At 39.2% G+C, this 72,089-nt stretch overlaps 1 protein-coding gene and 1 long non-coding RNA gene across 3 annotated transcripts; one reads left to right on the forward strand and one right to left on the reverse strand.

The window, feature by feature from the left end:
• The first annotated feature begins 13,915 nt into the window (after positions 1-13,915).
• Wdr75 (WD repeat domain 75) lies at positions 13,916-42,401 on the forward strand. 2 transcript variants are annotated; one of them, NM_028599.3, is made up of 21 exons: positions 13,929-14,367; positions 17,779-17,908; positions 19,924-19,989; positions 20,802-20,892; positions 22,640-22,764; positions 24,140-24,210; positions 25,436-25,555; positions 26,434-26,522; positions 30,804-30,962; positions 31,808-31,867; positions 31,953-32,068; positions 33,304-33,479; positions 35,240-35,397; positions 36,026-36,206; positions 36,933-37,027; positions 37,585-37,680; positions 38,252-38,421; positions 38,894-38,953; positions 41,211-41,357; positions 41,646-41,737; positions 42,071-42,401. In NM_028599.3, exons 1-21 carry the CDS (start codon positions 14,285-14,287, stop codon positions 42,276-42,278), a joined length of 2,493 nt encoding a protein of 830 aa, NP_082875.1. In that variant the 5' UTR covers positions 13,929-14,284; the 3' UTR covers positions 42,279-42,401. The 2 variants fall into 2 exon arrangements, with proteins under 2 accessions (XP_006496370.1, NP_082875.1); XM_006496307.3 differs by lacking the exons at positions 37,585-37,680; positions 38,252-38,421; positions 38,894-38,953; ... (1 more) ...; positions 41,646-41,737; positions 42,071-42,401 and adding an exon at positions 37,447-37,577 and having other exon boundaries at positions 13,916-14,367.
• Positions 42,402-44,913: 2,512 nt separating this feature from the next.
• Positions 44,914-48,660, reverse strand: Gm30900. The gene is made up of 2 exons (XR_373390.3): positions 48,291-48,660; positions 44,914-45,210 (listed from the first exon to the last, which is right to left on the reverse strand). It is a non-coding gene; the product is annotated as a predicted gene, 30900 (long non-coding RNA).
• Positions 48,661-72,089: the final 23,429 nt, after the last annotated feature.

Raw genomic sequence — 72,089 nt, forward strand, 5'->3', positions numbered from 1 at the left:
GCTGAAACCTTTTTTTAATGAAAATAGTTTTCTAATAGAATAATTCTAATTACTGTTTCCTCTCTCCAACTCTTCTCAGATATGCCCCACCTCCTCCCCCACCCAAATCCATACACTTTCTTTCTCTCTCATTAGAAAATAAACAGACATCTAAAAATAAAAATAAATTAAGTTAAAAAACAAACAAGAATAAGACAAAAAATGGAAAAAAGCACAACACACAAAGAAGAATAAACACACAAACACACACACCACAATCACACATGCAGAAATCTCATAAATACATAAAATCAGAAACCATAATATACATAAGAAAAATGTTTATAAAGTGAAAAAATGTCAGACAAAGCATAAGAACAAAAAATACCTTTGAGTTTTTGTGTTGATCATCTGTTTCTTGGCATGGGACCTGCCTTTAAGTATGGTTTCTATACCCAGTTAGACACAACTGGGAAAAATATTTTTTCCTTTGCAAACTGTTATCAATTGGAGATAGCTTGTGGTCAAGTAAGGAGTCTTATGTCCATTTCCCCTCTTAGTGCTGGGACATCATCTGGCTTAGGCCCTGTGCATATTGCCACAGTCTCTGTATCAGTCTTGCTGTGTCTATGTCTTGCTTCCTTGATGTCTTCAATCCCCACTGGCTCTTACAATCTTTCTGCCCACTCTTCTACAGACTTCCCTGAGCTCTGGAGGGAAGGATTTTATGGAGACATCCCATTTAGGACTGAGTGTTCCAAACTGTGTGATCCCATCCACTGAAGGAGGAAGCTTCTCTGATGATGGCTGAACATGGCACTGATCTATGAGTACAGCAGAATGTCATTAGGAGTCATTTTATTACTGTATTCCCTTAGCACAGTGGTTCTCACTCTGTGGTTGCAACTCCTTTGGGGGTGGGGGGTGGGGCAAGAGGGGAAATAACCCTTTCACAGGAGTCACAAATCAGATATTACATTAATTATTAATACCACCAAACTTACAGATAAAAGGTAACAGCAAAAAAAAAAAATTTTATGGATGAGGGTCACCACAACATGAAGGACTGTATTAAAGGGTTAAAGCATTAGAAAGATTGAAAACTACTACTTTAGCAGAATGGTAGTATTTTCTTCTATGTGCATGGCCTATGTAGTCTCATGTTCTTTGCTCTTAAGGAGTAACAAGTATGGGTTCCATCTCACGGAGTAGAACATAAATCCAATCAGATAGTGGTTTGAGAAGCCCGTGCTTCCTTATACTCATGTAATATTTATTTTGTTCTCAGATTTCTGACAGGGTGGAAGACTAATTATAGTTCCATAAGGAAACTTAAGTTGTTTAACATTAAAGACATGATATAGAGTAGAAAGCATGGTTTTCAGATGGTGTTACAGGCTAAAATCTAAACATAATTCAGGGATAGAATTGTAACTCTTTAAGTTAGGGATGATGGTAGAGTACTTTATCCAACTGACAAATACGATGGACTATATTTTAATTGTATATCATACTTTGAGATAGGGGGGTTTTCTTGTTGTTGTTTTGTTCTGTTTTAAAATTGGACAGATAAGATGAGATGTAGATGGTGGTTCTGATGCTTTGTTCGGGAATATGTGAAGGTCCAAGCCCTCAATGTTTTTTGATCTATCAATAAAGTAGCCAATACCCAATGACTGAGCATGGGGCCAGACACTGAGAGTTCAGCGGGTAGGATGCAGAGAGTGAATGGGGAGGACTGGGGAGAAAAGAAGGAAATACGGCAGTAACAGGAAAAAGTCCAACCAGCCATATAAGTTTTGGGGGAAGTGCCCACCAGACTGAGCCTGGGGTAGCAGGGGAAACATTAGAAGTGCCCAGACATTGAGTTAGCCAAGGCATTTTAAGAATAACTGGTGTGAGTGTGTGTGTTTTCTATTCAGGGGTCCAAGATAGCCCTTGGGCCAGTGCATGAGTTCAACCAGCCAGGAATACAAAGCCATGTAGCCAGGAACTCCCACAACTTTTGTGCCACTATTGCATCATATATCTGCAGGCAGGTCACCATTGTAGTTTGAAGGTATATAGCTTGGTTAGTTCTCCTTTGATAGCTTCTAGTAACATGAACACTAATCAGGAGGTGTGAAGGCTCTAGGTAGGAACCAGTTTCACTTTTCCATATTCTATTTGTTATATAGGTGTTGTCTTCAGCAACAGGGCCTTACCATCAGTCTGTGGACTGGTGATGATGTGTTTACTGTTTAGCCCAATCTAATTTGCCACATATACAGTCTGCCTTCTTGGCCTTCCTCTTTTCACTTCTCTATGACTAAAGTAAGCCTGAAAGCAACACAGTTTTTCTAAGTGTATTTCTATCTGTTTTCAATTGAGCTTTTAATTTGTTTTGAATTCATCTTTTTCTTATGGGATCTTGCAGATGGCTATAAAATCTAGGCAATATTCTTCTACCTATTAAGTTAATACTATCATATATAGTTACACATACACATGATAAGTATATGTCTGATACTCAAACAATCAGCATTTAACCAATTTTTAAAAATTCTCTTAAGTATTGTATTCTACTATGTAATAGCTATTGATCACATTGGCACTGAACTCATGGAAAGCTTATCTCCTAAGTGAACCCTAATTCTACCATATTGCCCTTTGTTGATTCATAATCTTTTTAAAGTTGTTTACATCAGGAAAAACTTAGGGCCAGCTATTATAAATAGATAATATGCCTTCTAATTCTTTTAAAATAGACTTATGATTTCTCTTTCCTTTTTAAACTTTCTTGAAATTTATTTGTTAAAGAAATCAAGTTTATCTCATATGGACTGGTACTCTGTCTGATTTTGTTACCCACCTTCTTATAATGTTATTATACTTCCCTATTTTTTTGTATTTTAGAAAATTGGTAAGTGGTATATAAACTTCTTCACTTTCTGGATTTTTAGATTTATTTTACAAAATTAATTTGCAGTTTTTGTAATATCTACATGTACCCTATGATGTTAGCACCCATGACCAGGCATTAATTCTTTAGAGATAGCAGAATAGTGATGTTATAATCTCTCAGCTTATTATCTATACTTATTATCTGTAGGACTTATGTGAACATAATTTTGCTTCACTATTTATTCAGAGAAAACTTGTATGGAAAAGGCAGAATAAATCCTTGATTCTGATTTATTTTTAGGTTAAGTTCTGGAAACAATTCCTTCTGTTTTGGAACCCTCCAAAGATAATCAATGACCTTGCTTTGTTTATCTTATTAGGAACTGATGGATGTGAGCTAATCTCTGTGTTTTGATCCATTTCAATTACTCTTCATTGGAATTCCCATGAGCCACAACAAAGACCAGGACAGCAAAATATCCCTAAAAGTGCAATAGTGGCACTAATATCATATTGGTAACTTAGACTTGAACTTTCCAGAATCATGAGCCAAATAACTTCTCTTTCCTTCCTACATACCATGTGTTGGGTAGTTTGTTCTAGTGATACTAAGAGTTAATAATAACGAGGCTCTAAACACTTAATTTCCCAATTAAGCCTTTGTAATCTGACATGTTATTTCATAACAAGTCATAGCAGTTGTAGTATAGTCCATAGACAAAAGCTACTCTATTTTTGTAGAATTTCAAAGTAAAAAGATTCACCTTGTTAAAGGATTGCAAGGTTCAAAAAATAGCATGTAAGAAAGGCTACATGTGACCCACAAAAGCTGACAATATTGCCTACCATTGCCTTGTTACTTAAGTTATTAGTGTCTAAATATCCAATTTCCAGATAGCTTCATTTTACATGGGTGATACCAATTGTTCACATTGGTTTTGGTTTTATTGTTGTTTGTTTGTTTTATTAACAACAATTGGATGGAAATGAGCTCATGACCACTCTTAGATATAGTTGAGAAAGATTTTAATGTATATATGAGGGAAAGTAAAACCAGGAGCATCTGGAAAGATCCAGACTGAACAGGGACATAGGGAATGGATGGAGAAAGGAAAAGAAGAGATAGAAAACAAGAGAGGGCAAGAGAGTGAACCAGGAGACAAGTGCAGAGGACCAAAGGAAGAGCCAAATAGGCTAAGAGAGTGCATGGCCAAAATGGCTATCTTACATAGGAATCAGAAACTAGGAAAGGGAAGCCCAACCGCTGGGCTGGATGAGAAGTGCAGGGAGGAGCCATAGGTACTCAGTGACACTTGTCATGGGTTTCTTTAAGGCCTGACAATTATAATGCAGTCTTTATAATAATAGAGCCTGTCTAGTTTTTGAAATCTACCACATCTGGAACAGTATAAGGAATTCAAAAATATATAGTTCTAATTTTTATCATATTTTTGTGACCTAACACAAAATTCTTATTATGAAATTTTGTTATTTCTTGGGAACTTATGTAATTTTCTATGGGATTTAGGACTTTGCCCTCCAAGTTTTATCTCTGTGAGTTATTACATGACACACAAGAAAAGGAAGGTAACATGATATTCACTAAGTCCTCATAAATAACATGTTCTGCAAATTAGTAGATAATATTATTGAACAGAAATAGCCATTATATGTGACACATATATCAGGGATCTATTAACATATTCACTGAAACTGTAATGCATAACACTCAGTCTCAGCATGGTACAGAAAGCATAAGAGAGTATGTGATGAGTGCTACCTTCAGAAAGCCAGGTTGGTTTCTTTTCCCCTAAGTCAGTTATAAGGCTTTAGTTCAAAGCCCTATAATGACTCGAGCACCAGGGTACCTTGCCAGCAGAGTCACCTGACACCCAAAAGGGCCCACACAGGATTCCTCACGGGATCCTAAGACCTCTGGTGAGTGGAACACAGCGTCTGCCTCAATACAATCGCACGGAACCTGAGACTGCATTAACTAGGGAAGCAGACGATCCAGGCCTGACCTGGGGCACACAAGTCCGTTCCGCTCCACTCGAGCACCAGGATGCCTCGCCAGCGGAGTCTCCCGACACCCGCAAGGGCCCACACAGGATCCCCGACGGGATCCTAAGACCTCTGGTGAGTGGAACACAACTTCTGCCAGGAGGCAGGTTCGAACACCAGATATCTGGGTACCTTCCCTGCAAGAAGAGAGCTTGCCTGCAGAGAATACTCTGCCCACTGAAACTAAGGAGAGAGCTAGCCTCCCAGGTCTGCTTATAGAGGCTAACAGAGTCACCTGAGGAACAAGCTCTAACCAGAGACAACTATAACAGCTAGCTTCAGAGATTACCAGATGGCGAAAGGCAAATGTAAGAATCCTACTAACAGAAATCAAGACCACTCACCATCATCAGAATGCAGCACTCCCACCCCACCTAGTCCTGGGCACCCCAACACAACCGAAAATCTAGACCCAGATTTAAAAACATTTCTCATGATGATGGTAGAGGACATCAAGAAGGACTTTCATAACTCACTTAAAGAAATACAGGAGAGCACTGCCAAAGAGTTACAGGCCCTTAAAGAAAAGCAGGAAAACACAAACAAACAGGTAGAAGTCCTTAAAGAAAAACAGGAAAACACATCCAAACAGGTGATGGAAATGAACAAAAACATACTAGAACTAAAAAGGGAAGTAGACACAATAAAGAAAACCCAAAGCGAGGCAAGGCTGGAGATAGAAACCCTAGGAAAGAGATCTGGAACCATAGATGCGAGCATCAGCAACAGAATACAAGAAATGGAAGAGAGAATCTCAGGTGCAGAAGATTCCATAGAGAACATCGGCACAACAATCAAAGAAAATACAAAATGCAAAAGGATCCTAACTCAAAACATCCAGGAAATCCAGGACACAATGAGAAGACCAAACCTACGGATAATAGGAGTTGATGAGAATGAAGATTTTCAACTTAAAGGGCCAGCAAACATCTTCAACAAAATAATAGAAGAAAACTTCCCAAACATAAAGAAAGAGATGCCCATGATCATACAAGAAGCCTACAGAACTCCGAATAGACTGGACCAGAAAAGAAATTCCTCCCGACACATAATAATCAGAACAACAAATGCACTAAGTAAAGAGAGAATATTAAAAGCAGTAAGGGAGAAAGGTCAAGTAACATATAAAGGCAGGCCTATCAGAATTACACCAGACTTTTCACCAGAGACAATGAAAGCCAGAAGAGCCTGGCCAGATGTTATACAGACACTAAGAGAACACAAATGGCAGCCCAGGCTACTATACCCTGCCAAACTCTCAATTACCATAGATGGAGAAACCAAAGTATTCCACGACGAAACCAAATTCACACATTATCTTTCCACGAATCCAGCCCTTCAAAGGATAATAACAGAAAAGAAGCAATACAAGGACGGAAATCACGCCCTAGAACAAGCAAGAAAGTAATTACTCAACAAACCAAAAAGAAGACAGCCACAAGAACAGAATGCCAACTCTAACAACAAAAATAAAAGGAAGCAACAATTTCTTTTCCGTAATATCTCTTAATATCAATGGACTCAATTCCCCAATAAAAAGACATAGACTAACAGACTGGCTACACAAACAGGACCCAACATTCTGCTGCTTACAGGAAACCCATCTCAGGGAAAAAGACAGACACTACCTCAGAGTGAAAGGCTGGAAAACAATTTTCCAAGCAAATGGTCTGAAGAAACAAGCTGGAGTAGCCATTCTAATATCGGATAAAATCGACTTCCAACCCAAAGTTATCAAAAAAGACAAGGAGGGACACTTCATACTCATCAAAGGTAAAATCCTCCAAGAGGAACTCTCAATTCTGAATATCTACGCTCCAAATGCAAGGGCAGCCACATTCATTAAAGACACTTTAGTAAAGCTCAAAGCACACATTGCACCTCACACAATAATAGTGGGAGACTTCAACACACCACTTTCATCAATGGACAGATCGTGGAAACAGAAACTAAACATGGACACAGTGAAACTAACAGAAGTTATGAAACAAATGGACCTGATAGATATCTACAGAACATTTTATCCTAAAACAAAAGGATATACCTTCTTCTCAGCACCTCACGGGACCTTCTCCAAAATTGACCATATAATTGGTCACAAAACAGGCCTCAACAGATACAAAAATATTGAAATTGTCCCATGTATCCTATCAGACCACCATGGCCTAAGGCTGATCTTCAATAACAACATAAATAATGGAAAGCCAACATTCACGTGGAAACTGAACAACACTCTTCTCAATGATACCTTGGTCAATGAAGGAATAAAGAAAGAAATTAAAGACTTTTTAGAGTTTAATGAAAATGAAGCCACAACATACCCAAACCTATGGGACACGATGAAAGCATTTCTAAGAGGGAAACTCATAGCTCTGAGTGCCTCCAAGAAGAAACGGGAGAGAGCACATACTAGCAGCTTGACAACACATCTAAAAGCTCTGGAAAAAAAGGAAGCAAATTCACCCAAGAGGAGTAGACGGCAGGAAATAATCAAACTCAGGGGTGAAATCAACCAAGTGGAAACAAGAAGAACTATTCAAAGAATTAACCAAACGGGAAACAAGAAGAACTCTTCAAAGAATTAACCAAACGGGAAACAAGAAGAACTATTCAAAGAATTAACCAAACGAGGAGTTGGTTCTTTGAGAAAATCAACAAGATAGATAAACCCTTAGCTAGACTCACTAGAGGGCACAGGGACAAAATCCTAATTAACAAAATCAGAAATGAAAAGGGAGACATAACAACAGATCCTGAAGAAATCCAAAATACCATCAGATCCTTCTACAAAAGGCTATACTTAACAAAAGTGGAAAACCTGGACGAAATGGACAAATTTCTGGACAGATACCAGGTACCAAAGTTGAATCAGGATCAAGTTGACCATCTAAACAGTCCCATGTCCCCTAAAGAAATAGAAGCAGTTATTAATAGTCTCCCAGCCAAAAAAAGCCCAGGACCAGACGGGTTTAGTGCAGAGTTCTATCAGACCTTCAGAGAAGATTTAATTCCAGTTCTGCACAAACTATTTCACAAAATAGAAGTAGAAGGTACTCTACCCAACTCATTTTATGAAGCCACATTTACTCTGATACCTAAACCACAGAAAGATCCAACAAAGATAGAGAACTTCAGACCAATTTCTCTTATGAATATCGATGCAAAAATCCTCAATAAAATTCTCGCTAACCGAATCCAAGAACACATTAAAGCAATCATCCTTCCTGACCAAGTAGGCTTTATTCCAGAGATGCAGGGATGGTTTAATATACCAAAATCCATCAATGTAATCCATTATATAAACCAACTCAAAGACAAAAACCACATGATCATCTCGTTAGATGCAGAAAAAGCATTTGACAAGATCCAACACCCATTCATGATAAAAGTCTTGGAAAGATCAGAAATTCAAGGCCCATACCTAAACATGATAAAAGCAATCTACAGCAAACCAGTAGCCAACATCTAGTAAATGGAGAGAAGCTAGAAGCAATCCCACTAAAATCAGGGACTAGACAAGGCTGCCCACTTTCTCCCTACCTTTTCAACATAGTACTTGAAGTCCTAGCCAGAGCAATTCGAAAACAAAAGGAGATCAAGGGGATACAAATTGGAAAAGAGGAAGTCAAAATATCACTTTTTGCAGATGATATGATAGTATATATAAGTGACCCTAAAAATTCCACCAGAGAACTCCTAAGCCTGATAAACAGCTTCGGTGAAGTAGCTGGATATAAAATTAACTCAAACAAGTCAATGGCCTTTCTCTACACAAAGAATAAACAGGCTGAGAAAGAAATTAGGGAAACAACACCTTTCTCAATAGTCACAAATAATATAAAATATCTTGGTGTGACTCTAACTAAGGAAGTGAAAGATCTGTATGAGAAAAAATTCAAGTCCCTGAAGAAAGAAATTAAAGAAGATCTCAGAAGATGGAAAGATCTCCCATGCTCATGGATTGGCAGGATCAACATTGTAAAAATGGCTATCTTGCCAAAAGCAATCTACAGATTCAATGCAATCCCCATCAAAATTCCAACTCAATTCTTCAACGAATTAGAAGGAGCAATTTGCAAATTCATCTGGAATAACAAAAAACCTAAGATAGCAAAAACTCTTCTCAAGGATAAAAGAACCTCTGGTGGAATCACCATGCCTGACCTAAAGATTTACTACATAGCAATTGTGATAAAAACTGCATGGTACTGGTATACTGACAGACAAGTAGACCAATGGAATAGAATTGAAGACCCAGAAATGAACCCACACACCTATGGTCACTTGATCTTCGACAAGGGAGCTAAAACCATCCAGTGGAAGAAAGACAGCATTTTCAACAATTGGTGCTGGCACAACTGGTTGTTATCATGCGAATCGATCCATACTTATCTCCTTGTACTAAGGTCAAATCTAAGTGGATCAAGGAACTTCACATAAAACCAGAGACACTGAAACTTATAGAGGAGAAAGTGGGGAAAAGCCTTGAAGATATGGGCACAGGGGAAAAATTCCTGAATAGAACAGCAATGGCTTGTGCTGTAAGATCGAGAATTGACAAATGGGACCTCATGAAACTCCAAAGCTTCTGCAAGACAAAAGACACCGTCAATAAGACAAAAAGACCACCAACAGATTGGGAAAGGGTCTTTACCTATCCTAAATCAGATAGGGGACTAATATCCAACATATATAAAGAACTCAAGAAGGTGGACTTCAGAAAATCAAATAACCCCATTAAAAAATGGGGCTCAGAACTGAACAAAGAATTCTCACCTGAGGAATACCGAATGGCAGAGAAGCACCTGAAAAAATGTTCAACATCCTTAATCATCAGGGAAATGCAAATCAAAACAACCCTGAGATTCCACCTCACACCAGTCAGAATGGCTAAGATCAAAAATTCAGGTGACAGCAGATGCTGGCGTGGATGTGGAGAAAGAGGAACACTCCTCCATTGTTGGTGGGATTGCAAGCTTGTACAACCACTCTGGAAATCAGTCTGGCGGTTCCTCAGAAAATTGGACATAGTACTACCGGAAGATCCAGCAATACCTCTCCTGGGCATATATCCAGAAGATGCCCCAACTGGTAAGAAGGACACATGCTCCACTATGTTCATAGCAGCCTTATTTATAACAGCCAGAAGCTGGAAAGAACCCAGATGCCCCTCAACAGAGGAATGGATACAGAAAATGTGGTACATCTACACAATGGAGTACTACTCAGCTATTAAAAAGAATGAATTTATGAAATTCCTAGGCAAATGGATGGACCTGGAGGGCATCATCCTGAGTGAGGTAACACAATCACAAAGGAACTCACACAATATGTACTCACTGATAAGTGGATATTAGCCCAAAACCTAGGATACCCAAGATATAAGATACAATTTGCTAAACACATGAAACTCAAGAAGAATGAAGACTGAAGTGTGGACACTATGCCCTTCCTTAGAATTGGGAACAAAACACCCATGGAAGGAGTTACAGAGACAAAGTTTGGAGCTGAGATGAAAGGATGGATCATGTAGAGACTGCCATATCCAGGGAATCACCCCATAATCAGCTTCCAAACGCTGACACCATTGCATACACTAGCAAGATTTTATCGAAAGGACCCAGATGTAGCTGTCTCTTGTGAGACTATGCTGGGGCCTAGCAAACACAGAAGTTGATTCTCACAGTCAGCTAATGGATGGATCACAGGGCTCCCAATGGAGGAGCTAGAGAAAGTACCCAAGGAGCTAAAGGGATCTGCAACCCTATAGGTGGATCAACATTATGAACTAACCAGTACCCCGGAGCTCTTGACTCTAGCTGCATATGTATCAAAAGATGGCCTAGCCGGCCATCACTGGAAAGAGAGGCCTATTGGACTCGCAAACTGTATATGCCCAGTACAGGGGAACGCCAGGGCCAAAAACAAAAAAAAAAAAAAAAAAAAAAATGGGAATGAGTGGGTAGGGAAGTGGGGGGGGGGGTATTGGGGACTTTTGGGATAGCATTGGAAATGTAATTGAAGAAAATATGTAATAAAAATAAATAAATAAATAAAAGCCCTATAACATTTAACTATTGTAATATGAATGTTATGAGTTAGATGCTCTCTTATAAAATATTTATTTTGTTATAATTTATACATTTTATTCATCACTGTGAAAGCTGATTTGTTTTCGTTTGTTTGTTTGTTTTTTGAGACAGGATTTCTCTGTAGCCCTGGCTGTCCTGGAACTCACTTTGTAGACCAGGCTGGCCTCGAACTCAGAAATCTGCCTGCCTCTGCCTCCCAAGTGCTGGGATTAAAGGCGTGAGCCACCATGCCCAGTTAACACAGAGAATAAACTAAATAAAAGAAGATGAAAACTGGGGGATTCTCTTCTGTCACCTAAAACAAAACTGACAAGTAATTATAAAAACACATGGCCATAAGGTCTAGAATTGAAAATACATACTTGCGACTGCTACTATACTACACAGATGATACTTAAACATGTTGTAATAATGACAGTTAGAATTATCCTCATATTAGCTTTTCTGAAAATATATCTTACAGAGAAGAAGGGCGGGTCTCTTAATCTGTGACTGGTACTATGAAGCACCCCAGTTCCTTGAAGATTCTGTAGGTTGGCCTCTTTGGGTTGATTTTCTTTTGAAGTAACTGCTCCCATTATTAAGTCTGAAATAGCATCATTCATAATAGAGTGTACCCAACACACTACTCACACCTTTATATTTTGTATCAACTTCCCAACCGTGCTATGCTAGGTGTCTTCTAGAAAGACAGACATTTATTGAAATGTTTCCCCACTTGTATCTAGCACTAGCATATACATCACAGAGTTACTTTAATATGTTCGTCTTTAGTTAAAGGCTATTCCTGGCTGTCAACTTGACTATATCTGGAATGAACTACAAACCAGAATTGGAAGGCTCATCTGTGATCCTGATCTTGAGGCTGGGAGATACAAGTTTCTGACGTGGATCTTGGCATGGAAAATCTTAAGGCATAGTGGCTGTGGAAAAACTTTGCCCCAGGCAAGGTAGTACAGGCCTTTAATCCCAGGAGACTGAGGCAAGGAAATCTGTGAGTTCAAGGTCAGCATGCGACAAAGCAAGTTGCAGATCCAGGTGTGGTGGTACACACCTTTAATCTGGGTCACACCTTCTGCTGGAGACCTACATAAGGACATTGGAAGAAGGAAAATTCTCTCTTCTTCCCCTGTGTGCCTTGTGGAACTGAGCAACTGATAGATTCTTGGACTTTCATTCACTGCTGCTGCTGACCATTGTTGGGGAGTTGGACTACAGACTATAAGTCATCAACAAATTCCCTTACTATATAGAGACTACCCATAAGTTCTGTGACTCTAGAGAACCCTGACTAATACAATGACAAAACAGAAAAATCAAAGTATAAGAAGACATTACTCAACCAGTGCACTAGCACCAACAGTGTTCCTGTTCTATGCAAAGGAGGATGAAGAGAAGGATGAAGAGGAAGAGGAAGAGGAGGAGGAGGAGGAGGAAATGATAAATATTAAGCTGTCAAGAGAAAATTTGGTTCCTAAATGTTCATGCAAAAAGAAATAAAAACACAAATTATAATTTTATTGGAAATGTTAGTAGATTAAATTTTTGCATGGAAAGAATCCTTTCACGAGTTTAGTAGTCCAACTAGCCTTTGTCCAATCAGAAAGCCTCATTCTTTCTTAATTTAAACGAAGTTCACCAAACAGTAAAACAACTGAAGTAAAAACTAGTTTGATCATTTATTTTCTTCATTGTCTCAGAATATAATAAGCATATATCCGATCTCAAAGTTTCCAAGTTTAAAGGATGTATTACTTAGACATCAAGAGTCTAGGGTGGGATGGGGGGTTAAGCTCACTATGTTCTTCCACTATGAAAAAGCATACCATAATTATGAAAAAGAAACTCTTTAAATTTGAGATAAAAACAGAATCAGTATCTTCCTGTCTAGCTCTGTCTCCCCAAACTATGAACCCAACAAAAACTAATCGTCTCTCTCTCTCTCTCTCTCTCTCTCTCTCTCTCTCTCTCTCTCTCTCTCTCTCTCCTGCCTAAAGATCTATAGATGTTTTGACCCTTAGGATTATATTTTTCCTGCTATGAATCAGCATAAAGTTATGGTGAATTTCAAATGTATCAAGAATCTGCTCCTGTTAGGGTTAAGATATCAGATGCCCTTCCTTAGGGGTCGTTAAGAGCCAGCACAATGGAAAATATTGACAAACGAACGGTTCAACACAGATATGCAGCAACCTCGAATACAAAACACAAAGTGTTAAGAATCAACATCCTCAGAAGTGGATGCTCACAGTCAGCTACTGGATGGATCACAGGGCCCCCAATGGAGGAGCTAGAGAAAGTAACCAAGGAGCTAAAGGGATCTGCAACCCTATAGGTGGAACAACAATATGAACTAACCAGTACCTCCCGGAGCTCTAGCTGCATATGTATCAGAAGATGGCCTAGTCGGCCATCAGTGGAAAGAGAGGCCCATTGGACACGCAAACTTTATCTGCCTCAGTACAGGGGAACGGCAGGGCCAAGAAGTGGGAGTGGGAGGGTGGGGGAGTGGGTGGGGGAGCGTGTGGGGGACTTTTGGGATAGCATTGGAAATGTAACTGAAATAAATACCTAAAAAAAAAAAAAAAAAAGAATCAACATCCTCAGAAGTCAGGGCTTCTGAACAACAGGAACTGAACAACTGGAGCAAACCGGACATCACTGCAGGAGCCCTGACACCAAGGTGTACTTTTATTCTGGAGTCGAAACTGCATTGGCAAGTGTGGCGTAGATGCTACAGGAACTTAGCGATGCTCATAGAACCGCCATAAAGAGCTAAAGCGCCCCACTTCAGTTACCATTGCAAGAAGACGCTCTTTGAACCCCGCCCCCTCCCAAAAAAAGGCAACGGAGGGGGGTGGGATAGGAGTAGGGTGACTGCGTCATCTTGCTGTCGCTCAATCACAGTGACAGAAAAGGCAACGGCTTCAGTAGGAGAAAGGATGTTCACTTCCGCTTCTGGCGGAACCTTTAGAGTCCGGTAAAAGAGGCCGAAGAGAAAACTCTCTTCTGTATCGAATAGCTGTAGCGGCATCTGGTATGATTTAACTTTGTGCGTGGCTGTTGGGCTTTACTCCTTCTACAAGGGTTTTAATTTGACCCTGCCCAAACTAAAGATGGCGGCGTAGGCGTGGAGCCGACCATAGAGTCTCCAGGCTAGAGAGGCCCAGGCGGGCCGCGGGCGGAAGAGTAGGGCCAGGCCAGTCGGCCTATGAAGGAAGTTCGTAATCCGGCCGGTGCTCGGTGCTTCCTGCGCCTGCGTGAAGATGGTAGAAGAGGGAGTCCGCGTGGTTCGCTGCGGCGGCAGCCGGCTGAACTTCAGGAGGGCCGTGTTCTCCGTGGATTCCAAGTATGCAGTAGGCTGCGGGTCAACAGGGCTCCGGGCACCGCGGGCCGGGGAGGGGAGTGCCCGGCGCGGCGCGGCCCACGGTCGGACTGCGAGGCTGGAGTCCGCGGCGCCGCGCAGCGCATGGACCGACCCGGAGCTCCCCGGAGCCGCCCGGCTTTGCTGCTGTGTCTGTGTGCCTTGCACCCAGGACTCCACCTGCGGGAAGGTTGGCGGTTACAGGGGCAGGTCAGGTGTCTACAAGGGACTAGGAGCCGCTCGGTTGGAAAATGGTCACTCTCTCCGTATGTGCACCGGTCTGACCATGCAGACTAATGTTCACGTGTGGAACGTTTTGGACTTCAAAATCATTAATGATTCAGCCTTTTTCCCGCAGAAAAACATCATAATTACCAGGCTCCTTTTTTCCTTTTTTTTTTTTTTGAGTTTTACATAAAAACAGATGTTAGATCTGTAGGAGAAAGTGTCTATATGCACACAACTTTTACAATAGTGGCTTTCAGTTCGCTGCTTGTCAGCTGGCATTGTTGCTGCCACGTTGTATCATCTAGAAGAGGTGTGTAGTAGGGCTAGTTTTTCAGAGCACTCTGAATGTAGAGATACTTAGGCTCAGTTGTTTGAATGCTTGATCCCCAAGAGGAGCAATTATTCCTGAAGGATTAGGAAGCAGACCCTCCTTGGAGGAGGTGTGCCAATGGGGCAGGCTTGAAAGGTTCAAAAGCCTAATCCATTATCAGCTCTCTGCACAGGGATGTCTCCTGTACTGCTCCAGCTCTCTCTCTCTTTCTCTCTCTCTCTCTCTCTCTCTCCCTCTCTCTCTCTCTCTCTCTCTCTCTCTCTCTCTCACACACACACACACACACACACACACACACCCATCATGGGCTCCACTGTGATGGTCATGGATTCTACCCTCTGCAACTGTGAACTGCAAATAGTAAATACCCCTATTTTAGAAAGGTATTTATAGTATTTGTGGAAGGTGTACTCTCCCGCAATACCCTGCCAGTATACTTACCAGTATACGGGGTTTTGTTGACATTGTTTTATGAATTAAAGGGATAAAATGGACATAGCGGAGTTGTCACAGTTCTGCCCCTTCAAATTCATCCTTATACTCATTTTTACCCTGCATTGAACATTGCCTCACCTTGTCTGTTAAATGAGGTGTTTGGTCCATATCATTTTCCAAGTCTGATAGGATTTTTTTTTAAAGCTTTGGTCAATGGTTTGATCTTTAACTAGCTGAGCTGACAAAATCAAAACAAGAAATTTGACTGTGTAGTGAGGAATAGAGAAGTCAGTGTAGATGTTTGAAAGCCTAGGTGCTTTTAAGACTTTGTTACGTCATAGTGAGAAAGATGAAAATTGCAGAGGGCTACTATCTGTTGTTATATGCTTTTCTATTGCCATTAGAAAATACTGGGACCAAAGGAACTTATAAAACAAAATGTTTAATTTGAGGTTCACAATTGCAGAGGTTAGAATCCATGATCATCGCAGTGGAGAGCATGATTGGGGCCTGGGGGGGGTGGGGTGGGGGGAGGTGTGGCAGGCATGATGCTGGAGCAGTACAGGAGACATCCCTGTGTAGACAGCTGAAAATGGATTAGGCTTTTGAAGCCTTCAGGCCTGCCCCCAGTGGCACAACTCTTCCAACGAGGGTCTGCCTCTAATCCTTCAGGAATGATTGCTCCACTTGGGGCCAAAACCTTCAGACTTCTGAGCCTGTGGGGACCATTCCATTTTCCTTTAAACACCCACATTAGGCTAAGCCGAGAAGGTTGTCTATTGGTTGTTCTATGAATGGCCTCCCTTATAGGTACACAGTAGTATCCAAAAGGGTAGGTTGACTTGCTTTGTTTTTGTTTTCACTTAATGTTGTGACGATTGGACCTTGCACATACCAGACAAGCACTCTACCACTGAGACCTGCTTCCCAGCACCTGTTCCACCCTTTGTGGGCACCCACTCTTTTGTTTATTTTCATTGGGGAGGGGTCTCACTGAGTTGCTCAGGTTGGTTTTAAACTTGCTATGTAGTCCAGAAAGCCTGTGATCTCCTGCCTCAGCAGTTCATAAGAAGGTTAAGTTACCGGCCTGTGTCATCAGGCCCAACTTAGAGAAATGTGTTTTACTGTTTAGTCAAAAATAATAATAAAATAAACCTCTGTTTTGTTTGTTTGTTGTTTATTTTTTTGTTTTTTAATCTTATTTGAGGTGAGTTAAAGTCAAGTTTTGCAAAGTTAACATAGTATGAATATGAAACCCAACTGTGTTAACCACTCATGGAAGCTAAGAACTCCTTAGGAATGGTCCAGGCTACAGATTTTTAGCCTCTTAACTAAAGTACTCAGGATCCTGGGTCTAGTCATGAAGACTACCAAACACTGCAGGTGCTTTGCAGTGATTGCTTTCTTGAGCTTATTACACATAGAGCCAATGTATCTTAGGCATACCGTCAGTTGTGAACCACATTCTGGCTTCAAAGGTGTGCACAGATAAGCAACCCAGTATCATTGATTTAATAAGACAGGCTGTAGCAACCCTGGTCGGCATTGTATTTCTTAGGATTAAGTCATGTGCAGGGTGCTTTGGCAGCACAGAGAATAGTCTGACTGGGTTCTCAGTGACCTGAACCTTCCACGGTGAGAAAAGTGAAATATGGTTGACACAGAGCAAAATTCTTTTCTGAGCTTTTCTTAGGTAAGTTCTGTTATGAATGTAACCACTTTGATAATGAAGGAGCATCAGGTTTGTGGGGAAAAGCCACAACCGTAAGATGATATAGGCAAAATTAGTACTTCATCAATTAGAAGATGGATATGTATACAGGAGTGACCTGGACCTCACCATTGAGAGCACAACCTTTTATTCGGCATTTGTGAGCTGATGTCTCCAGTTAGCGAGGGAGAATTGGGTTGTTTGAAGAATAATGCTGTGTCATCTCATAGTCTTTTCTGCATTAGTAGAACATCTCATATCCTCGTCTCATATCCTCATATGGTTGACAACACACACAGACACACACACACACACACACACACACACACACACACATATATATATATATACTTGAATATACAATTCTTTTTTTTTTCTTTAAAGTTTTAAGATTTATTTATTTCATGTATGTGAGTATACTGTAGCTGTCTTCAGACACACCAGAAGAGGGCATCAGATCCCATTACAGATGGTTGTGAGCCACCATGTGGTTGCTGGGAATTGAACTCAGGACCTCTGGAAGAGCAGTCAGTGCTCTTAACCACTGGGCCATCTCTCCAGCCTGAATATACAATTCTTAAGCTATTTTGAAGTGTATCTGCATGTTATTATCTTAATAACAGGCCATAAAACAATTATACTATCTGTATAGTGTGTGAGACTTAGCGCGCTCTCTCTCTCTCTTTTCCAGGTATATCTTCTGTGTCTCGGGAGACTTTGTCAAGGTCTATAGCACGACCACAGAAGAGTGTGTGCACATTCTGCATGGGCACACAGATCTGGTGTCTGGAATCCTCGTCAACCCCAGCAACCATCTGCAGGTGCCAGCTTGTAATTGTACATGTGTCCATTTTTACTGTTAGCAGAAACAATTGGGTTAAATTTGGAGTGGGTCCATCTGTAGGTTCTCCTATTCGGGGTATTTTTTTTCAGTTTTCTGAGAGTGGAAAGAGGTCCATAGCCTAGAACTACACTGCCCATGGGATATTCTGTGAACCATTTCAACTGCATGATGCTAATAGTTGTTACTTGATAAGGCAAGGCTGTTTTTATCTATATGAGGTTCTGAAATATAGGTGATGTTAAGTGGATTCTTGATTATTGGTCCCCATACAGCAGTGGCATTGTGACTATCCAAACATGTGCCCTTACTTTCCAATTTTTAAAAAATTCAATGTATTTCAATATTTTGCTCTTGTTATAAGTTTTAACGAGTTGCTATTTCCTGTGTTAGTCATAGCAACATGGAGGCTATTGCTTGGTTTTGGAAAGATTGACATTGCCACCATAACTGTGCCATAAAAGACATAGGGCATAAAATAACACTCCTGTTTTATCTCCTAAGTTCTCCAAGATCTGCTCTTAAAAATCAGAGTCAAATAACTCTTCTGTATGATCCAGTTATATTTTTTATTCCTGTATTACATATTTATCCTTTGCGGGCTTTTAATGAAAAAAGTGTTCTTAAGTTAAAATCATATTTATTAAGTATGTGTTATAACCTTTGTTGGTAGACAAAAAAAACATATATACAGATTGTATAAGTTTTCTCTTAAAGTCAGAAGTAGTTTTAAAATATTTGATTAATTTTTTTGAGAATTTCATACATTGTATTTGATCATATGCATCCCTTTCCCCCAGATCCACCCTCCTTTCCAGAGACACCAACTCTATTCTCTTCCCCCCACCTTCTCTCTTAAGAGAAAATCCAATTAGTGCTGTCTATAAGGCCACATACAGATGAGCAGTCTTATCAGCAGGTTGGGGTGAGGTTGCAGGATAACAATTGTGTGAACCTGAGAGGTCTCCATTTTGATGATACTTATATTTTTAACTGTTTTGTTAATCCTTATGTATGTGTCTTGGATACAATATCTGGCTTTATTTTCTACTTAAGATAATTATTTTGCTTGAGAAGATAATGTTTTACTCAAATTCTTTTTATTTTTAATCCATGAATTCATGACTCGGTTCACAAAAAATGTCAAAGTGGCCCTTTTTTTCAAATTCAAATTATTTATAAACCTTATAAACAAGTTATTTTCTCAACAAATCTGTGAAACCGAAGTAAAGCTAAGTATTTTTAACAGACATAATCCTATGTGTTACTAAGGTCTGTGCTCACCAAGAATGGTCCACAGACTAGTGTTCTAACACTGTCAAGCCTTACTGTAGTGATGTACAGCAAAGACTGAGAGTCCTGGAACTCAGCACCATGGAGTTGCCATAGAGTCTCAGTGTGCAAGAATTCCTTCTGTGTTTGTTTAAAGTATTGGTCCTTAATGGATTGAGTTTAAACAGAGGAGTGTTCTCGTCATTTCAGGAATTTTTTTTAATGCTTAGGTAAGATGAGTGCAGTGACACCAGTGAAAAGGCATTTTGGCTTTGGATAAACGAGAGCGAGTTCTTAAGTGCTCTTCACTCAGCTCCCTACCTTATCCCGCTGTGGAGTAGAGTGTCGATTCCCACCTCCTTCCTTTCTGTTTAAAAGCTGAAACTGTTAGATCGTTTTAATTAGATGAGTTTGCAGAAACCACTGGTTGGTTTCCTTTATTTCAAATACTTTGGGCAGAAGCTGTTTCATGTTTGGGGGAATATTTATTTGTTTTACTGTGCAATCTAAATCTGATACTTTTTGAGTACCATTTTGGGGCTCATAAAGCTTTGCATTTAAATCTTAAATAGAGATATTCAACTTTTATAAATTTGACTACCTCTTCAATGCCAACCATGAGATAATGCACAGCAACCAGGACACAGTCCTTTCTGCCTTTCACTGTCACTGGGTCTCGTTGGGATGGTGTTTAATCTGTCTTGTACGGTTTTTACCCTGCAGCTCTACTCTTGTTCCTTTGATGGCACAATTAAGCTGTGGGACTATGTTGATGGCATTCTGATAAAGGTATGTGTATTGCTCTTTAGTTCTCTTCTGTAAAGCCTAATCGTTAAGGGACTTACTGAACAATTTGAACTATATAAAAATTTCAAGATCCTACCGTAAAAAGAAGACTGATAAGCACTGAGAGAAGGTATTTTACTCACCAATAAGAAACAACTAGTTAGGCTAACAGGACAGGAGATAAGTAAGCATGGGCACTGTAGGGGTTGCTCCGTGCTGGAGTGTCTGTGTGCGGCCCTGGCTGCTGTCCCAGCATTTTCAGGGAGAACTGGTGGAGTCAAAAGTAAGCTAGGAATTGACATGACAGAAAAAGAAATACCAATTACCATGAGGAGGTGATTCATCCTATTAATTTTAGCAGTGTAAATTTAAACAAGTAGAGTGATTTATTTTTTTCCCCTTGCTAAAATTCACATTGAGTGGAGTAATGAGTACAATTTAGACAGATTTTTATATGTGCAGTCGATGAGAGGAAAACAAAAATTACAGTACTTTTTTTCTATAAGAATTTACATCTTTGAAATATCTTGTTATATTTAAATTATATCATTGAACGATCTTGTTATGTAGTCCTTAAATTACAGTGGGAAAAAAATCTATATAACCTGATATTAGATAAAATTATTATAGGTTGCAATCATTGAAAAGCCAGGAAAGTATATCAAAAGATAAATCATCAAATAGTGTACATGGCCTCTATAGACAGGTACTCTCTTGAGGTACGAAACATCAGTAAGAAGTCCTTAAATTGCACCATGAGTTCTGTGTTCTGGAGGAGCTAGATACTGCATGGAGTGACTCATTATCTCTTTCAGACTTTCACTATTGGACCTAAACTCCACGCCTTCTTTATTCCTCTCCACGCGGAAGATTCCGTCTTCCTTACAATAAGTAAAGAAGAGCCAGGTACAGCATAATGCGCTTAATTTGTTTTTTGTGGGACATCAAATGGATCTTTACACTTTCTCAAAATTACAAGGGTCTCGACACTAGTTTCAATATCAAGCTGGCAGTTTTTGAATTGGCATGTAAATTGCTGTCGTTCGTTATGCCTTCGTGAGGCTTTTTAGTTCTGAGGTCTTCAGTGTTTAATTGAAAGGGGGGGGGGCATAGTGGGCTCAGATTTTCTGTGTTAAATCCAGGCAAGGATTTGTCTTTCTGCTGAATTTTAATATGTTAGTCTTTTATTTTTTTTTTTTCATTGGGAGCCTAACTTTTAATGGCTGAGCCACCTCTCCAGCCCTTAATAATAAGCATCACAGTCCCTTTATTTGTTGATCTTGACTCATATCAAATAATATAGATAAAAGGATAAAAGCTGATATAAAGAACCAGTAGTGTAGCTGAATTGTTACTCTGTTTACTAGCATCGAAACTATCACATATCAGGATTACAGGAATGTTTACAACATTGTCAGCAATTACAGATAGTTTTTCTCCATCATAGAATTTGGTATAACAGAATACCAACATGAAGTTACCCAAAGTAAGTTTTTAATGCTGGGATTCAAGAGGACTACTCCTTGTAAGATACAGTTATATTAGAATAAAGAGTTCAAAGAACCTTTAATATAGTGACTATAGACAGCTGAACTGCCCAAAATTTAATCCTTTATGTACAAATATATACAAGCACATGCAAATCTTTAGTATTAAAATTGCTTTCATTTTTTTACTCAATGGTATAACTGTATGTACACCAAAGAATTGCTTTAGAATCACATATGGTTGAATATTAGTAACATTTGACTTATGTGCCTATTTTATGGCCATCTGTCAGTGTTATATATAATAAGCCATCGCTAACTTACATACATGGATGTACATACAATTATGTATGTAGAGTCAAGAAGTCCACTCCAAATGTCTTCCTTTATCTCTCCACTTAATTTTTGAGACATATTCTTTCTCTTCGCCTGTAGTCTGGTGATTGAGCTAAACTAGCAGCCCCCAAGTCCCAGGGATCCTCCTGTCTGGACACCTGTTGTTGTGCTGGCTTTTGAAATTGCAGCAAACTCAGGTTTTCATGAGTTCATGGAAGCACTAATGAGTGATCTCCCTAGCCACACAATTTAGAAAGCTCTCATGTGGCTTCATTCCTTTGGCTGCTTAACTCACCAATACTATATTCATTTTTCAGTCCCATTTTATTTTTATTTATTGGGATTTTTTTTGAAACAGTTCTTTATAGTTTTATAATTGTCCTATCCTGGAACTCACTGTGTAGACCAGGCTGACTTCAAACTCACAGAGAATTTCCTTCCTCTGCCTCTGCTTCTCCCTTCAACCCTAACCCTGACCCTGCTGGGATTAAAGGTGTGTTCCCACATAGACCCACTTTAAACTGCAGCTGAGTACTTTGGAACATAAAACACTCCTGTGTAAGTTTTCTATTTCTACAGAGAGTCAGGAGTATCCAGCAGTTATGGATTTAGACTCCAATCAGATGAAGAGTTCAGGAACTGGAGTAATGGCTCAGCAGTTGAGAGCACTTGTTGCCCTACCAGAGGGCCTGTGCTTGGCTCCCTTCACACAGTTTGTTCAAAGTGTCCTACAGTTGCAGTCATGTCATATTGAGTGTGCATATAACTGTTTCAAATGACTAAGTGTATAAGCTTTATAGAAACTGTAAGAAATGACTTCCTCTGGCCAGATATATTTCAGCTGGTGTCAGTGAAGCTGCCCAAATCAACAAGCCAGGACGTGGAAGCTAGACAGCTCACCTTTGTTTTGGATTACATAAATAGGTCCCCCAAGTGCATTGCCTTTGGAAATGAGGTACGTTTGTTCTGTTGGTTTCTGTTTATATGTGAAATCTATCCCCTGAAAGTTTCCCCCTCAACACTGATGTCCAGTGCAGTAGTGCACTTTTGTTAGTAACTAAAACACTGTGACATTGTCTTAGCAAACTCTCCTGGATTATGGTATGCACAACCATCCTTATGTCATATATTCTGTCCTTTGCTCTTTTACAGTTTTCCCCGAAATAACAATGTCTGGTATTTGAACTTTTTTCTTTCCTTGTTTCATATAAAGCACTGGCATTGTTCCACTTTAGGCTGTGTTGTGTATCTTTAGAAAATATGGGCTATGTATCTATAGTGAGAATTTCCCATCATAGGAAATTCAGGTATCACAGAAAATATGGGTAAAGAAAATGTTGTCTCACCAATGACAATATTTAAAGGCTCTTATAGACTTTTTCTTGATCACATTGAAGACAACAGTTCCCAAAAGAAGTAGAATCAGAAATATTGTCATCTTTTTCCTCTTTTCAACTTAATATTGTAGCACATAGGAATATTAACATATTTTTGACATATACTTTGTGGCATTTGTACCATTATTTTGCTACCTGTTAATGCCTTATTAAAGTCAAATGCCACCAGGAGGCCTATTGCATAGCCTTGGGGTTTTTCCAGTCATTGTATCATTCTTTAGGACAGGGTTAGTTCCTCAAAGTAGAGAAGATGGGTGGCTTCATCACTGTCATTGTCATACTCGGTCTTACTGATTACCACAGTGGGTCAAATCATAGTTAGAATCCACCTCGCCTCCACCATAATTACTAATGGTGTCAAGATGAGGAGCAAAGTTAAATTCCCTGGGCCTGGAAAGACAGAGCATGATAGCAAATTGCTAAGTGTAGGAGTAATGATTGTTTCCCATAGCCCTGAAACAAGCTGATACCCAGTTAACCAGCCAGTCACCAGAATTGTGGAGGATTTATTCAGCTGGATGCCGCTCACCAGTGAGAAGAAAGTAACAATACACCTAATGGTGTAGGTAGATTTCAGAAGAATGTGTTGAGCTACAGTTAGAATGTACAGACTGAAATAAGCTATGATGATAAAGTGGCAGTTGCTGGTGTGACTGGGGCGTTGAGGAGTGACTAAATAGGGAGTGTGCATTCTGGGGTGAAGGAAATGTTTCTAGGTCTAGATTTTGGCAGCAGTTATATAGATACAGTCAAACATGGCATGGTATTGTGTGTATGCCTAATGGGGAAATATGTAAACCACTACACTTAAATATATAGTTGTAGAATTTAGGATTTAATTCTAAAGGTAAAATTAGCAAGTCATTTTGTAGTAATACAATCTTGAGGGGGTTTTTTGTTTTTTTTAATGTTACCTTCTGCTTAAACCACCAGGGAGAATACGTTGCTGCAGTCCGGGACTTTTACTTATCTGTTTATTTTTTCAAAAAGAAAAAAACATGCAAGTAAGAATTCCCTTTTATTGGCTTTGCTGTATTTACTGGAGAACTTGTTACAGTGTTGTCCAAACCTGGTGTCTTCTTTCAAAAAGTGGACCATCCTGTAGAAGTTCACACATTTTAATACATGAGGTAGGGCAGGGGCACCTTAACTAGAGAGTCTTCTCTATCCCCAAACCTCATACATACAATACAATCAAATGTGTGCTTGGTGTAATAAATGAATTTAGATTGAAAAAGCTTGGCCTGGTGATTCTCATTGACTATAGCAACCAATCTAGGCATTAGGATACTGGGGCTTTGTTCCAGTTTGTTTTCTATTGCAATGTTAAGATATCATGACCAAAAGCAGCTTGGGGAGAAAGGGGTTTATTTGGCTAACATCTCAATTTCATCGTCTGTCATAAAGGGAAGTTAGAGTAGGAACTCAGGGCAGGACATAAAACAGAGGCCATGAGTGTTGCTTGCTCTCTATGCCTCCTCACTCAGGTGCTTTTGTATAACTCCCAGACCCAGCTAACTGCCCAGAAATAACATCACTCTAGTGGGCTAGGCCCTTCCACGTCAATCTCAGTCAAAAAGTGCCCCACACTCTTGACAACAGGTCAGTCTGGAGCCATTGTCCCTGTAAGGTTTCTTCTTCCCAGGTGACCCTAGATTGGATGAAGTTCACAAAAATCACCAGCATGAACTTAAAAAACATTTCACCCATTTCATCCATCATTGACTTCAAAATAATAGGTTTAAATGGAGATGATATCTTACTGAGTTTTGAAGGATGAATAACATGCATATTTAGACGAGCTGAGAATTGTATAATCAATCTCTTAGACACTGTCATTTTCGCAGCTACACTTCTGAGATTAGCATTGTTTTGTTTATGATATACAAGAATCCTCACTTCTTCAGGAGTGGAATATCAACCAACCTAGACATAGCAAATGGATTTATCCTTCTGAATTTGTCCCATTAGGACACATAAAGTCAGTCGTTTCTGTTCGAATTTACTAAGCATGGCCATAAGCTTAATACTAAAATTTTGGTTCAGAGAGAAATTTTCTGTCCACCAGCCAGGAAAAGGTACTAAAAGGACTATCTTCTTTACTTAAATCAGAGTGCATTGGCAAGTTCTTGTGGTAAGACCTGGGTCACATGAAGCTTATACTGTACATTTGTAAATGTTTACCAAACAGAATAACCAAGGGAAAGTTGTTGTTTGTCTTGTTCCTAGTTTTACTTTACCATCAACAAAAAACAAGAAGAATGCAAAGAACAAGTTCACATGTGTAGCCTGCCACCCGAAGGAAGATTGCATTGCATCTGGTCACATGGACGGCAAAATCCGCCTTTGGTCAGTCAACTCCAGAAAACCTGGGATCACGTGTATATATACTGCTTCACACTCATCCTCAGGGTAGCACTATCTCTGGGCCCAAAGAAAGAGTGTGGCCCATCACTGCTCTGCTGCCACCTTCCCTTTCCTGGCATTGGGCTCCTCCATCACACTGCCATGTAGGATTGCTAACCTTAAGTTTCTGAAGAGAGAGAAGCACTCCATGTCACTGGAATCATTTTATTGAAGAGAACCTTGTTCCTTGCCTTTTAACTAAAACAGGAAACTGAGACAGTGCTGACTATCTAGTGGGTGGTACAGTGAGTGCCCTGATAACTTTACTTATAGAAGTTCATCTGGAGGGTTGGGGATTTAGCTCAGTGGTAGAGTGCTTGCCTAGCAAGCACAAGGCCCTGGGTTCGGTCCTCAGCTCTGGAAAAAAAAAAAAAAAAAAGACAAAATAACAATCAAATAAAGATTGTGCTTTTAAAAAAAAAAAAAAAGAAGTTCATCTGGTTACCAAGAACAAACTATTTTTAAATATTGATGCCAAAACACTTGGGACTGGTTTATTGCATTTAGCATGCCATTGTTTCCCATTTGGTACCTGAAGTTAAGAGTTTGTTTTCTAATCTTAAGGGGATGTCTCCATCAAATAACCTCTCAGGGGGGCTCTTTTCTGTTTGTTTGTTTGTTTGTTTTGTCCAATTCTGATGTGTTAGTTTCTATTTTATCGTACTATATTTTACTTTATTACTGTCTCAGAAGCCTGTTTTTGAATCGGACAGAAAGGGAATAGGTCGGAATGGAGCTGGGAGTGGAGGGAGAAGAAACTATCATCAGGATCTACGACATGAGGGAAAACGTCTTAAAGAGCATTGTGTTTTCTCCGACAGGAGGAACTTTCACAGTGATCAGAAGTACACATACACATGTTTGCATTGGCACCACGACATGGTTATGGATTTGGCGTTCACAGTAACAGGTGAGTGCTTCTTTTCTTTTCTTTTCTTTTCTTTTCTTTTCTTTTCTTTTTTTATATATAGAACATGATTTGAATATTTTCAGCTGTTAATAGTCAACAGACAGAATAATTATTTTTAAGATATATTTCATTGGTATGTCTCCCTTTCTATTTCTGATTTTATTAATTTGGATTCTATCGAGTGCTCTCTGGTTAGTCTGGCTAAGGGTTTTTATCTATCTTGTTAATTTTCTCAAAGAACCAGCTCCTGGTTTTGTTGGGTTTTTTGTTTGTTTGTTTGTTTGTTCATTTATATATATTGTATAGTTCTTTTTGTTTCTAATTGTTTGATTTCAGCATTGAGTTTGATTAGTTCCTGCCATCTACTCTTCTTGGGTGCATTGGTTTCTTTTTGTTCTACAGCGTTCAGGTATGCTGTCAAACTGCTAGTGTAAGCTCTCTCCAGTTTCTTTTTGGAGGCACTCACAGCTATGAGTTTTCCTCTTACCACTGCTTTCATTGTGACCCATAAGTTTTAGTATGCTATGTCTTCATTTTCATTAAATTCTAGAAAACCTTTACTAATACTTTTTTTCTTCCTTGACCAAGTTATCATTGAGTAGAGCATTGTTCAGCTTCCACATATATGTGTGTTGGTTTTGGTTTTGGTTTTTGTTGGTATTTAAGACCAGCCTTAGTCTGTGATAATCTGATAGAGTGCATGGAAATACTTCAGTCTTCTTGTATCTGTTGAGGCCTGTTTTGTGATTATATGGTCAATATTGAAGAAGGTACCATGGGGTGTTGAAAAGAAGGTATATTCTTTTGATTTAGGATGAAATGTTCTACAGATAGCTGTTAAATCCATTTGGTCCATAACTTCTGTTAGTTTCACTGTGCCTCTGCTTAGTTTCTGTTTCCATGATTTGTCCATTGCTGAGAATGGGGTGTTGGAAGTCTCCCACTATTGTGTGGGATACAATGTGTGCTTTGAGCTTTAGTAAAGTTTCTTTTATGAATGTGGATGCCCTTGCATTTGGAGCATAGATATTCAGAATTGAGAGTTCATCTTGGTGGATTTTTCCTTTGACCAGTATGAAATGTCCTTCCTTATCCTTTTTGATAACTTTTGGTTGGTTGAAAGTCGATTTTATTCGATATTAGAATGGCTACACCAGCTTGTTTCTTGGGACCATTTGCTTGGAAAATTGTTTTCCAACCTTTTACTCTGAGGTAGTGTCTATCTTTGTCACTGAGGTGCATTTCCTGTATGCAGCAAAATGCTGGGTCCTGTTTACATTTCCAGTCTATTATTCTGTGTCTTTTTATTAGGGAATTGAGTCCACTGATGTTAAGAGATATTAAGGAACAGTGATTGTTACTTCCTATTATTTTTGTTGTTAGAGGTGGAATTATCTTTGTGTAGATATATTGTTTAGGTTTGTTGAAAGATTATTCTAGGGTGTAGTTTCCCTCCTCTTATTGGCGTTCTCCATCTGTTATCCTTTGTAGGGCTAGATTTATGGAAAGATATTGTGTAAATTTGGTTTTGTCTTGGAATATCTTGTTTTCTCAGTCAATAGTAATTAAAAGTTTTGCTGGGTATAGTAGCCTGGGCTGGCATTTGTGTTTTCTTAGGGTCTGTATGGCATCTTCCCAGGATCTTCTGGCTTTCATAGGCTCTGGTGGGAAGGCTGGTGTAATTTTGATAGGTCTGCCTTTATATGTAACTTGATGTTTTTCCCTTACTGCTTTGAATATTCTTCTTTGTTTTGTCCATTTGGTGTTTTAATTATTATGTGATGGGAGGAATTTTTTTTTCTGGTCACATCTATTTGGAGTTCTGTAGGCTTTTTATATGTTCATGGGCATCTCTTTAGGTTAGGGAAGTTTTCTTCTATAATTTTGTTGAAGATATTTACTGACCCTTTAAGTTGGAAATCTTTGCTCTCTTCTATACCTATTATCCTTAGGTTTGGGCTTCTCATTGTGTCCTGGATTTCTTGGATGGTTTAGGTTAGGAGCTTTTTGCATTTTGCATTTTCTTTGAGTGTTGTGTCATTGTTTCTATGGAATCTTCTGCACCTGAGATTCTCTCTTCTATCTCTTGTATTCTGTTGGTGATGTTTGCATCTGTGACTCCTGATCCTTTTTCTGGGTTATCTAACTCCAGGGTTGTCTCCCTTTGTGATTTCTTTATTGTTTCTATTTCTATTTTTAGATATTGAATGGTACTCATTTTATTTGCCTCTTTGATTTCCTGCAATTCTTTAAGGGATTTTTGTGTTTCCTTTTTAAAGGCTTCTAGCTGTTACCTGTGTTCTCCTGTATTTCTTTAAAGGAGTTATTTATATCCTTCTTAATGTCCTCTATCACCATCATGAGAAGTGATTTTAGATCTGAATATTGCTTTTCCCATGTGGTGGTATATCCAGGAGATTTGGGATCTGATGATGCTAAGTATCTTTGGTTTCTGTTGCTTATGTTCTTTCGCTTGCCTCCCACCATCTGATTATCTACCTGCTCTCACTATATCTGACTGGAGCCTGTCCTTCCTGTGATCCTGATTGTGTTAGAACTCCTCAGAGTTCAGCTGTCTCTGTGATCCTGGGATTCTAGAATCCTGTGATCCTGAGATCCTGGGTGTGTCAGAGCTGCCTCTGGGATCCTGAGATCCTGGTATGACCAAACTCCTAGGATCCTGGGATCCTGTAATCCTGGGCATGTTAAATCGCCTGGGAGTGTTAAGGAAGATAATGCCTTCAAAGGAAGACAGGAAAGTGATTTGTCTTTCTCTCGTTCTTCCTGGACACTTAATTGGACAGATCTTCATTAGCCCTGTGTGTTCTGGATGCTTGTAGGTATACTTGGGGTTAGGTCTTAGAGCCGAGGAAGTAGAAAGTAGATTCAGCCTAATGAAGCTTTGGATTTGTGGAACAGTGCCTGGTGTCTGCAAGAGTGTGACCTAAGATTGAGACAATAGAGAAAGAAGAGGATTTGACTCTACTATGGCTATTTATTTACCTTCTTTACCCTCTCTTCTCTCACCTCCAAAAAAAATACTGTGCTTTTAGGATGCTGGTGTATGTATATTTATCTGTATGTTTCACATAGTATCTTTGTTCTCTCCTAATCTAGTCTACGCTTCCTCTTCATTCTTTTCTATACTGTGGCCTCTGCCCATCTCATGGCAAGGAATGACCATAAGCATTTAATAATATACATTACTAAATCCTATCATCTCTTCCCAGAGCTGCTGACACTGGAGTGTTGTAAATAGTCCTTTGTTATTTGGACTGATCACAGCTAGTTGATATTACTGAGCCCAAGTTTTGGTGTGTGATGGAAATAAGTTACTTTCTGCAGTATTCTAGTTTCATTTCACTTGAATGTACACCAGAGTGAGCTTGCTAAGTGCAGTGTAGACATTGTTTCTATAATGACTGTGTCTAAGAATGCCTGGTCAGAGTCTGACTGGAGTGGGGCACTGCCTCATTTTGGATGTTTATGTGGATTTCTCTAATAGTTACTAATGTGGAGAATTTTTCATACACATGTTGATTATTTTATTTTTGTTTTTCTGGGAAATGTCTATTAAGGTTGCTTTTTGTTCATTCTTTAATTGTATTATTTATTTATCTTTTATTTATTTATTTTAAAATATCATTTAATGTATATAAGTACACTGTAGCTGTCTTCAGACACACCAGAAGAGGGCATCAGATCACATTACAGATGGCTGTGAGCCACTATGTGGCTGCTGGGAATTGAACTCAGGACCTCAGGAAGAACAGTCAGTGCTTTTAACCACTGAGCCATCTCTCCAGCCCTATTTATGCTTTTGAATTAGTTGAGTTCTTTATATTTTGTAAATATTAATCCCTTATCAGATTTGTGATTAACAAATATTTTATGTATAGGTCTTCTTTGCTTGGTTTCCTCTGTTGCACAATAGGGTAGCTATAACTATTGCTATTGAAAATATAAAAGAAGATTTTCATTATTTCATCACAAGAAATAGATAAATACTTAAGGTGGTAGTTGTTCAAGTTATGATTTGAGTGTTACACTATATATGTATGTAAGCATCATATTGTACTCTATGTGTGTGCACAGCTATGTCAATTAAAAGTAAACTAAACCTTAAAGATAATAAATAAAACTAGTTAAAAATGATACGAAGACACTTTTGTAAGTTCCAGAGAAATCACTTAAGTACTAAATATATTTGTCTTTTTATATGTGTGGTTTTGTTTTGTTTTTCTTCAAACTCTGCTGTTTTTTATTTCCTTGGCTGCAAAGGCACCAGTCTGCTGAGTGGCGGGCGGGAGTGTGTGCTTGTGGAGTGGCGAGATGGATCAGAGAAGAACAAAGAGTTTCTTCCTCGATTAGGATCTTCTATTGAGCACATCTCTGTCTCACCTGCAGGAGATTTGTTCTGTACTTCTCACTCTGATAACAGTAAGTCTAAATTTCTCATTGTGAGGAGGTGTTACAGTTAGTCACCAGCTTCTGAATGGGAAATAAAGAGACCTAAAACTAGTTGAAAATAGTAGAAATTTAATGTGTAGCTTTTTCTTTACCTCAGATGCTAACAGATCTATCATTTTCAAAATTATTTTTATGAAAACAAAGCTAAATGTGTATATTTACTGCTGTGCCAGTTATATTTTTAGAGCCTTTTAAAATGGAAGGTGGGTTTTAAGTGGGCCTTCCCACTTTCATAAGTAATGACATTTTCACACAAATGCTGTGAGCTCTTTGGCTGGAAGGAATGCTGCAGCCTGTGATGAAGCCTGGGTGCTTGCTGTTCTCCCCATCCTTCTCTTCCCATTTCTCCTCGCCTAGCTTACGTGTACATTAACAATGTTCATGAGTACAGTCTATAAAGCATAGACTAGGCGGGGCTGCAGAGAGCTCAGAGATTAATAGATGTACTACTCTTGCAAAGAACCCTTCTCAGTTCCTAGCACCTACATCAGGCAGCTCACAACCACCCATAACTCCAGTTTTGGGAACCTAGCAACTACTTGCACTCTCATGCACATACATATTCATACACACAGACAGACATGAACACATAATTTGAAAGAAAATATTAGTGACTTTAACAGAAACTTACATCCCCATTTTCATTGTCCAACTAACTTGTAAACTATAGTTTTGATTTTCTAGTAACACTGATTTAGTTGAACTTACTGGATTGTATTGTGTTGTGGCACATTAAGTAACATAAAGATCTGATCCTTGCTACCTTAATATTCTGACCTATTCATGTTTAATTATTTTCCTCCCTGTTTTAACAGAGATAACAGTTATTCACCGAAATCTTGATGCATCGGCAGTAATTCAAGGCCTAGTTAAAGGTACTATAGACTCCAGTGGATAGGAGACCCTGCATCTGACTCGTGGCTGCTGCTCTTCACCCACTGTCTCTCGCTTCTTTTGCAGATAGGAGTATATCTACTGGTTTGATGGTTGACCCAAGAACCAAAGCTTTAGTTTTGAATGGAAAGCCTGGTCACCTGCAGTTTTATTCTCTCCAGGGTGATAAGCAGTTATACAATGTAAGATTTTAATCCATAAACTAAGCTTTAAAACAAGTGAAAGTTCTTTATAGTGCTACTGAGCTTGTATGGTTTCTTTGGAAGCTCCTAATACTTGAACATTTGTACTTGAACACAGCTGATAATGTCTGAGATTACTTTAATGCAGTTGATGTTAGCCACACATGTGCTCTGAGTCACAATGATAAAGGAATGAGCATGTGTGGATTGACAAGACAAATCTGGGACTGTTGTGTGATAAACTGTCTAACATGCAAACATTAAAGCTTAGTGTAGATTAAACAAGAATACTTCAGTGTTCTTGCAATAAAATGCAATCCCTTTTCTTGTGCCCTGCATTGCTCTTAACTAGTCAAACCCTCCCCATCGCCCCACCCCCACATTTACTAAAAGGGCTCTTACTACACTTAATATGGTTGGGCATCTCTAATCTCAAAATCCAATCTTTTTTATTTGTTTGGGTTTTTGGAGACAGGGTTTCTCTGTGTAGCCCTGACTGTCCTGGAACTCACTCTGTAGACCAGGCTGACCTTGAACTTGGAGATCCGCCTGCCTTTGTGCGCCTTTAATCCCAGCACTCGGGAGGCAGAGGCAGGCGGATTTCTGAGTTCGAGGCCAGCCTGGTCTACAGAGTGAGTTCCCAGGACAGCCAGGGCTATACAGAGAAACCCTGTCTCAAAAAAAAAAAAAAAAAAAGCACACCTCCACCACCTAGCCAAAATCCAAAGTCTCAAATGCTCCCAGATCTAAAAATTGTGAGCATCTCCCTGACACCACAGAAGGAAAATCCCATGTCTGACTTCATGTGAAGACATCATAGCACAGCGCTAAAACTATTAGATAAAATCACCCATGGGCTGGCTATGTGTGTGTACACTTGGATCCTAGACCCAGAATATGTCGTACATTTTTGCAAACATTGTCAATATCAAAAGAAATCTGAGACATTTTGGATCTGTAGCTTTTCATAATGAGGGCTCCTCAATCAATAGTAACCACTTTATTTTCTTACCAAACACAAGGAAACCCATTTTAAGGGATTAAGGGATCAGTCATAAATAGAAAGCTAGTTTTCTTGGACCATTGCTTATCTCTTTGTTTTTATTTTTTGCTCTTTGAAGTAATAGATGATTTAGCCCTGAGGTTTTTTTATAAAGCTTTTCTTAGAGAAAATATGACTGGAAGTAAAAGATACTTGTATTAATAACACTTTGGACCTTTTTAAACCTTGTCAGCTAGATATCATACAGCAAGAGTACATCAATGATGAGGGTCTAACCCAAACTGAACTAACAAAGGCTGCCTTTGGCTGCTCTGGGACTTGGTTGGCAACAGTTGAACAACGCCAAGAAAATGAAAATGAGCTGGAGCTGCAAATGAAACTGTGGAACTATAGCAAGAAAACCCAAGGGTAATCCTATTGTGTGGCCACCTCATTTGAGTTTCTATTTCATAGTTAAAACTATATTTCTGTTGTTGCATTTTGACAAATACAGAAATGGGGCTTGTGGTATCATTCTAATAATAAAGCTTTATTTTAGCTTTCTGTTTTGAGAAAGCATTGATGCAATGTAGGTCATGCCATGTCATCACATAAAAGATGAAACAGGAGAAAGAATTGTAACCCCACAACATAGCACATTTCAAGGCAAATCCAGAATTAGAATCCAAATGTGCCCTGGTTCTTCCACCACTGTTAGGGAGAGTATAGACATGTGTCTCGTGTTCTGGCAAATAGCCCACTGCTTTCTTAAAGAACTGTTTATCGAGTCTTTGTGCCAGGTTTTTGTTTTGTTTTGATTTTGAGGCAGGGACTCTCTGTCTAGCCCTGGCTATTCTGGAACTTGCTATCTAGATCAGGCTGGTTTAAACTCAGATTTGCCTGTCTATGCCTCCCAAATGCTGGGATTCATGGCATGCACCTGGCTTGATAAATTTCTAGAGAACATTGTAACGTAAGGTATTGCAGGATATTTGATCTCACTGTTAATCCCAAGATTGTGTTATTCACTGAAAAAAACTGTTTCTAGTTGTAGTGTGACTCAGCCTTAGCACACACCTTTAAGTCCTTCTGGCCGGAATACAAACAGGCTCTTAGTACACACTTTGAATCCCAAGCAGTGAAGGTAATGTTAGTATGTAGAAGAAAGCATCCATGTTTGCACGTGATAGGATATGCTGACCTCGAAAGAGAAGAGAGAAGGAAGGAGAGGAAAGATGTAGGAGGCAGTTTTACTGGGACAGTTGTACAGAGACAGGCTTGCAGAGAGAACAAGCTAGACACAGGTGAAGACAGACCAGCCAGAGAACGAGAAGCCAAAAGATTAGAACAGATTGCTAAAGTTAGTTTGAGGCCAAGCTGAACAAAACGTCAGAGGCCGAAAAAGAAGCCAGATTGAGTCAGTCATCTTGGAGAGGAGTTTGAACCAGAACAGCTGAGTTGAACCAGCCAGCCAGATGGAGTTCAGAAAGAACTAGGAAGGGTGAGCTTAACCTACCAGTACATGTCAGAGGCTGGTAACATTCTAGGCCTAGGAAGAGGCTAGAAGCTTCTATGACTAGGCCTAGGTTAGCAGACTAAGGCAGTACGACAATTGTATCAGGTGAACAAAACATACATTCTCACTGAGTCTTTGCCCCACAGTTTACAGATGAGAAAAGAGACCCAGAACTAAGTGATTGCTACTGGTCCTCTCTCTTATTACATGCTCTTAACATAGAAACACTGTGCTGTTCTTATACTATAAGGACATAGCAAGCATTGTTGATGAAGGGACAGTTTGAATGGATCATTTTTATTTCATGCTTTCACAATATATAGGGAGCCATTCTTACCACAGCCATTCTTTTTCGCTGTTTTTCTTTTGTCTGTTTTAGAAGAAGCCAGACCTCTAAGTTCTGTGTATTTATCCTACAGAATCTAGTACAGTAGGCCTTCAGCTATGATTTGATTTCTATTTATTTTTCCCAGTGAGCTGGCCACTATATATAATGCTCTGTGTTTGAGTCACACCGGATGATGTTAGAACTGGTCTTGAGACTGTTAGAGTATGGAAATTTGTCCTTTGGGGTAATAATCCATCAGTTGCCCATTTTGAAGATATTGCCTGATATTGCAGAGTGTTAGCATACCATAGCTTTTCTGAGAATTTGTGGTTTTCTTTCAACTAGGTTTGTTCTTAACACAAAGATCGCCATGCCACATGATGACCACATCACAGCTCTCTGTTTCAATAATGCAGAAAGCTATGAAAAACCCATCCTGGTCACAGCTAGCAGAGATGGCCACTTCAAAGTGTGGATATTAACAGATGACTCTGACATATACAGTAAGTTCACTCAGATTGTGTTGAAAAATTACAGTTTTAAGAGTGATATTGTCCGGGTGTGGTGGCGCACGCCTTTAATCCCAGCACTCGGGAGGCAGAGGCAGGCGGATTTCTGAGTTTGAGGTCAGCCTGGTCTACAAAGTGAGTTCCAGGATAGCCAGGACTATACAGAGAAAATACAAACAAACAAACAAACAAAAACAATAAAAAAGAAGTGATATATTTATATTGACATTTATGTCTTTTTTGAGAAGGTGTTTTCTGTTTTGGTTAATTCTATAAACTGTTGCTTAATTTCAGCAACTATTTTTCATGTTAAATTTTTACATATCTTTCCACCAGAATCTGTGCTTTGGGCAAGTAGATGGGCGTTTTGTGTCTGTTTCATGCAGCATAAAGGGTTCCTGCCACTAGGTGTCTCTCTCTTTCTCCTCCACTAGAGGGAGCTCAAGGTCTCCAGGAAGGGGAAAAATACCTGTCAGTAGGTTACACTGTTTACTTAGAACAGTTGTGGGGAATCTGGGATTTTGTTATGTTTTGTTTTCTTTGTTTAACCTTCTGCTTATAACCTGCCTCTTAACATTATTTCATATTTATGCCATTTTTGTTATGGTTTCTTTTTCCACAGAAAAAGCCATTGCTTGGACTTGTGACTTTGTGGGTAGTTACCACAAGTATCAAGCAACCAATTGTTGTTTCTCTGAAGATGGTTCCTTACTGGCAGTTAGTTTTGAGGAAATAGTTACAATATGGGACTCACAAACATGGGAACTAAAATGTACATTTTGCCAACGAGCTGGGAAAATAAGGTAGGTAAATTAGTTTGTATTGCTACCAATGTATGTATGTATTTTTAATTTAAAAAGCCTTTAAGCTTCAGTAATAATGTATGTTTTCCCCAAAGAGGTAATCAATAGTTTTCTGGGGAATAAGGGTAAAACGTTAATCAAAATGTTGAGAAGCTGTAACCCGTGAGTTCATGAGTAGTTTATAAGCATTTCTTACACTAGGATTCACATTGAACTTTTGTACGCAGCTTTCTTCGGGATAGTAAACACTTTCATGAGGGTATTGTGTAAAAACTAAGATATGCTAGCCATGGTTGATCCTGACCTGCCAGTCTTTATGCATTCCCTTAAAAATACAATGTAATACTCAAACTAATACGTTTGGTTCCCAGACCTGAGGACAAAATAATAGGCGACTAATTCCGTCTCATTTTAAATATATAAGGTTTTGTTAAGTGGCATGAAGTTCATAAATTCTTCTTTGTGGCATGGATTGTTACGTGATCGAGTTGGTCATAGCATCACACCTGTTTTCCTAAAGAAGTGCAAATACCTACATAACCCCTTTCTATTGGCTTAGCATCTTTTCCATTGCTGTAAGAACTAGAAACACAAAAAGAATAAAACTATGCCTGCTTATAAGTCTGTATTGAGTAGAACTAAACGCAGTGGTCTAAGCCTGCAGTTCTTTGTCGCTAAGTGTACTAGAGCTGCCTGCTGCTCATCTTTTATGTGATTTTGGCCTAGGCACCTTTGCTTTGGAAGACTGACATGCTCAAAGTATCTCCTCGGCACTACTGACAATGGCATTCTCTGCTGTTGGAATCTGCTCAGTTGTTCAAGTAAGCCCGTGCGGGTGGGATGCTGCAGCTAGACTTTGACCGTTTAGGAAACAAGGACCCTGTTTTCATATCTTTACCCGTACAATATATAATTTTTTACTTGGCCAAAAGTGAATTCAAGGAAGAGCTCTGTTGATTGTATGCAGGATCCCAGACTGTGTAATATTTGAAAATAGTCTGTCACAGTATTCCTGAAAAATGAGGCTTTGAGAGCATTTTACTCATGTGGACAGGGGGAAGGTATGATGTTATTTCCTAATGAATGTGATGGTAGTCTCTGTCACCCACGTCTAGTAAGAACAGAAAAGCATCAGCCATGAGTCTGAATGAGCCTAACTTTAATGCAGTGGGTGGAAGGAATACTGAAGTTCATTTTGCAGTTCTGCGTCCTGATGCACACTTCACTGACCCCTCCACAGGCAATGTCAGTGTGTATCTATTGTTATTGAAATCATAGACCCTTCCATACAAGCAGAGCGCTGAGCTGTCCCAGGGAAGATAAAGAACACTTGATGTAAAGACTTCCTCTTCTCAGCAGTGTGTCGCTCTTCCCACAGTACAGTGGAGTGCAAAGTTGAATGTTAGAGTTATGGAACCCGACCCTTACTCAGACCATGTTGCTGCAGTGGCTCAGTCTTCAGCGGGCTCCGATCGTAAGTACTGAACGCTCTCTGATAGCGTGCAGCTTGTTGCCTAGGTTTTCTTTTTACTCTTTTTAGTATAAGCTGAGACATAGTCGCTTTGAGTCAGGAATTCAAATGCAGCTGTTTGTCTGGGGCCTGCTCATCCTCTCTTACCCAACACCTGTAATATATACACTCACACGTATTGCTAGGACTACTCTAGTATAGCCCTGACTTTCCCACAAGCCTGTTCCCTCTCGGGCTTCAGAATCTCCCCTGCTGGTTAGCTGGACTTCCTCTGCTTCTGAGACAATGTCTGCATCTCTTTCTTGGTACTTCAGACAAAAGATTTGTATAGTATTCTGCTGTCTCTTAAACAGATACCCTGGTCCCTGGAACAGAAACTTTTCGTTTTCAGATTTTAGTCCTCGTTCCTAACCTGTTTGGTGCATACTAGGCACTCAGTGGATACCTGTCCCACAGCAGTCTACGCAGGGCCATTGACTCTGTGGGCTGGGAACCATATTAGTGTGATCTGCCAGCCTGAGGCTAGAATATTCCTCTGCAGGTAAAATGACATCTATCTGTTTTTCCCCTTTAGTGTTTGTATTTAAACCTAGCGAGCCAAGGCCATTGTATATTCAGAAGAATGTCTCCAGAGAGGAAGTCCAGTGGGGAGTGTTTGTCCCACGAGATGTCCCAGAATCATTCACGTCAGAAACGCACCAGTGGCTGAACAGATCTCAGTTTTACTTCCTAACGAAGTCACAGGTAACTGTCTCCCACCAAACGGGTGGCCTGTTTATAGAAATAGTTTTAGAACGTTTGTTTTAGGTAGAACTCTTTCGTTAGAGGTTTATTTCCCAAAAGAAATGGTCCAATAAGTGTCCGTGCATCAGTATTAAGAATGTGATTGCGGTAGCACTGTCCCCCACACCTTAAAGCTTTGTGGTCACAGAAGGGACTCTTTGTGTTGACTTTAATTCAGTTAGCATTTTCCCCTAAGTTTACCATTTGGTTTGCTGTTGAAGAAACTTAACTAGTGTCTTTTATTTTGTTACTGGGTTTTACATTTTTCTCAGAACATGGTCTTGTAACTCCCACAGAACCTTTCAAAGAAATTTAAATCTTTTCTTTGAGCAGATGTATATATCAAAATGGACACTTTAAGACATTGTATAATCTTATTTCATTTGCACCTCCTAATGTATATTTTGTTCCATGAATTGATCTGTCTTTTTAGAGCTTATTAACATTCAGTACAAAGTCTCCAGAAGAGAAACTCACACCAACAAGCAAACAGGTAGGCCTATTTTATTCATTTATGATACATGCTATGTTGTTTTTCTAAAGAAAAATAGCTTTTAGAATCCATCTGTGACAAACGTGTCTCAGTGAGTTCTAAGAAGGAATTGTTAAGTGCGTCCCTGGAACCGCTGCTCTGCTCCTCCCTCACGTTTAGAGAATAAGAAGCATATATAGTCTCGTGTTTTAAAGACTTAGCCAATTGGCCTGCCACGTCTAGTTTGTGGGATGTAATTGGCTAAATAATCAGTTGTAGATGGGGTAGGGTGGTACATGCCAGAGTAAATGTGCTTAGCTTATATTTAAATGAGATCCCAACCCACTCTGTCCACTAAGGATCTTGGATTTTGTTGTCTGAATTATTTTCTGGAACCAGCCAGCCCTCCATCAACACTGAGGGGCAACACTAGATCATCATTATAGAAACATCTTGTAATTGTGGTTAGAGTTTTATTTACTAGCTTGAAATTCATATCTCCAAGAACGTGTTTAGATTATGGATTCTGGATTTAGTTATCTGTTGAATTTATTGAAGTTCTGGAATGCTGAAAGTTTGTATTGCCTTAACATAGAAATGCATTCATAGCCAGGCAGTCCACATACTTTCTTTTTGTGATCAACTTTTTCCCTCATGAAGTTAATTACTGCTGCCTTTTTTTCTATTAGCTGGGTGTTTTGTTGTGTTTTGTTTTACTATTTAATTCTTCTCCAGACTTTATCCAAATTATTGGGGGGGGGGGGGTTTCCAGAAACATATGTATTCTTTCAAGTCATGAAAACTTTTCAGACCCATGGCTGACTTCATTCTGGACTAATTATTCTGTGAATCTGCTAACAGTGCTCATCCTAGAGCCTGTGCTCGGCATTCTGGGATTCTTTTCACCGCTGTGACACTAGGTCCCATAGACTTGCTTTCTTTGCTCACGTACGTACTTTGGTGAAACCTGTTCTATTCAAACATGGCTTATCACCTTGCTGAACTTAGGGCCTTGCAGTTTTGGAAGTATTCTCTGTTCGCTCCTACTTGTTGATTAGTTGGGTATAAATGTAAACTGAAAACCGTTTCTCGGCACTTTGAGGTGCTGGACAAAGATTATGTAGCTTCTGACGTTCTTCATCTTTGACCATTTACCACAGCTTGCATAATGTCTTTTGAAAACTCATTGAATTTACTCACATTTTTTGTTAGTAATCAGCTATATGCCAGGAACTGTTATAGACAACTGGGATATGTTAACAAAGCAGCCTTGTCTGTTAAAAATGGGTTTTTTTAAAGATTTTATTTATTATTCTATGTAAGTACACTGTAGCTGTCTTCACACACTCCAGAAAAGGGAGTCAGATCTCGTTACGGATGGCTGTGAGCCACCATGTGGTTGCTGGGACTTGAGAACTCTGGACCTTCGGAAGAGCAGTCGGGTGCTCTTACCCACTGAGCCATCTCACCAGCCCTAAAAATGTTTTTATAGAAGATACAGATGTTAAACAACAACCAATAAGTCAGTAAAATATGTAGTACATTTTAGAAAATGAAATATAGCAGGGTTGGAGACAGGAAAGGTGAGTGAGGTGTGTCTTGGGACTTTTAATGGGGAGTCAAGGTAGGCATTACTAAGTAGCTCCAGCTTTGCTCTCATGCAGTGTGCAGATCCCAGGAGAGCTTTGAATAGGTAACTGACTCAGAAGGTATTTATTCCATCTCCCACACAGCCAAAATTGCCCTCCCTGGCTTTTAGTTTTGTTTTCTTGTTTGTTTGGGTTTTTTGTTTTTAAAAAGAATTCTGCTTAGTCCCATCCTTGTACTGTATTTCAGTTTTTGCCTATTTTGTGGGCAGTTTTGTCATGTGTATCAACAACACACACAACACCCCTTGCTTTTGTCTTAGAATATTGTTTTCTTGACTCTACTAAGGTTTTATTCTTTAACCTGCTGCATCCTTCCAGGTTGTCGCTGTGTGACCTTGCCCCAGTTCTTTGCCAGTATGAGCATATGGCCTCTGAAAACACGTTCCTGTAATCTTTATAATCCCTAGCAAGGAAGGCATGGTTCTCTCATTAGTGTCTTTGGCTAGCTTTCCCATGTAGAAAGTGGGGCACTGGGCATCAGTTGCTTTGTCTATGGCCTGAGAGTAACATCATGTGATTTCAAGCTTTTCACCAGAGTCATTTTATAGTTCAGTGACCCTTAACCTGTTCAGTCAAAGAATTTCCATCTTTTTATTGAAATAATTTCCTCTTCTCTTACATCCATACAGCTGCTGGCAGAAGAAAGTTTGCCAACGACCCCATTTTCTTTCATATTGGGAAAACACAGGCAACAGCAGGGTGCAAAGTTAACAGAAACTTCAGAGAATGAACTGGTACAACTCCCCTTAACAGAGAACATACCTGCAATTACTGAGGTGAGTGATCAGTACTGCAGATCCTGGGAGACAGAACAGATACAGTGATTCGTCTTATGTCCACACGAGTAAGGAACCTTAGTGGGCTGATGCTCTCCTGTACCTGGGTGAGGAGATGGGACCACACAGTGCAGGAAACTGGAAGTACTATTTACTTTGGTTTGGTTTTTCTTCGGGGAAGCCTGTTGTGTTTGGCTGACCATTTAGAATAAAAGATATTAGGAGGTGAAGCCACAGTGTGCCAGAGGGTGATCTTTCTAACAAACTGACTTTTCTGTGTGCCTATAGCTTCTTCACACCCCAGCCCATGTCCTGCCATCAGCTTCTTTCTTGTGCTCTCTGTTTGTAAACTCGCTGCTGCTGTCTAAAGAGACTAAAAGGTAAGAATTCTAGGTGGTTTGTCTTCTGAGTTGTTTGGGAGTGTCATCTACCATATTTGTATCTTACCTTTGAAATGTAGCTAATGACATAAGATTATTACATGCAACACTTGTGAAGAGCTGAGGAAGAGATGTGTGTACTGCTTAAAGTTGTAGTTCCACATTTTTTTAAGTTCATTTGCTTTTTTTAAGGCCTGTGCTCCATAAGGGCATTTATCACAGTGTTTTCAGTTGAGTTGTTCTGTCTATATATTATTTCAACATGGGTGTCTTTAATTAAAAAGACCTAATTTGGATATATCTAATGGTATTTATGTTCTGTTATTGTCAAAGTGCTGAAGAGGTTCCTGATGATGTAGATATGGAGGGAAACAAAGAAAGTGATGATTCAGATGAAGAGTATGATCTTACTGAAAAAGACAAGGAAACAAATAACAACACGGACTTGGGAGAAGATGCTATACATCAGCTGTCAAAATCTGAAGAGAAGGAGCTGAGAAAGTTCAGAAAAGTAGATTATAGCTGGCTAACTGCTCTGTAGTAGGCCATGGCTGTGCCATGACAAAGAGACATGTTGTACTTAATGTTTACTGTCTGTTAATACTCCAAAAATTTTTATAAAGTTATTTTATTCTTAAGACAAAATATTAAAGCCTTGTGTTTATTTGCTTGTTTATGTGCTTGCTAAGTACCTTAGGCTAACCCTGAACTTGGAATTCTTCTTTCTTGACCCCCAAATCACCAGGATGATAGGCCTGTTACTCAGGTCTGCTCAAACGTGTTTACTTGTGTAGATTTTTTTATTTTCTGTGTATGAATGTTTTCCTTGAATGTATATATATGTACCACTGGCTACGCTGGTGCCTGCCAAAATCTGAAAAGGGCATCAAGCCCCTGGAACTAGTTACCCGTGACTATGAGCCATCGTAAGAGTGCTGGCCAGTCTTTTTAAGAAAGCTCTGTAAAGCTCTGCTTTTGTCAGACCTTATAAGCAGTTATGGAGCATATGCATTTGTCACATATGGATTTCTATTTTGAATTACAAAGAAACTTTGTTTCTGGTAGGTTTTGTTGTGACAGAGCTGACTATAGTTGACAAATATACCCTTATCTTTAATTTGAAGGTATAAAAAGATTTCAAAAGTTTAGAGGCTTTACCAATAATGATGCACAGAATTATTCTCACACCAGACATGATTTCTTTCTGGTTATATTTCCCAGCCTTTGCCACTATAGGACAAGAGTATAAGCAACATTGTGTTAATAGTAGCACAAATGGACTATATTCTAATCAACACTAAATATCAACTGTACTGAGATGTAACTTCTAACTCATGCATATAAAGTGCACAACTTAGTGAGGTCTAGAATACTTACAGATTGTGTACCATCATAGAAACCAACTTTTAAGCAGTTTCATCCCTCTAACCCCCAACAACAAAACAGACCTGCCCACTTCTCCACTTCTTTCAGCCTCCATACCCTGCCTGCTAGGCAACACTAATTTAACCTGATGAATTTGTATCAATGGGGTGTACCATGTTTTAAAGGGTGAGAGACTATTTTTGCTCACTGTGTCCATGGTCAGCTGACTCAGTTTTCAGACTGTGGTGAAGTAGAAGTGTTATATAAGGTTGTGAGCAGCTCAGGAGGATGTGACATCAAGCTTGTGTATAGTGGCAGCCAAGAGAGCAGATGTGAGACAAGATAACGCCCTTCAAAGATACCTCTAGTAACTTCCCTCCAAGTGGCCTCATCTCCATTCAGCTGCTAATGGGTGAAATAGTCCATGGATGAAGTTAGTTTCAATCAACATGATCCTATCACCTAAATTGGGTGCCCAGCTGGAGGCTAAGCCAACATGTAAGCCTGTGGGGGACATGGATTGCATTTTCAAATGACAGCATTCATGATAGGACTCCTAGCAGCCCTTCATTCCTTCTGTGATGTTCTGGGTTTTTTTGCATAGTACCTAGTTGTATAACTATAGTTCATTTGTCTTCACAACTTTTGAAATGACACTGTAATGAACTCAAAAATCAATCACCTGGACCGCTGAACGTTGCTTCATGGCCTGCTGCATTAATCATATGTCCCTTTGGAAGGATGAGTTGTTCTTTTTTTAAAGGCTATTTAAAATTACTTTGCAAGCCAAGCGTGGTGGCGCACGCCTTTAATCCCAGCACTTGGGAGGCAGAGGCAGGCGGATTTCTGAGTTCAAGGCCAGCCTGGTCTACAGAGCAAGTCCCAGGACAGCCAGGGCTACACAAAGAAACGCTGTCTTGTAAAACCAAAAAAAATAAAAAATTACTGTGCATATAGTGGGGTGTAGGAACTTATGAGGGGCAGTACCCACAGAGGCCGCTAGAGGGGATCTGACTCCAGCATTATATAAGGTTGTGAGCAGCCTGACATTATGCTGAGAATTGAACTGAAGTCTTCTACAATAACAGTACACACTCAAACCACTAAGCCACCTCTCCAGCCCTAATTTTTTAACCAAATTTAAATTCACGACAAAACTGAGGAAAAGATTTATGAGGTCTCTCAGAAATCCCCTCCCCTACACATGACTGACTTCCACGTTTTCAATACACCCAGCCAAATGATAACATTTGTTAGAACTGAGGAGCCTGCATTCATAGAATCGTCTGAGTTAAACATAACCATCTAGTTGAGGTGACTTGAGTCTAGTAATATTGTGGTTATTCTTTAAAGCTACCTTATATGAACACGACGTCTAGAAACTTTTTCTTTGTTCTTAAACTTTGTTTCCTGTAGCCAAGAAAATGATGAAATTACCTTGTAATACCAAATTAAATTTCTCAGAGTGGAGGTTTATAAAAGGATGGTTTGTGGTCAACAGAACAGCTGCAGGAATAGCTTCTAATGTTCGATGGTACATGCAACTGCTGATGATTAACAATGATAAGGTGACTTTGAAAACAGCAAATAGTTTTAAATATTCCCACCATCACACAAAGAAAGGATGAAGGCTTAAAAAAATTAAATGTGTACAAGATGATAGATGATAGATATGTCAATTATTCCAGTCTGATCATTATCCATGTAATCTGTATACAAAGGCCAGATGATAGATGATAGATATATTAATTATTCCAGTCTGATCATTACCCATGTAATCTGTATAGAAAGGCCACACAATACCCCACAAATATGAATAATTGATATATTCAAGTTAAAAATGAAAATATATATTTGGTAATGAAGGAGACAGAAAGGGTATAAAAGAAGCAATTAGAAGGGCAGAGTGGATCAGCATGAAGGGAGAGACGGTGGATGCTGGAAGATGCCTCATTGTAAGTCCTGAGATCACTGGCAGGGCCACTGACACTCAGTTTACCAGGCTCTTAGGATGGCATTTCACAATGACTACTTCCTCTTCAGATTTCTCATTCCTCGAAGTCCCTTTGTCAGTTGTAGTGGCTACTTTTCTTGCAGCTTTCAAACAACTGAAAAAGTAAGTAAGATCATTTCAAATGATGGAAGTGAATACATGTACAGTGTCAAATAGGCTTCATTGCAAACATCAAGTCAAATTGGCTCAGTAAGTACCACATTAGATAAGTCTTCTGTCTCTTGAAAGCCATACATATTTAGGTGCAAATAACCTCATGTTTAACCTAGGTCATTAAAAAATATATATTTAAAGAATGTGTATAAAAACAAGACTCATATCATTCTGCTAGGATCACTGAAGTGGCAGGAGATAAGACTTGGTCAGGACTTCAGACCTTCAAGGAGCATCCCTGGAAAATAGCTCTGAGATAAGAAGAACAAGGCAGAAAGAGCCCCAATTAGAATTTGACAGTGTATACAGTGAGGCTAGAATAAAATAAAATAAAATAAAGATAAGCGGCAAGGCACGAGAGACCTAAGCAGTGATCTGATTGCTTGCTTAATTTTGTTTTTCAAAACCCATGAGCAAGCCACTGACTTCTGAATTACAGTTCCTTCCTCTAAACTGCAGAATCAGACAAAATGACTTCTCTCAGTTCTGCTACTGTGTAACCACAAAATTAAATTAGAAATGGAGCCCCATGGTATGGCACCACTCCCATCCCAGCCCCAAAGTGACAAACTGGCCTTTGTCATACTAAAGTTGAGATTCACATATGTAAATTGTGGAAATACAGCTCTTTGGTTAGATAGCTTTAAAGATGACACACCTTTCACTTAGAAACTCCTTGGGAGATCAGAGTGCTGGGTTCACAAAATGCAATAATCAGACATGAAAGTGCAACAGTTCCTCCTATTGTTTTGTGGGGTTTTAATAAACCCTAGCACTGCATGGTCACCTGGCTTAACGGAAGGGTGAAAGAATATGTGCTCCCAAAACAAGCACTTGAAATGCAAATATTGATATTGTGCTCTGGTTCACATAGGAAAATAAACATCTTGTTCCTTCAGAAATGGCTGTCTACCATTTTAAGACATCCTTGTCCACTTGCCCAGCCAGCTCAGTGATTTGATGAGTGGCATTTATACTAGAAGGGACTCCATGCAGGGTCAGGAGATGACTTACTCATCTCCATTCACACAGTTTGTTGTTCTAGCTGGCTTTTTATCACTTTTACCTTTCTTTATTCTCAAATTGTGGTTCTCCAAAGTCACCAGAGAATTGCTGGCCCTAAGTAAAAATTTATGGATGCTCTTGCTATTGAATTGCAGCCTCCTTTGGTACAGAACAAGGCAGCTTTGAGACCCACATTTCTGAGTATGACAGAAGAGCCTGTGGTCTGTGACCTTCAAGATGTGCTTGGTCCAAAGCTATAGCAATTGTACCCTAGAGGGCAAGATTGGAAACAGAAATCCTCATTGACACTATCCTCAGAAGTCATGTGGAAAATGAGAACAAAGACTGGGGACATCCTTCTCAGCAGGATAACACAAGAAGCATGCAAGGAAAGGTGGGGTGAGTCTTTGCTAGCATTTGACAATCATGGGGAAAATGAAGTGCCATAGCTTGTCTTGTATAAACAGATTTTTGTCTCTGTCTAACAGCATTCAAACAAACTATTAAAGAGTTATGTAAAAAAAAAAAAAAAAAAAAAAAAAAAAAAAAAAAAAGTTATGTATCCTGAAATGTGGATAGCACAGTCCATAGTCCATGAATTTTACTTAGGCGGTGTGGTTTGAGTATGGCCCTCTTTAGGAGTTGTGGACTTGTCAGAGTAGGTGTGGTGTTGTTGGAGGAAGTGTGTCACTGGGGGTGGGCTTTGAGGTCTCCAGAAGCTCACGCAAGGCCCCGTGTGTCTCTTCCTGCTGCCTGTCCATATGTAGAATTCTCAGCTACCTCTCTAATCGCATGTCTGATATGCTCATGTATAGTGACAGCAGAGAGAGAGAACTTCATGATGGTAATGAACTAACTATATGAAACTGTAAGCCGGTATCAATACTATTTGCAACTAATGCCTTGCTAATGGTAATTCATTACTGAATACACTAGCACAAACTGCAATGATTCCCCTCTGAGTACCATCTTAGCCTAACCCACCTGGGTTCCAGTGCACATATATGGGAGATATTGTGGTTGTCAGGGAAGTACTCAGGTGGGAGTCAAAAGGGAGACCAACATTGAAACAACTCATTATAGGGCTCATCATAAGTTGCTTAAGGGTCCCTGGTGTACAACAATGATATAACAATAATTAGGACAGTACACAGTATCAATTTAGGATTTATCATGTACTACTTAAAACCCACCTTAGGATATATAGCTATACTTACAATTTAAAATCCAGTCTTGCTGGGGCTGAAAAGATAAATCAGCTGTTAAGAGCACTGGCTGCTCTTTCCTGAGTCCCCAGGTTTGGTTTCTAGCACTTACCTTGTCGGTTATAATAATCTGTAATCCATTTCCAAGGGTTTTGACACCCTCTTCTGACATGCATGGCACTACACATATGTAGTACATGGTCTACATGTGACCAAAAAAAAACCTATAATATATAATTTTGCTTTATCTTGTAGGATAGGACATTGAGGCCCAGAAAGCTTAAGTAAAATATCCAAGGCCCAAACAGAACTTTGTTAGGCCCTAGAAGACACTAACTTTGTTAGGCCCTTATTCACCAGGTCTCCCAAATGAGCAAGCAGGCTTAGTCACCACACCAGTCTCCTAATTCTTGGGATCTTGAAAGAGCAGGTTCCCTAGAGCATTTCCCTTCTCACTAGGTTGGACTGATCAGAGGCTCTTCTGCCTCACCAATCAGGCACATGATGGTTGAACGATGCCTAAACCTGGCCCTCAGGAGGACTTTTGTTTCCTGTCTTATATAGTCAAGCTTTTCAAGTCCCGATTGCTTTGAAGATCCCAATCATAATCTTGATACTACTTTGAAGTGGAAACTTAAGGGTTCTTTGGAAAGTCAGTTATGTTGAATGATGTTTTGCTGGGGCAAACACATGAGTGAGTGTTTTCCTGAAGCAGTCACAGGAGAAAGGATGTTCTGCTAAAGCAAGCACATGAAAGAATATGTGCTAAAGGATTCTTTGCTAACAAAAAGCATGAATCAGTCCACCTTACATTGTGTAGTTGAACTTCATTTGATGGAACTCCATAGAGAGAAATGCACAGGAAAATCTGCTGGTGGTGTGCTGCTGCTTCTTGCGGGCCGATTGGCAGAGTGATGTCAGCTGAGACAGATGCATGTGGTGAGGCAAGACCTGTGGAGGACACAGGATGTTTGGAGGGTATTAATAGGACTTAGTGACCAGGGCTGAACCTGGCTTGCTTATAGAGCTAGCTGTGCAATGCTTATTGGTCTTGCATCTTCTCTAATCTTCACTTCTCTGAGAGAGGCACAGCAAAGAACCAACATCAAAGTGCCAGTTGAAGTCTCCAGTAAGGACCCATTTTGCTTCTAGAAAGCCATCTTGGAGTCCTCCAACCTGAGTACCTGATCCTGGCATATTATGGGTTAGGGGTGGCACTGTCCATACTGGCTGGGCCTCAGCTATTATCAGTCACCAATCACACCAATCCAATAGAGGTAATTCCCCAAGTGAGGTTCTCTCTTCCCATGTGACCCTACCTTGTGTTGAGTTGACAAAAGCCAACCAGAACAAGTAGAACCCAAGTCCCAATAACTATTTATTCTGTTTTGTCATCCTTTCCAGGAACAGGGAATCTACCTCCTAGATACCCAGGACTTTTGCACTTCTTAGTCACAGCCTGTGTTGTGTCTTCCTATACCTGTATCGTGATTATAGGGTTTTTGTGCTTTAAACAAAGCAAATATAGTTATAGTTTATTTCTGGGGTTTTTTTTTTTATTTTTTTATTTTTTTGAGAAGCATATAAAGATGTATCCACAATTGAAGCCACATCTTGACCATCAATTCTCCTGGCTAGAAATACAGGCAATAATCTTATAATTATGTCAAATGGTTTTTAATATTCATTTTTGATTAATCTTGTCTAGAACATGCACACAAAATTTTCTGGATCAGAGACAGGTTTCTTATTACTTTAATAATTACAATAACTATCAATCATGTGCACCCCCACACACACACACAAGTGTTACAATGAGGACCAGGCTCCCCACCCCCCCACACACACACACACACACACACACACACAAGTGTTACAATGAGGACCAGGTTAAACGTCTTGGCTGGGAACTGGAAATTCTAGTTTGATGAGTAATAAGTGCTTTCTCTCCTTTCCTAGCAGGAAGCTCAGGGTCCTTAACCCGTCTGAATAGTGTTCTTGAAAAAATAGAATTTTATTGCCATCTTTTTATGTAACAGAGCTAGCTCTGGAGGGCCAGACGATCTTAAGTGTCTCTGTTTTTAGGACCTAGGATGTCTTTGAAATCACTATCATCTCTAGGTCTGATCTAAAGACAGCTGGTGATATAACTGTTGTATTTCTTGGTCTATCATCAGCCCATGTCATAGCCACTAACTGAACTAGCTCCTGCTTTCCCACACCTAAGACTGATTTCCCACCTGCTGGACTGGTGCCTTGGTACTGCCCTACAGCCCAACACCTGGCAGGGCTGCGGTATGGGCTAAGCACAGTCAAACTCTGGGCGTTCTGCTTTCAACCTCTCCAATCAGCCATGCCCAGTGGTGGAGCGGATGCAGGCCTATAGAGTTCTCAGCAGAAAATAAAAGTCGGGATGTATGTCAAACTCCAAAAGCAACAAGTGCCAATTTGGATTCCTGCATTTAGCAGAACGATCCATCATAGCTAAAGAGCAGAAAAAACATCTCCACAATAAATGCAAACTGGAGGAACTCATGACCACTGAACCAGTGATTAAGAAGATAGTTGAAGGGATCTTATACAGGAAAGAAAGGGGAATGCAATCACAAGGAAAGAATAAAGTAAACAAACTAAAACAGGAAATAAAGAAATGAAGAATAAAAATATCAAGAACTATGCCGGGTGTGGTGGCGCACACCTTTAATCCCAGCACTCGGGAGGCAGAGGCAGGCGGATTTCTGAGTTCGAGGCCAGCCTGGTCTACAAAGTGAGTTCCAGGACAGCCAGGATATACAGAGAAACCCTGTCTCGAAAAACAAAAAGCAAACAAAAACCAAAAATATCAAGAACTACAAAATATCAGAATTAAAATGTACCTTTCAACAATAACAATGCAAACTATATCAATTCTCCAATCAAAAGATATACTAGCACAGTGGATTAAAAATAAGACATGTATTTGCTACAAGAAACTCCACTAGCAAGGTGGGGAAAAAAAAAGAAAAACTAGAAAAACGCATAAAATGGGAATTCTAAGAAAATGCACCAGAAAACAACAGGTATGGCTTGTACTAACATTAACAAAATAACTTCAAACCAAAGCTACTCACAAGAGTTTTGATTTTGTTTTTTTTTTAAAGGACATTTCATTTTGATTAAGAAAACAAATCAACAAGAAGAAAATTCTAAACAGAGATGCACTGAACATGTGAACATCTTATTTCATAAAACAAATACTATTGGCTATAAAGGCATAGATATAAACTCCAACACAATAATATTAGGTGACTTTAATAGCCTGCTTTCACCAAAAGACATATCATTCGTACAAAATGAATAACAATGAAGATAAAAGATATTAAGAACATGACAGAGAACTACAGACTGTTATGCTGAAGTACTACAGGGCATCGTATTCTCAGTAGCTCATGAGACTTTATCTGAAATTAACCACAGTTTAGGATAGATAATAAGAACTTTTTAAAAATTAAAAGAAAATTCTGATGAAAAAAAATTTTGGAGGGGTTAGCTTTACTTTCCTGTGGCTAAATTCCTGACAAACCATTTAAAAGAAGCAAAAACTTATTCTGAACCAGGGCAAGGCTCAGCCTTCAAAGACAAGTACTCAGATATATCCTGCTTCCATATTGGCTCCATCTTCTACTTCTTACCTCCTTCTAGCCATTCATTCAATTATGAAGTCATCAGTAAATCAATGCATGGATGAGGTTAATGGCCTCATGATCCAATGACTTTTTGATTGTGCAACTAGCTAGGGACCAGGCCTTCCACACAGGATCTTTTAGGGGTGTTTTATATCTAAACCATGTAGCCATATATCCTCCCTCTGAACCACCAAGATGGCTGCCTTCATCACACTGTACACAGGTCCCCTGAGGCAGGTACTACCAACAGAAACAAGCCTACCTGGTTCTTCTGCAGTTTCAAGAAGAAACAAGCAGAATGCCTCATTGGTCTTAGTAAACTAGCAAGAGAGTGACTCAGATAGCTTGGAAGCCACTTCCCACACATTAAATAAAGAGTGGATAAGTGACAGTGCTCAAACTACTTCTGGTCCTTTTACTCCACAACCCAAATCTCGTGCTTCGTTTTATGTAAGCGTATTCAATTAATTCAATTGCTCAATATGCCAACAATATAATGTGAATTATCATTGTTGTTAATCTCATTACATGTGTTTGTTTGTTTGTTTGCTTGTTGATGATAGAGTTTTATCCTCTAGCTAAGGCTTGCCTGGAAATCACTGTGCACCCTAAGCTAGCCATAAGAATTACACTCCTATGTAATCCTCCTGCTTCTGCTTCCTAAGTGCTACAGGACAGCCATCAAGCCTGGCTACGTCATCCTTCTTTTGATATTAAGATTTTAACTCTTTTTAAACTAGTTAGGCCCAAATGATTACATAAGAATGAACTGAGAGTTTTGTTGCCTGTAGTATATAACTCAAACACTGGGCAGTGATAGGAAAAGTGGGGTAATTAGATGACAAGCTACCGTGGCATCGGCTTTTCTCTTCTTCCAGAGTGGTGTGGAATGTTTAATGCATATGGCTTAAGTTAAGCCCAAGAACTGTACAGCAGATTTCCACTTTAAAAAAAAAATGCTGAACTTTTGTGATACTATACTAGCTGTATCATAGCTGTTCATTCTTTGCTGCTCTATGACCCCCAAGGCTACTCAGACAGCACAAAACAAAACACAACCTTCGTTTACAACATAGAGAGATTTCCAATAGTTATAAATACCTTTGACACAACTGTCACCAAGTAGCCAAAGGGTAAGTGTAGGTATTTGTCTCAGAGCTTGGGAAAGACCTTATTTTCAGAAGTAAAAGAATTGCAGTGGGTAAGGAGTCATGTGTAAGGATGTACATTCTGCACATAGACTGTGCGTATTCCTTTAGATCTGTGTGCACTAGAGATGTACTTTAGGCTGAGTGCTTTCACAAGATCAGTAGAGATTTTTTTAAGTGAGGTAACATGATTCTGAAAGCCCAAAGGAATATACCTGAAGAGATTGGATAGCTGTGCTCTGAGAAGAGTAATGCATCTCAAAGGCCCTGGAGTTTGACAAAACTGGACTCATTGGCTTTCAGAACAGTGACAGCATCTTTTGTTGCACAAAATATACTATTCTTCACCTGCCATTATTTTCACAAATGGTACAAAGCCTGTGATACATGACTCAGAAGCCAGAAGCATCCCTTCACATACTCTGGAGAAAACAGTCCAGCCATTTTGAGGTTTATGAGCGTTTATGAGAACGTACAGGTGGGATAACTTCTGTGTTGGAAGGAACTGTATAGCAGCCCAGTGTTACTTTTCATTCTCTTGATAACGAGATGACCTTAGTGACTGAACCTAATACAAGAGCTGATCATAAATGGGGCCATGTGTCATGCTGGGGAGGGGGGTTGTTTTGTTTTGTTCTGTTTGGGTGAGGGTTGTTGTTTTTGTTTTTGTTTTTCTTTTGTGCCTTGATCTTCTGTGTTCTTAGAGAATGTTTGTGTCATCTTGGTCTTCAGAAACAAGTTCATCTATATGCTGGGATGATACTGCTTCTCTTCTGTTCAATAGGTAACTTTATTATGCTTTTCCAGGGTCTCATCTTAAAGGGTTTCGGTAGTTTTGGTTACACATCCTTCAGGAATGGGTCCACAAGCCCCCACTTTTAACTGAGGAGCCATTTGATAGCTTCTAAGGAAGGGAAGCCAGTTCTCTTTAAGAATGTGTGTGGTTCCTAGTAGGTCAACTACCCTCCACACCCAATAGTATATAGGCAGCAAAACTTGGATTTGATGGATAATATTTTTTTCTAGTTTTAGAAGATAGCACAAAGTTGGGAAAGGTAGGGAGATAGATGTAGATCTGGGAGGAACTGGGAGAAGTGGGGAGTATGGTTGATCAAATACACTCTATGAAATTCTCCATAAAAAATATTACATTAAAAAATACTTCAGGCCAGGCGTACACGCCTTTAATCCCAGCACTTGGGAGGCAGAGGCAGGTGAATTTCTGAGTTCGAGGCCAGCCTGTTTTACAAAGTGAGTTCTAGGACAGCCTGAGCTATACAGAGAAACCCTGTCTTGAAAACAAACAAACAAAAACAAAAAACCCAACAAACAAACAAACAAACAAACAAAAAACACTTCAGAGCTGAATAGTGGCAGCAAATATCTTTAATCTTACCAACTGGGAGGCAGAGGCAGGCGGATCTCTGTGAGTTCAAGCCCAGCCTCGTTTACAAAGCTAGTTTTAGGGCAAGCAATGATACACAGAGAAACCCTAACTGGGGGGGGGGGGGGGGACAAGATTTCAGAAAACAAATTTAAAAATCACACAGGGATTGAAGAGGTGCCTTAATAGCTAAAATCCCTGGGGGCTTTTCCAGAGGCCCCAAGTTCCATTCCCAGCACCCACATGGCAGCTCACAAACATCTTTAACTTCAGCTTCAGGGGATCTAATGTTCTCCTCGGGCCTCCTTGGGCTCTGTATGCATGTGCTACACAAGCGTCCAAGCAGGCAAAACACCCATACACATAACAAAAAATTTTAGGAGAAATTATATATCACAGCATTAACCGTGTAAGATATATTTAAATAAGGATACATTTTATATTTTCAATCTTCTGGAGTAATTAATTCGTAAGAATCCCACATCTTGAGACCCAGCTCGGTCGCTACAAGGTGGTTTGGTGATTGAGAAAGAAATGTAGCATGCTTTCTCCCCTATGGGCTCTGCACACAGAAACTGGAATGTCTGACCTCAGCTCAGGGAGCCTGGAAGGCATCCTATCTGTAAGATCTGCTCTCAGGCTTCAGATTTCAACATCACCCATCCCTTTTTGCTTTCAAGTGACTTGGAACTTCAAATCTACTCCATAAATCATCTAGTGTGGTCTCTCTGGTCCTTCCACTGATCTTGCAGTTAACAATGTTGGCTTTTGGGTGATTAAACTTTCTGCTAAAGGATTCAAGTTTCCAAGTTCAGTGTTACACTTACAATACATCCAGAACTCCTTCCTGGCTCCAAGTTCAATGTTACACTTACAATACATCCAGAACTCCTTCCTGGCTGCCCTTGTTTATCATCTGAGCACATTCTAGTTGCACCTGTTCTTGAGCTCTCACGTGCAAGAGACAATCACAGAGGAGTTTCAAAAGACCAGGTGTGTCATCAGTCCCTGAAGATCCTGAGATAATTCAGATGACATCATATTTTCCACCAAAACCTCCCAGGCAGCATAAAGGCTTTTTCAGTGTACTCTCAAATCCAGTTTTGTCTATTTTGATTGCTAAGATTCCTACCAGTTATGTTGGGCCAACCATTTTATTTTATTTTACTTTTGTTGGCAAGGTCTTCTATCCAATTAAAATTTTAAGTTACCATACTAAGTGATGGGTTTCATATGTGTATATATATATATATATATATATATATATATATATATATATATATATATATATATATATATAAATAGAGAGAGGGGGGGTGGTATTGTATTTTGTCCTTACACATTGATTTCCCCTGCTGCCTTCCCTCTATTGCCAGCCATTCCCACCCATGGCAGCTCTCTTGATCTTGATGCCAAAACATTCTGCTGAAGTACAGATTTTTCTACAACTGAGGATATCTGTATTATGTCTTCATTTGAGGCTCCCTTTGAAAAGCATCTAAATTGTCTGTTTGGTTTTTGTTTGTTTGTTTGTTTGTTTTGGTTTTTTCGAGACAGGGTTTCTCTGTGTATCCCTGGCTATCCTGGAACTCACTCTGTAGACCAGGCTGGCCTCGAACTCAGAAATTCGCCTGCCTCTGCCTCCCAAGTGCTGGGATTAAAGGCGTGCGCCACCATGCCCGACTATTTGTTTTGTTTTGTTTTTGTGTCTGTTTGATTAGAAATAATTTATCCTGATTTCATATTTTGTTCTTCCAAAACAAATAGTTACCAGTAGCATAGAAAACTTTTCCAGAAATACTTCTGTGTATCTAATTTTCTGTTTCATGTTCTTGGCTCTTTATGCATCTCCAATCATAGAAAGAAGTTTATAGGCACCACTGTTTATTTCCTGCCCCATATATTATCCAGTCACAAGTGGTCAGAGCTAAACACATGTATATATGAACAACATTAAAGGAAACAAAAGTGTGTGTGTGTGTGGTATGTGTGTGTGTGTGGTATGTGTGTGTGTGTGTGTGTGTGTGTGGTGTGTGTGTGTGTGTGTGTGTGTGTGTGTGATGTGTGTGTGTGTGTGTGTGTGTGTGTGTGTGTGGTATGTGTGTGTGTGTGTGTGTGTGTGGTATGTGGGTGGGTGGGTGTGGTGTGTGTGTGTGTGGGTGGGTGTGGTGTGTGTGTGTGTGTGTGTGTGTGTGTGTGTTTATAGAAAAGGTCATGAATCTGAGATAGAGAAGAGAGGATGAAGAGTTGGAGGGTGTGAGGAACAACGGAAATTATGTAAATACACAACACTCATAAATTAATCCTAAAAGAAATTATTTTTAAAATGCCTCAATTCCAGGTTCCAGGAGGCAGAGGCAGAGGCAGGGTAGAACTCTGTAAATTCAAAACCAGCCTGGTCTACATAGTGAGTCCCTAGACATCCAAAGATATGTAGAGAGAGCCTGTCTCAATAAATGAATAAACAGATAATAGATGATAAACACACAGACAGACAGACTGACTGACAGATGGTAGATACTAAAATAAGAAAGCCTGGCTAAATGCAAAGTTTTGAGGTAGAAAGTTGTCAATGTCAGCCAATTACTAAATCCTGCGATCCAGAATCCAGATTGTATGTTTGTTCCATCGACTTTAGATGTAAGATTTTCATCTTTCCCTTTCAACTTGAAGTTTCAAGATGGACAGTGAATTTTCTTGCAAGTAAAAAAAAAAAAAAAAAAAAAAAAAAAAAAAAAAAAAAAAAAAAAAAAAAGACCATTAGCAACATCTGTTGTGCCTTTTTTTCAGGAAAGCAAAAACATTCCCATAAGTTTGAAACAGGCTATTTTTGTTTGGTTCAGTGGCTGAGGTTAGGCCATTTGACTTTGTTATGTCTGGAAAAGAAAAAGGATTTGCTTAGCCTGATTATGATTCATCCTCTGGAGCTGGGCATGTTGCCACTTACATTACTGAACTCCAAACCAAGCAACCCAGGACCTTAGTGAGCCACAGGAGCAACTGCTCGCTTGTGGACATGAGGCTATTGGTGATTGCTGGGTTTGCTCAAAGCTGACTGGGCATAGATCCAGACTGTGTATGTGTTCCTTCCATCTGCAGCACATTCTCGTGATGCGTGGGCGATATCACCTATCTCCAGCCAGATAAAACCACACAAACACACAAGACATCTCTGTTAATGTCATGCCCAAAAATATTTAATTTATGAAACAAATTACTTGGCCAAGTTTAACATAAATGAGACATATATATACATATATATATGTGTATATATATATGTATATTTCGTGTATATATATGAAATTCCTAATCTATATTTGTATATGTTTTCCAAAATATTTATAATTTGTAAATTATATATTTACAAATATATAATTTGTATATATTTTACATAAAACTGAGGCCCCAGTGGCAAAAAAGGCAGGAATACTTGTTATCTAATCATTTGCCAGGAGTTACTGCCCTAGCAGAGTTGAAACAATCCTTGGAAATCTACTTCTCTGACTGAGTAGGCAAGAGGAAGTAGAGACAGTGATGAGCTGGTAGAAATAAATTCCTTTTCTGGCAAAGGTTTCCAGCTATAACATTGGCTGTGGTCCCAGAGGCTGTGGTTCATGTTCATAGTTGACATGAACACCTCTAAAATTGAAGTTCTGAATTCCCTACCTTCAGCTTTTTGCTCTCCATGTTGAATCTAAAGTAGTTTTTGATCATGAAGAACAAGAGCCATAAATGTATCATGAAATTCTTATGCTTATTTATTTATTTGTTGATTTATTTTGAGATAGAGTCCCTCTATATAAAGGAGGCAGTATAAGTTTAAGTGAAGGCCAGCCTCCCAATGGCTCCAAATGTTCTGTTCTTTACAGTATACCCATCCATATGTCATCCACTTGTACACTGTGCTGGAGTTTATCTTTATGACAGCCATTCCTGTGTTCAGTTATAAGACATTCCTGCTTCTTTCTCACATTCTCACTCTTGCTCTCCTTATTTCTTCCTCTATTCCAGTCACTCTTGGGGGAACCAGTTGCTATGTTGTGAGCAGATCCATAAAAGGACCGGCACAGGGAGGAACTGGGACCTTCAAGTAAGAGCCACATAAATGAGGCTCCTGAGAAGAGGGTCCTCCAGTCCAGACATGCTTTCAGATGCCTAAAAGATTGAGTTAATGACTTCTCTTTAACCTTATGAGAACCCTCTAGAGAAAGATACTCTGTGTTCCCATCCAGAAAAACTGCATGAAAGATATATAATGCATTGGTCAAACTTGCTAAGAATAAGAAGACAACTGAAAATGTCCGGAAATTAATATTACTTCAAGGATGTGTTACTCTAGTTTGTGACTGATGAATCCAAAACTGCCAGTCACATCAGTGATAAAACTAGTTCCTGAACTCTGAAGGCTCATGGAATAAACTTCCAATTCCCAGCCATGATCGTACTGGCAAACAAGAGGGTTGTGATCCCCTGCTTCACTTCATCTCCCAAATTACACACTTCAAGTAACTAAGGAGCAAACATGCATTTGCACATAGCACCATAGTCCTGAACATAACCAGAGAAGTGCATTTTTTTAAAAATCTTTCTTCCTTGCACCATAGAAAATACTTATGAAATATAGAATGTGAAAAGCCATGTCTTTTGAAAAGATATAGCCAGTAATCCACATCCTTCCTCAAAAATTGGTAAAAGTCTGACATTTATATAATTGATCTTTACTGGATTTACAAAAAATGATCCTTATCCCCACAGTTGGCTTATGGTGTGGGCTGGGTGTTATCATGATGGACAACCAGTTGGTGTGTCTGTGATACGAGCTGGAAAAGGTTCCTGCAGAGCACAGACAAAGTAGTCTATGGACCCAGGCCACTCACTGTACTGCTCTCTTATGTAGGAAATAGGGATATTTGTCTAAATAGCAGCATTTCTGCCTCAGTGTGCATCTGGTGCATGACAACACTCCATAGGCCCATGGCCACAATGGCTCCTGTGGGTATTTTCCATTTGAAGGTTCCTTGTGCTCAATTCTATGCATGTTCTACAAGTATATGTGTCTTCTTTTCCCATTTCCTGACCTTTGCTCCTTGGCTATGTTAATGTTATTATTTTGCCTTGTAATACTTTATAACATTTATTAGCAAGAACCAAGGGCTGGACAGATGACTCAGAGGTTAAGAATACTGGTTGCTCTTCCATAAGATCTGGGCCCAGTTCCCTGCACCCATAGTATAGCTTACAAACTTCTTTAAATTTGTTCCAGGAACTCTAATGCCCTCTTCATACTTTCATGGGTACCAGGCATGTAAAAATTAAAAAAAAAAAGGAAAAGAAAAGAAAATGAAAAACAAAACTGCACAAACACACATGCACACACATATACCTTAAATATAAATCATTAATAAGTATCACTATTCTCTAAAATGAGTCCTTTCAATACAAAAACAAAAGGGATAGACAAAGCTGAAAATTCATGTTTAAAAATATTTACTAATACTATTGTAAAAATAGAGATTATAGTCTGAATCCAGGTTGATGGGCGCGGGCTTTGAGACTCTCCTCCTAGTCATGTGGGAGTCAGTTTTCTCCTGTTTGTCTTCAGAACAAGATATGGCTCCTCCATTGCCATGTCTGCCTAGATGCTAGGATGCTAGGACCTTGATGATAATGGACTGAACCTCTAAACCTATAAGCCAGAGGCCAAGTGAATGTCCATGATCATGCCAGATACCATGTGGAAGTCTATAATCCATGCTCCTGCTGACTTTTAAGAACAAGGAAGCTCCTTCTGCAGTGGTATCATTGACTGCAGGTTCTCAGTTTGGAAAGAGGGACATAGAAGGCTTCTATGACAACTCCTACCCTCACCCCATTCCCCCAGTAAAGTACCAATCTAGACAGGAGGCCATTGAAGAGAATTCTTAAAAATCGTGATAAGGATGTGAACTTGTAGTTCTCTACAATGGCTACTGGAAGGGGTGGGGAGGGGAGGACTTTTTAAGCAGGTAGTTTGACCATACTCCTGTGACTATATGGATAACACAAATTGAAATTTGTTGTTATTGTTGTTGTTTTGTGGTTTTTATCTTTGGGGAGAGGAGAGGCCAAAAGGGTAGGTGGGCAGACCTGGGAGGACTAGGAAGTAAGGGTGATCTAGGTGCATTATGTGAAATTCCCAAATAATCAATAAAAATATTATATTAAAAATAGCTATTATATTATACTATATTATAATTATAATGTATTATATTTTTCATAAAATATAAATATATCCTTATATCAATAAAATGAGCTAAATAATGATCTTAGTGTTTACATACTATTCTAGTATGGCAATCAATTATATTTTACTTATAGAATTCTTCCTCTACATTATCCAAATTTGCAACTATATTAAAAATATAATAAAATATTAGCATATATGTGCATAATCTAATGTGTTTCCTTGGGACAGATACACTTTCAAATTTATCCAGTTTAAAAATAATGGATAATTAACTGATTGAATAAATTCTGGCAAAGGTTGGGAGAAAACTAGAGTGTGCAATATAGGAAGAATCTCTTCCTGGCACGTTAGGCTAGGAAATCTTGTGAACAACATTTTTTCCTTTAATTTTTTATATTAACTTTTGCATATCTAATGGATAGGTATCATTAGAAGGTTCTTGGATTTCAGAATATGCAGAAACCAATAAGACTGTCTTTCATATCTTCCAACTCTCCGGATTTCTTCTTGTCATTTTAAATACTGGGGTAAATTATACAAAAAAGCCCCTTTTATCAATCAAATGCATTTTAAAGAAGTGCCATATAGACCCAATAGACACCATACACATAACTATTTCCTTTTCAAAGGTGCTCAAAATATATTCCACAGTCTTTGCATGTAATAGGACATTTTGTTAGACACATTTCCTTAGTCAAATATCTGAAAGTTGGGATTTTAAAATTACAACTTCTGAGTAAAGTGGTCTAAAGGGGATAGAATAAATCTGGGGTATGGTGTGGTTTTTCATTTGTCTAAAATGAGCAATGGTTTCTTTTAACTTCAAGAAGAATATGTTTGAAGTCTACAAGTTACATAAACAAATGATAAAAAGACATTGTGTGAGGAAAATCTCTGAATAACAAAGCTCACTGCTTCCTTTAGGAGTACTGGCATGCAGGCTCTAACTATGCCACTGCCAGCCAGGTGGTACCATGGTTCAGTCACTATACCTTGGTTCTGGGAGCCAGGATTTAATAATAAAATTACCTAAAATAATTTTTTTATCACTTAGGGAATATCGTTGAATATTTTTTTGTCACAACCCCACTTCCTTAAAGGAATTTTTATGTTAGAAAGCAAGAAAAAATTACTAAGTTCTCATGACTGTGAGGGTAGATATTTTAAAAATATTTTTAAAAGAAATCCCAAATTTTGGAAATGGGAGAGAACTGAAAAAAAATGGGGCACTTGATAATCATCAGGAGTGTATATCAGCATTGCTTGTGGCATTCTGCCCTTTGTTCAAAATACCAACTAATAGAATCCAATCAATCAAAAAGCAGGTGAAAGAAATGAGGCAGAGGTCAAGTAAATACTTCTCAAGTTTAAGCTCAGAGTTTGCATCTTGTTGCACTGGAGTGGCCCTTCCAAGGTCGAGACAAGAGTTGCCAACAAAACACACAGACACCAATCTCAGACAGGGATAATTTATTGAACACATACTCTTAGACCATACGTAGCTCAGAATACCAGGGCTGAGCCAAAACGACAAACATCTTTCTCTATCAGCTTATAAAGGAAAAAAATTACAAAACCATAGTGAGCTCATACACAGATGCAGGTAGTGCTGCCCCATGGCAAGCTCTGACGTTTAGAAGCCATTTTAGACTTAACAGCTCATATTGACCTTTAATTTGATGGGTGCTATGTAAAGCTTTGTGGAATTTCTTGATTAACAAACCTCACCCAGAACATAACAGGATATGTGATCAGCATGACCTTGTTGAGTCAAGTTATTTCTGGCAGACATGGAACAAAATGTCTACAGCTATGCTAGGTGGGAGGGTAAGACTTCAACAGTCTTCCTTTGTCTTCAAATTATCACCTTCTCTCAAAGACATTCCAGACAAACATGTAACTCTATCCTGTCATTGATCTATATATAGCTATGTACCTATGGATAAGCAGGACATGAAAGTAGAAGAGGAACTATGAGAGAGAAGGAAGAGGGAGCAAGGGACAAGAAAGAGAAGGAAATAAGAATATATGTGACAGAAAACAAAAGTCTGGAGAAAGGGAACCAGCCTGAGGAAGGTAGGAAAAACAGGTGAGGGGACAGTGAGAAGGACAAAGAACAGAGTATGAAAATGAAACTATTTACTTAGTACCATAACTTAAAAAATTTAGACATGGCCAAATCATAAAAATTACAACCATATTATTCTTCTCTCAAAATGGATCCAGAAACACTATCTCCTGGTCAACTTTGCAAACTCATGAGCACATTTCTTGTAAGCTACATAATGATTCCCGAGCCATCCTGAGATACAATGGGAGAGCCTGTTTCAAAACAAAAATATACTGCAGGAGGAAGTCCACACTGGTAGAGCCACTATAAAAAACAGTGTGGAGGCTTCTCAAAACACTGAAAACAAATGTTCCACATGACCCAGCTGTACCAGGCCTGGGCACATATTGAAAGGACTCTGTATCCTAAATCGAGATTCTTGCTTATCCATGTTCATTAATGCTTTAATCACAACATCCAAGAAATGGAAACAGTCTAGAAGTTCATCAACTGATAAGTAAATATTGAAAATATGGGCATCTCAGCCAAGGAAGCAAGTAGGCTAACTGTATATCTTCACCTCTTCCTCAGCTCCTCTAAAACCAATCCTCCAGTCTCATGCTGCCCTCTGCAGTAGACACCCTGCTGAGGCCTCATTCCCCCACCCAACCCCACCCTCATCTCCAGTGGATCATACAGTTCTCTCTCTCTCTGTCTCTGTCTGTCTGTGTGTCTGTCTGTCTATCTGTCTCTCTCTCTCTCTCTCTCTCTCTCTCTCTCTTTCTCTCACACACACACACACACACACACACACACACACTGATTTATCTGAGCTCCCAACTCCATCAGGAACATATTAGGAAGCCACAAGCCACTCTGAACTGAGAAATAGGTAGGCTAACTGAAGATTCTCACCCATCCCTCCTCTCCTCCAAGTCCAATCACCTAGTCTCTCTCATTCCTAGCTCTGCAGAAGACCAGGTGCTAAGGCCTCCCTTCCTCCTGCCCCCATCTCCAGTGAATCAGGTAGCTCTTCTCCTCCTAACTGCCCCCCCCCCCCCAGTTTATCCCAGCCCCAATTTTTGCAGTCATTCCCTGGTCATATCCCTTCTGCCAGGGAATCAGGGAGGCTAAATACACATTTTCACCCCTCCCTCTACGACTTCAAGTCCAAATCCTCTAGTCTCGTCCTCAGCTCTATAGCCAACTACCTGCTGCAGCCTTGCCTCACTCTCTGACCCCATTCCCAGGGGAATAACTAAACAGATGCTTATGAAACATACTGCTTTCTTCTCTCCCATGACCTCTCCCCATTGTCATTCTTAAGTGTGAGCTCCCAAAACCTAGAAACACATTTTACTTGGAAAGTCCAGTGGCCACACCTATTAGCATCCCAGAAGAGTTTCCTACCAGGGGACACATAGCCACCATACTCTCCTAGGAATCAAAGAAGGCAACAGAAATCAAGAAATTAAACAATCAAGAAAAAAAGCCAGGACAATATAACATTACCTAGAATTACAGTCTTCCCAAAATCAGCACTAGAGCCCAGCAACTCGCAAACTCTGAGTATTGCAACATAATTGAACCACAATTAAAATTAAAAGACCTTACAATAACCTTTATAAATATAATTAAGGTCCTTAAAGAGTAAATAAATAAGCCCTTTAAAGAAATCTATGAAAACATGACCAACCAGTGGAAGAAAATAAATGTTGAGGGTTGGTTTTGTGCACGGTGTACTCAAAGGCTAATTTCTATACCCAGACATCTGCTTATAGTCTGGATGATGGCATGGTCAAACATCTCTGGTCTCAATGTTATGTGAAAATTGTTTTCTATCACCTCTGATTGGTTAATAAAGAGCTGATCAGCCAATTAGTAGGGCAGAAGAGATACAGTGGGACTTCTGATTCTAGTCAGGGGGTACTTTAGTAAGAGCCAAAAAAGTAGAGAAAATCACCAGGAGGAGGTGTGGAGAGACCTGAAGAATTCACCATGAGATGGTGATGAAAAAGCAGCCATGAGGACACACATGGGCCTGAGTGAACCAGAGCAAGACCAGATGGCAAGTAATGGGACATTTGGCTGGGTAGTAGCAGCCTAGTAAGGTAAGAATAGATCAACATTTACCCAGCTATTAGCACTTGTAGCTTCTTAATAAAAATGCCAGGTCTCTGACTTTTTTTTGGAAGATAAAATGGGCTAGAGCATGCATACAAACACCCTGCAGTTATTTTGGAGCAAAGGGGGCATAGAAACTCTTCACCCCTGTGAAATACTATTACAAATAAATAAAACAAGACCTGAATCAATATAAATAAATAACACCAAAGCGAAAGAAACCTCAGAGGCAAACCTTACCAAGAGAATACAAGAGGTGGAAGAGAAAATCTCAGGCATTGAAGGCACAATAAAAGAAACTAACACTTCAATCCAAGAAATGTTAAGTCTGAAAAATCCTGGCAAAAACATCCAGGACATCTGGGACACTATGAAAAGACCAAATCTAAAAATAATATGTGTAGTGGCTATTCCTGGCTGTCAACTTGACTATATCTGGAATGAACTACAATTCAGAATTGGAAGGCTCCCCAGTGATCCTAATCTGAAGGCTGGGAGATAGAAGTTTCTGACCTGGATCTTGGTATGGAGATCTTGAGGCATAGTGGGTATGAATTCTAGAAGATCAAGACAGGGAGATCTCCAAATTCAAGGTCATCTGGGATTAAAGGTGTGGTGGCATGCACCTTTAATCTGGACTACACCTTCTGCTGGAGACCTACATAAGGACATTGGAAGAAGGAAGACTCTCTCTCCTTTGCCTGCTTGTCTTGTGGGACTGAGCAACTGTTAGATCCTTGGACTTCCATTCACAGCTACTGCTGACCATTGTTGGCAGTTGGACTGCAGACTGTAAGTCATCAACAAATTCCTTTACTATATAAAGAATACTCATAAGTTCTGTGACTCTAGAGAATCCTGACTAATACAATAGGAATAGAAGAAGGAGAAGAAATCCAGGTAAAAGGCACAGAGAACGTTTTAAACAAAATCATAGAAGAAAAATATCCTTATCCAAAGAAAGGATGCCTATCAAAGTACAAAAAATACACATAACACCAAAAAGAATGAACCAGTAAAGGAAGTCCCCTCAGCATATAATAATTAAAACACTAAACATACAGAACAAAGAAAGAATATTAAAAGCTACAGATAAAAAAGACCAAGTAATGTGACAAGAAAAGACAGTGCAGAGAGGTTCCTTCAATTTTATTCTTGCTGAGGCCATTCAGTTTAAACTAGAATCTGATCTCCTTGATGGAAAATTTCATGGAAAATTACACAACCCTATTCTGGAACCCAAGGCCAGTATGTCCCAGTCAGCTTATCTTAGCTTCTGCTAAATTACCTGCTTTTGCAATCCCTACTCCAGTTAACTACTTATCTTAGCTTCTAGCAAATTACTTGCTTATAAGAAATCCTTCCCTTCCCCAAAGCTGCCAAAACAGATCCCTAGACATGGTTTCTGCCATCCAAAACCCCATGTTTGCAACACCTAGACTACAGAGAGACTACACCTAGGTCTCTGAATACCTGGCTGAAATAAAGATTTTAATTGGATATAGATTGTGTACGTGTAGTCATCTCTGGTGGACTATTTATAACAGTAACATATAATAGAAGACCTATTAGAATAGTAACTGATTTCTCAGTGGAGACTCTAAAGGTCAGAAGGGCCAAGAGCAGATTTTCTACAGACTCTAATAGATCACGTAAGAGATGACAAATGACAGCCTAGACTATTATAACCCAGAAAAACTTTCAGTCACAGTAGATAGAGTAAATAAGACATTCCACGATAGAACCAAATTTAAGCAATATTTATCTACAAATCCAGCCCCAAAGAAAGCACTAGGAAAAAAACAAAACAAAACAAAACAAAAAACCCTACAACCTAAAGAAGTTAACCACATCCAAGAAAACACAAGGAGTATATAATCCCAGACCAGCAAATCAAAATAGGGTAAACACACACACACGGACAAACACACACCAGCAAAATGACAGGAATCAACAAACACTACTCATACCTCTTACCATCAACAGTTTAACTTCCCCCAATAAAAAGACACAGACTAATAGAATGGATGAGAAAACAGAATCCATTCTCTGGTTGAATCCAAGAAATACACCTTAACATCAAGGCAAGACGTTACTTCAAAGTAAAAAGGATAGAAAAAGCTATTGCAAGCAAATGGACCTAAAAGCAAGCTGATGAAGCCATTATAATATCTGACAAAATAGACTTCAAGCCAAAACTAATCATAAGAGATAGGGAAGACAGTATATACTCATGAAAGAAAAAAATCCACCAAGAAAACTTTGCAATTCTTAACATACATGTACCAAACACAAGGGCACTCAAGCTCATTAAAAAACAAAACAAACAAAAAAACAAACAACAACGAAACCAAAAACACTACTACATCTTAAATCACATAGTGATTCTTACGCTGATAGTGGCCACTGGACTTTCCATGTAAAATGTGTTTCTAGCCAATAGACAGGCTATTCAGAAAAAAAAAATCTAAACAGAGAAATTCTAGACCTACCATATGTTACAGACCAAATGAACTTAACAGGTGTTTATAGAACAATTTACCCAAACACAAAGCTGCTAAATTTTGGAGTTAATCTTATTACCAGCCACTTTGCTGACAGTGTTTATCAGTTGTAACTGTTTTCTGTTAGAATTCTTTAGTCACTTATACTATTATATCATCTGCAAACAGTGATACTTTGACTTTCTCCTTTCCAATTTGTATTCCTTTAATTTCTTCTGTATTTGTCTTATTGTTCTAAATAGATCTTCAAGTACTATATTGAATAGATATGGAAAGATGAGACAACCTTGTCTTGAACCTGATTTTGGTGGAACTGCTTTTAGTTTCTCTCCATTTAATTGGATGTAAGTTACCTATATTATGTTTGGATATGTCCCTTGTATCCTTGATCTTTCCAAGACTTTAATAATGAAGGAGTATTGAATTTTGTCCAAGGCTTCTTTAGCATCTAATGAAACAGTCATACGTTTTTGTTTTAAATTTACTTTCAGTTTGTTTATATGGTGGACTACTTTGACAGATTTTAATATGTTAAACCATCTCTGCATCTCTGGGATGAAGTCTATTTTATCATGGCAGATGAACTTTTTGATGTGTTCTTGGATTCAGGTTTGTAAGTATTTTATTGAGAATTTTTGCATATATGTTCACGAGGAAAACTGATCTGTAATTCTCTTTCTTTGTTGAGTCTGTGTGCTTGGCGTATCAGGGTGACTATGGCCTCATAAATGAATTTGGCAAGGTTCTTTCTGTTTCTATTTTGTGGAATAATTTGAGACATATTGGTAATAGCTTTTCTCTGAAAGTCTGGTAGAATTCTGCCCTAAAACCATCTAGCCCTGGACTTTTTTCTGGTTTGAAGATTCTAATGACTGCTTCTACTTCCTTAGGGGTTATAGGTCTCTTTAAATAGTTTATTTGATCTTTATTTAACTTATTAAGTGATATCTATCAAAAATTTTGTCCATTTTGATTTTCCAATTCTGTGGAGTATAGGTTTTTGAAGCATGATGTAATGACTCTTTGGATTTTCTCTATGTCTGTTGTTATATCCCCATTTTCATTTCTGATTTTGTTAATTTGGATATTCTCTGCTTTTTTAGTTTGGATACAAGTTTGTCTGTCTTGTTGAATTTCTCAAAGAATCAGTTCTTTGTTGTGGAGGAATTTTAATCCAGCAATATGGCTTCTCAGGCAAGGAATCATATCCTTCTATATCTGCATGATCTATCTGGAATGATACACCTTTAATCCTTTTGGATGAAAGACAGACACACCCTAAGCACACACTTTCATCCCAAACAGTAAAGATAAAGTTAGTGTATATAAGGAAGCAGCCATGTTTGAAAGTGATGTCTAATTGAGGGGCAAAGTCAGAGCAAGATTAGACAGAATGAGTTATCGATAGGATATGCCCAACTCTCACAAGAACAGACAGGGAAAGGAGGATAAATTGAAGAGCAAAATTCAGTCAGAAGCCAAGAGAAGCCAATTAGAATCAGTCATTTTGAAGAAGAATTTGAGCCAGAGCAACTGAGTTGAACAAGCCTGTCAGAGTTCAGAAAGAGCTAATAAGAATGAGTTTATTCAGCAATAAGTCTTAGAGGATGAAACATTCTAGGTGTTGAGGCATGCTTTTGTTTTTTGTTTGTTTGTTTGTTTGATTTTTTTAACATAACTGCAGCCATTTTGTATTCAGTCTCCATTTTGCTCATAAGGTGAAATTAAATTCAGGTTCTCAGATTCCACTTTCCAGAAGTACTTATCTATAGCTGACACTGAAGAATGCTACTAATAAGCCACAAGGTGATGGTTGAATTACTTATGTTCTGTTATCTTAATGCACTGAAATTCTCTGTACACTACCTACCTGTCCACTACCCCTCTTACTTCACCTAGGACCAATCAGCTTAAAGTTTAGCCAATAATACTTAGCCAAAAATGTCGTACCACTTCCCTGCCTGGCTTTTAAACTTTTTTTAAAAAGATTTATTTATTTATTATATGTAAGTACACTGTAGCTATCTTCAGACACACCAGAAAAGGGCATCAGATCTCATTAGGGATGGTTGTGAACCATCATGTGGTTGCTGAGATTTGAACTCAGGACTTTCAGAAGATCAGTCAGTGCTCTTAATTGCTGAGCCATCTCTCCAGCCTCATTTTAAACTTTCGAACATGGTATCTCATTTGAAATGCCTGCCCTTGCTGGGAGGTGGTGACACACACCTTTAATCCCAGCACTTGGAAGGCAGAGGCAGGCAGATTTCTGAGTTCGAGGCCAGCCTGGTCTACAAAGTGAGTTCCAGGGCAGCCAGGGCCACACAGAGAAACCCTGTCTCGGAAAAACAAAACAAAAACAAACAAACAAAAAAAACCGAACAAACAAACAAAAATGAAATGCCTGCCCTCAGAACAGACTGATACCACAATTAGGCACCTGAGTCCTTTTTTATAATCCTGAATGTTCAGTCTTGGGGTGTTTTGTGTTCAACAAACTATGTTTGCCTAACTGAAATTGGTGTTTATATTTTGTGTGTGTGTGTGATGATTCCTGAACCCCAACACTAGGCTTGGGTTAGCAGAGAAAAGCTGGAAGTTGAAGCCTTCAAGGCTGGGGCTTTTAGAAAATTAGACTATACAGAAACTAGAAGCTTTCAGGCAAAGGCCTAGGGATAGAGTTGGACATGTCCTATCTCTGTCTCATTCTGTCAAATCTGCCTCTGATTCATCACTTTGTATGCCCCTCAATTAGGTATTACTTTCAAACATGTCTGCTTCCTTCTACAACTAACTTTATCTTCACTGTTTGGATTAAAGGTGTATAGTAAGGGCATGCCTATATTCCAGCCAGAGGAATTAAAGTTGTGTCATTCCTGCTGGACCACACAGACCTCTAGAAAGAGAGGCTAATTATGAGCAGGGAGAGAGAACAATAGGGTAGTGTTATGGGTGGTAGGTATTGTCTGTATGGTAGTTTTACTGGGACAGTTTTACAGAGGTGGGTTACAAAGAGAACAAGCTAGCTACAGGTGGAGACAGAATGAACCAGAGAATGTAAAGGAGCCAGAAGATTAAAACATATTGTCATATTTTCTATGACACCAAGAAGAACAATTCAGTTAGAAGCTGAAAGAAGTAGTATAAAGGACTGAGAGGAAGTTATGAACCAGGAAGGATTTAAAATGGGATGGTAAAAGAAGGGCAAGGTAGAAAATGGAAAATGGGAAGAATAAATAACAAAAAGGTGTCATGAGAACTTATAGTGTAGAAGCTTCCTAAAATAAGTCTATACACATATATAAAATGAGTCAAAATGGAATTATCCTATAATGAGACAACATATCTAGTAGATACTAGAGGCTAACAACAACAGCAACAACAACAGTGCCAAGAAGAGGTTATTTTTTTTAATTGTTGGACCTTCAGCTTTCAAAGACCCCAAACATCACAGAATATTGTCAGTAATCTTGCCTACCCTTTAGAATTTAATTGTAAGTCTCTTTTGCTAAAAACACCACATGTCTGAATCATAGAACATGATGAAATCAAGCTGATACTGAGCTGGGAGCTTTATCCCTATTGGCTTTTATAGTGCTAGAAGGTGCTATGCACACAACAGGAGGCACAATGTCATCAATAATCTTACCCACTGTGAATTCTTTGAGTTAGAATAATGACTGGCCTAATGAAACATGCCCACTGCTGCAATAGTGGCACAAATGCCTTGGAAATAACCAACTACTTTCTGATTGGATTTAAGGCCCACTCCAGAAGGTGAAACCCATACATTCTGACATCATTATTGGGCTAAAACCCTTAGGGCTAGACACATCATAGACCCTAGGAAAGAATCTATTACTATTGTTCTGTTAAATGGACATAGTATTAGACCAATCCTGATGACTTATACCATAGATTAATGCATTTTTCAACCCTCATCATAGATGCTTTTATTTGCTGCACATACTTGGTAACCAACACAGACACCAATTACTACCAAGGTACAGAGAACCAACTTTAAGCATGGATAGGAGGGTTGGTCATAAAGCTCCAGTCCTAGCCAAAGGACTAGTCACCATTGTTACGTACTGGGAGAGGAAAGGCCAATTTTCTCTAAGAGAGCTGGAATAAATGATGGGGAGAGAGTGTGAATGTGATTCCTATACATTGTAAAATTCTCACAGAACTAATATAAATATTTTTTCAAGCAACAAAAGAAAGGCTGAGGAGATAACTCAGTGAGTAAAGAGAAACTGAATTTGCTCCCTTGTTTCTATGTACAGAGTCAGTAACATTAGTAGCTGTAATCTCACAGATGTGAGACAGATGCAGGATGATCCCTAGCCATCCAGTCTAGGCAGTTTCACCAAATAGGCAAGTTCTAGTTTCAAATTCTGAGGCTCAAAACCTTGTTTCAAAAACTAAGTTAAAGAATGATTAAGAAGACACCTGGCACTTATCTTTGACCTCTGAATGCACACACACAGAGAAGTTTACCTGCATATACACATACAAATGTGTACACACATTTAAAAATACCCAAAGATGATAGGTGGGATAAGATGGGAGGTGATGACATGAGAGAGAGGGGAGGATGAGGAAGACTAGAGAGAGAAGACTAGAATAAAGGGGATGGTGAAGGTCAGCTGGTGCTGTTAGTGAGTAACATGATTTGTTTGGTTTGGTTTGGTTTTTGTTGTTGTTGTTGTTTTGGGGTTTTTTGTTGTTGTTTTTTTTTTGGGGGGGGGGTTTGAGACAGGGTTTCTCTGTATAGCCCTGGCTATCCTGGAACTCACTTTGTAGACCAGTCTGGCCTCGAACTCAGAAATCCGCCTGCCTCTGCCTCCCGAGTGAACATGATTTGTTTATTCAGCCTAGTTAATTATGGATGGGTCTAGTTTACCTGTAAATCATCACATGAGATTTTCCCAAAGGCTTAGACATAAAACCTGCCATTTCACCAACTGGCATCACCCCACCAAACAACAAACCGGGAAAAGACTAAGGACTCCAGGTGTAGCTTCCTTCCTCACTCCTGCCACCGTCTGTCCCAGTGCTCAGGGAGTCAGCCAGCATCAGAGCAAACACGAGTGCCTTTTACACATGTGGAAATGCACAGTCATATATGGGAAACAGATTTCACTCTCTGACCACTGTCGATGAGCACATACTTTCTATCTGTAAGGATGATGACTGATGTTTATTTTAAGGACAATGGTTCATTAACACACTTAGATTTTTTCAGTGTATTACTGGTCTACTAATAAGTAGGAGTGTTTCTGGGAACAAAGGATGCCTTGTTAAACAGAGAACTTAAATACAGATGTCAGTGTTTTCATCTTTAGAGGCTCTTTTCCACTTGGGTGGAGTATGAAAAAGGACAGGAACTAGGGTTGGATTGTGGAATAAGTAACAAATGTTTCCTGTGGCTGGTTTACTGACTATTTAAATGCAAAATACGTGTTCTTTTGTTGTTGTTGTTGTTGTTTCGAGACAGGGTTTCTCT

This window comes from Mus musculus, chromosome 1, assembly GCF_000001635.26.
Source record: "Mus musculus strain C57BL/6J chromosome 1, GRCm38.p6 C57BL/6J".
Lineage (NCBI taxonomy): Eukaryota > Metazoa > Chordata > Mammalia > Rodentia > Muridae > Mus > Mus musculus.

What these genes read in the sequence shown, in the direction of transcription:
- Wdr75 (NM_028599.3), top strand. Translation starts at nt 14,285, where the DNA reads ATGGTAGAAGAGGGAGTCCGCGTGGTTCGCTGCGGCGGCAGCCGGCTG. An exon ending in TTGATGGCATTCTGATAAAG is followed by an intron (nt 19,990 to 20,801) that starts GTATGTGTATTG and finishes TATCTCTTTCAG; the next exon opens with ACTTTCACTATTGGACCTAA. An exon ending in AAAAAGAAAAAAACATGCAA is followed by an intron (nt 24,211 to 25,435) that starts GTAAGAATTCCC and finishes TCTTGTTCCTAG; the next exon opens with TTTTACTTTACCATCAACAA.